Below are 72,089 nucleotides of genomic sequence, written 5' to 3'. Positions count from 1 at the left end.
TCCCTGAGCAGACACTCTCCAAGGATGGAAGCTGACATGGGACTTGATCTCAGGACCATGAGATCATGATCTGAGCTGAATCAAGAGTCAGATGCTTGATTGACTGAGCCACCCAGTTGCCCGAATCTTTATTTTCTATCCATTATTGAAAGATATTAAAGTGCCTCACTATTATTATATTATTATTTATTTCTCCCTTCAGATGTGTTAATATTTGCTTTGTACATTTAGGTTCTCCTATGTTGAGTGCATAAACCTTTAATAATGATATATCCTCCAGATGAATAGACCACTTAATCATTGTATAATGATCTTTGTTGTCTCTTGTTACAGTCTTTGGATTAAAGTCTTTTTTGTCTGATATTAATTATAGATACTCCTGCTTTTTTTTGGCTTCTATTTGCATGGGGGTATCTTCTTTCTCCCTTTAGTTTAAACTTATGTGTGTACTTAAAGCTAAAGTGTATCTCTTGTAGACAGCATATAGTTGGGTCTTATTTTTATATCCATTCTGCCACTCTCTCTCTTTATATGAAGTAATTATTGATGGTATGGTCTTACTGTTGGCATTTCGTTAACTGTTTTCTGGTTGTTTTATAGACCATTCATTCCTTTCTTCCTTTCTTGCTCTCTTTGTGATTTGGTGATTTTTTTTTATAGTGGTATGCTTAATTTCCTTTATCTTTTGTATATTTACTTTAGGTTTTTGCTTTGTGGTCATCCTAGGGCTTACATGAAACATCTCGTATTTATGGTAGTCTATTTTAAGTTGATAACAACTTAACTTTGAGTGTATACGAAGGCTCTGGATTTTAATTCTCCCTTTGTATGTTTTATGTTTTGATGTCACAACTTATACATGTTTACCATGTGTATCCATTAACAAATGATTATAGTTTTAGTTATTTTAATATGTTTTTACTTTACGCTAGAGTTATAAGTGATTTACCTACCACTTTTATAACACTAGAGTATTTTGAACTTAATTATATATTTACATTTACCAGCGAGTTTTATACGATCATATGTTTTCCTCCTACTAATTGGCATTCTTTTGCTTCAGCTTGAAGAATTGTCCTTAAACCTTTCTTGTAAGGCCAGTCTAGTGGTGATGAATACTTTCAGATTTTGTTTGTTTGGGAAAGGATTTGTCTTTCAGTTCTGAAGGACAGCTTTGCAAGGTTGAATATTCATGTTGGCATTTTGTTTTTCCTTTCAGCATTTTGAATATATATTGTTACTCCCTTCTGGCCTGCAAAGTTTCTGCTGAAAAATCTGCTGATAGTCTTATGAGGGTTCTGTTGTATGAAAAAGTTGCTTTTTTTTACTTCTGTTTTTAAGATTATTTCCTTCTGTTTAACTTTTGACCATTTAATTATAATGTATCCTGGTGCAGGTCTCTTTAGATTGTTTTTATTGGAACTCTGTGGGATTCCTGGATCTGCATGTCTGCTTCTTTCCTTAGATTAGGGAAGTTTTTAGTCACTACTTTGAGTAAGCTTTTTGCCTCTTTCTCTTTTCTTTGTAGAAACTCTATTACGTGAATGTTGATCCACTGGATTGTGTCCTATAAGTTCTGTCAGCTATCTTTACTGTTTCTCATGGATTTTTCTTTTTGCTCCTCTGGATGAATTCTACTGCTCTATCTTCAAGTTACTGAGCCTTTCTTTCATTTGATCTAGTCTGTTTTTGAACCACTCTATTGTAATTTTTAGTTCATTTATTATATTCTTCAGCTTAATGGTTTCTGTTTGGTAATTTTTAATATTTTCTGTTTCTTTGTTGAAATCCTTTGCTCATGTATTGCTCTTTTGACCTTGGCGAACGTCTTTATGACTGTTATTTTGAATTCACTCTCATATCAAGTAAATTACTTATATCTGTTTCATTAAAAATCTGTTTCTGGAGATTGATCCTGTTCATTTATTTAAAACATACTTTTGTTTTTTTAATGTTGCTTGACTCTCCATAGGTTTCTGTGCATTAGATAAAATAGCCACCTTCCAGGTCTGGACAGAGTGGTCTAAAGTAGGAAATGAACTTCATTTGGCAGCTTGGCCCAAGTTCTCAGTTTTCTTTTAAGCTTTGTGATTGTCCAAGGTACCTTTTTTTTGTTCTTAGTGATTCCCAGTTGTTGAAGGTATGCCAAGACTCATCAATGTCCAAAGGAAATGATTGCCTTCAGTGCCCAGATATAGATTAAATGGAAGCTGGAACCTCAAGCAGCAGCTGAAGATGTACATAGTTAAGTCTTTTTCAGGGAAAAACCTGGAGGTGGGTGTTTTATCCTGCTGTCTGTGTTCTGGACTCAGGTATATAGCCACAGGAAGGTGATCCTGACTTGGACCTGGACTTGTAAATGGAAGCCCCATTAGCTATTAGAGAAGGTATACCAGGGACTCATCCCTTAGTCAGAAGCTGGAGTACAGACATGTGTACAGACATGTGTACATGCTCCTTCTAGGGAGATACTGGTGACTTGGAGCAGGCTACAGGTAGTAGGAGAGGTGTCTGGAGACCAGAGTTTCCCTGGTCTTTAGGGATGAATACAGCCAGCCCCTATGTGTGTGCTATATTAGAAGCCTAACTCTTAGGCAGCAGCTTTCAAAGTTTGCAGATGGACTATTTTAGAGAAATACTAGGAGATGGGCAATTTTTCCTGCTCTCTCTGCATTGAATCCTAGAGGGAGTGCCCTACAGCAAGTGCTTGCACACTGTTAACAACTGCTCCTTTCTTTTCTGTTGTCTTATGGACACAATCATTGTTGGCTTTTAGAGCTACATGTTTCGGGGCCTGCCCCTCAGTTGGGAGTCTTAAAAGTTGAGTACTAAATGTTGGGTCCAAGCCCTGTGCTCCTCAGGGAGAAGGTAGGGATTTGGAGTTCGCTCCCAAATGTGTGATGTTGTGTCAGGGGTGGAGTGTATGGCAAGAGTGTATCTCAACCTTTCCTACCCATTTTGATGTTGAGATTTTCTCATTTGCCTGATGTGTAGGAGTTCATTCATTTCTAGGTTTCTTTTGTAGGTAATTCCTCCATCACTGGAGATTTGATGTGTCTGGGGTGGGGGGAGAGGAGGGGTGGGGAGAATTCAGGAGCCTCCTGCCAGCTTGAATGACCTCTCCATTCATAAATATCTTGATGGTTTATGTCAAACCCTTAGACACTCATGGATTTTTAACCAAAGCAATTAAAGAATATTAAAGGAATTGAATACTTTAAATGCATACACTGGCACCATTATAAAAACAAGAAAAAAATCATCTGTCATGAACATCATTGAAATATCATTACAAATTGAACTACGAATGTTAAATGATCTCCCAGTATCACTTATATCTGGTACCACAGCATGTAGTGATTAAGTCAGAATTGTTTTTCTTTATTTTTTCACACTCTTTTTAAAAGCAATCATTCCAACAAGTAAAAATTAATTTGATTAGGATAGGAACATATAAAATAGTATAGCATGAAAAGAAAAATAAATAATAGCAGTAAAATAAATAACAGCAGTAAAAATATAAATCAGAGAAGGAGGTTAATGCAAGTTAGGGAGAGGTAAAAATGTAACACAAATGTGCAGGCTATAAAGGCATAAATCATTGGCCTTATTGTTCTCTGATTTGGTTTTAAGTTTCCTGGTGTTCAAAATAAAAAGAAAGTCAACTACAGTTTGATGAGGAGAAAACATGCTGTTTTCCTAGTTCCAACACTAAAGAAAGCATATGGATCCTTTTTAAGGAACTTAAATACATCCCCTACAGTAAATGCCATAATATATTTCTTAAAACTGCTTTCCCTAGTACCCCTCAACAAAAACTAAGATCAAAAACACCAAAAGAAAACTCAGTTAGATTCTCTCAGCAGATGGTCGAAATAATAGGGCTAAACTACAAAGAGTTTTTTGATGGTCAGTCTTGACCAAAAGAAAAATTTAGAATATGTTTATATGTGATACAGATAAGAGCCCATACAATGAGTAATTCAGGTGCAAAAATAACATTAAACTCTCCCACTAGGGAAAAGCTGGATTGGGGAATCTCTGTGCAGAGAAATGGAAGATAAGTTTAATGTAAATGAGTACAATATAGGTATTCTAATCATATACATAAAATAAGGACTCTGAGCCACAGGACCAGTCCAAGAGAAGAACCTGGGATCTTTTACCACAGCTCAGATTTTTCTCAAAATATTTTCCTTGGAATAGCTAGCATCATGTGATGAACTCTGAAAACGGTTCTATTGTCAAATAAGTTTGGAAAATAATACACAGCAGTTCCAAGTCTTAGATAATTAAGATGTACAGTAATACATTAGAGACCTGTAATCCAGAAATCTGATTAACTTTTCTTTGCCTAATGTCTCCAACTTATTTGGTCATCAAATCCACATATTAACATCTTGTGTGACTAATATGCTATAAAATGCATGTCAAAAAAATCTTGTAGTTTCAGAAGACATTGACTCAGTGTGCTATTAAGAGTAAAATAGCTTTAAAAATGTCATTGTGAAGAATGTTCTAGGAAATGAAACAATAGACATTAACTCAAAGCTCCTGCACACCCACAGCCAGAATAGGATTCTGGTAAATCTACTTCAAACAAGTATACGATGCAAGTATGGCTTCCTCAAAATACCAAAAAGCTAGTGAAAAATTGTATATTGAGTATCTAGAACATGGGAGAAAACCAGAAGTCAGAGTTCCTTTCTATACTATTAAATCTGGTCATTATATGGTCTCATTCATTTGGGGAATATAAAAATTAGTGAAAGGGAATAAAGGGAAAGGAGAGAAAATGAATGAAAATATCAGTGAGGGTGACAAAACATGAGAGATACCTAACTCTGGGAAATGAACGAGTGGTAGTAGTAGGGGAGGTGGGCAGGGGTTGGGGTGACTGGGTGATGGGCACTGAGGGGGGCACTTGGCAGGATGAGCACTGGGTGTTATGCTATATGTAGGCAAATTGAACTCCAATAAAAAAATAAAAAAAAATCTGTTTGGTAAGTTGATTTTTTAAATGAATGTTTAAATGCTGTCATTTGTAAATTCAAGGGAAGCATGGGAATCTACTATCTAAATGTTCTCATAATTTTGTTTCATTTTTTAAAGATTTTATTTATTTTTTCATGAGACACAGAGGGAGAGAGAGAGGCAGAGACATAGGGAGAGGGAGAAGCAGGCTCCATGCAGGGAGCCTGATGTGGGACTTGATCCTGGGACTCCAGGATCATGCCCTGAGCCAAAGAGAAGTGCCCAACTGCTAAGCCACGCAGGTGTCCTTCATACTTTTGTTTTAAACTGAAATGTTCTCATAACTTTTTCAGTGTCCAGTTTGCAGTTAAGGACTTTGATACATACACAAATATAAGAATAAATTTTGTAAATAGCCTTGGTGCAGAGGCCTACATTAATTTTCCAGGAATGATTAAATTCCATCAAGAGTGAAGAGCCATCTTGAACTTCCTAGCTGATATGAATGTTCAGTGGGAGACGTTATAGTTCATATCTCATTTGAGTAAAGGTGTGAAACCTCCTGAATGATGGATGAGTCAAATGGTCAAATCATTCTTAAATCTGGTGTTACTTGCAAGACACTTTAAGCAGACCAAGCATTAATTATCACCTATTCTAACCTCAGTTTCCCCAACTATAGGAATAATAGTCCTTCAATAATAATTCTTAAATAGGTTCCAAAGCAGTAATCCTGTGTTGTTATCTGAGAATTAACCCAGTTTAGCACCTGACCTTCAAGGGAACTTGTAGCTGCTTGGTTCATGTAGTCAAACCAGTAATTCAACTCTTATGGTATCCTATCAGAGGCCACCCTAAAATATATATATTTTTAAAGTTTCAATTTATGAAAAAAAAAGTTTGAAGTTGGAAGACAAATGACTTGAGCCAGAGTCTTTGATGCTACCAGTTAGTAGCTGTGTGTGCTGAAAATCTTGTTTGGATTCTATCTTTCCCTTAAAAACTCACCTTATAGTATAGTAGTCAGAATCAATTTTGAAAATGGGTGTGAAATTGCTATGCAAATAAAGCATTGAACAAATGTATGCTGCACTGTGTTCAGAAAAAAAGAGCTTTACTGACAGTTTTGGGTTGCTTACTCTATTTTTTTTTTAAATTCTATTTCTTTACTTGAATATATGTTATCTTACCACTTATTCTCTTAAAATGATATTTTTTTAGACTCTATGACTTGAAAGGTTTAGGTACAAGTAAAAAAATTGTTTTTCACACATAAGCATTTAAGATACATACCTGTAAAAGGCATGTTCAAAATAGTTGTGTTAATTTTAAATGCAGAACAAACACGTAAGGACGTATATCTGACTCTACTTGAGTAATGTCTAACTTACTGAAGTAAAGCCATTTTCCTCCTAGGAATTAGGCCAACTTTTAGGGTTGTTTGGAAAGACCAGACACATTTATCAGGACCCTTCTTTAGAAGCACATGCAGGACTGTAAGCAATGTATTTCCTGGCTTCTGACATGAGCAAAACATCTGGAAAAGCCAAAGCTATAATGAAACTGTGAGTTGGCTGTGTTCTTACACATTTCCTTGCAATGCCAGCACAAGGCTGGAGCCCATCAGGCACCACTAACATCCTCATAAAGTGGAGGTCCTTTTGTAGGCCCAGATGTATCTGAGGGTGGAGAGGAAGGATGGAGAACACTGCCAGATTTTCCTGATCCGCACCCCCCCGCAAAGTCCAGGGAGAGATAGGAAGAGCAGCTTTTCTATTATTCTCTAAATATGATTTTAATGGAGAAGTCAGTATTTTCTTTCCACTGCCTCTCTTGCCTTCTGAAAATTTTTAATCACCATATTAGTTTTCTCTTGGCTTAAAACAGCACAAATGTATTATCTCGCAGTATTGGAAGTCAGAAGTCCTAAAATCAAGGTGTCAGTAGAGTTGACTTCCATCTGAAGACACCAGGGGGGGAATTGGTTTCCTTGCCTTTTCCAGGTTCTAGAAGCTGCCTTTATTCCTTGACTTGTGGACCTCCATCTTCAAGGCAAGCAGCAGAGGATCTTCAAATCACACACTCTCTCCCTTTCTCCTTTCTCTCTCATTCACCTCTGCTTCTGTTATCATATCTTTTTCTCTGACTCTGACATTCCCAACTCCCTCTTACAGAGATTCATGATGATACTGGCTCCACTGAGATAATCCTTTCCCCAGGTCCTGATCTTAATAACATCTGGGAAGACATTTTTGCCATCTAGCTTGGGGATTCGAATATGAACATATTCAATAGGGTGCAGGGAGGAGGGCAGCATTATTCTGTCTACTAGAACCATCTTGGTCATTTTGATTGCTTTTTAAAATGCTTTTATTGGGCAGTGCAGGTGGCTCAGTGGTTGAGCGTCTGCCTTCAGCCCAGGGTGTGATCCTGGAGACCCGGGATCGAGTCCCATGTCAGGCTCCCTGCATGGAGCCTGCTTCTCTCTCTGCCTGTGTCTCTGCCTCTCTCTCTCTCTCTCTCTCTGTGTGTGTGTGTGTGTCTCATGAATAAATAAATAAAATATTTTAAAAATAAAATACTTACATCATGTGTAAATAGGAACAATTATGTTTGCCTCATGGAATATAGAGAGTCATTGAGAAAACCTGGATTAAGCAATGCAGCAAAGCCCTTGAAAGATGGCTGTTAGAAAATGCTACACTTTGAAAGTCCTCTTAATTTAAAAGTGTAAAGCCCATATGCTTGAGCCCCTACTGCCTGTGTGACCTGAACAGACACTCCTTCCTATCAGTTTCCTCATCTCTGTGTAATTGGGTTTTTTCATCCACCTGTAAGAATGGGCTCACAGTGCCACCCATTTATTTATAGGAGTATTAAGGCAATGTTCTTATGTCTCCACACATCAGCTCTCAAGTCTTCCCACTGTGCAGTGGTCCAGCAAAGAAAACAGATAAATCTGTAGGATAGGAAACAGTAGCATACATAAGACAACTATGATTGAGAATATTAGAGAGGCCAAAACCAAAAAATTTCATGGACAATACAAGTAATTTCATATTAGCAGTATTAAAGAAAATGATCATGAAGAAAATATCAGAGCCTCTAGAAAGGCAGACAGGATTGAAGCCCTTATCCATAGTCATCATCACTTTATCTTAAGGCATTACTTCTATGCTGAGCCAGTTTATCTGCTGTAAGTGCTCCTAAGTTTTATTGGGCAACATTTTATTTTGCCTTATCCCTTGATTCTCTCTGTAGCAGAAAGGCCAAATGGGTGACAGCCACTGTCCACATTCTTCCAATATGTGAAACAAATCTGTCAATATTCCTGGGCATGAGGGATTTGATCGTTTCCCTTTTTTCTCTTTATGGAACTATAAGAGGCAGTGACATGGAAAAGTGGACATGGACTGGATACTCAAATTATCCCACAATAGTCTGTTCTAAGGCCGAGATTGAAGACTGGGGAATACAGTGGGTGATCCATGCTTGACTTTTGTGCTTAATGATGACAAGTCTTTTCTCTGTTGATATTTTTTTCTTATTTTTCAATAGCTTCAAAATTTGAATGGAAAAGGTGCTATTTATTTTTTCCTAATACTTTAAATACTTTAGTCTATCAAACTCTGGGGTTTTTTTGTTTTTGTTTTTGTTTTTTGTTTTGTTTTGTTTTGGTTTTTTTGCATAGAAATAGAATTGTAGCTGGGCAGATGGTTGCTACCAGGTGTGACCACATAACTATGATTATGGGTACAGAATGTGGGATGAATTGATGTGTGTAATTTCTGACTTACTTTCTCAAAGGTCCTTGGCCTGGACAAGTTCCTTCCTTTTCTTCTTCCTGGTTGGAAGAGGTAGTGGCTAGAGTATATTGAGGATGGAAGGGTTGCCCCACCCATCTGTGGCTTTGTGGAGCAAGCCTACTTATATTAGACCATTGTCTATTTTTTACCATTTTTGGTATTTTTGTTAGAACTGCTTCATCTTTAACATAGCTAATACAGATTCCAAAAATAATAAGAGCTAACGGTTCTTTAACACTTATTATCATAAGCCAGTGACTATGCTGAGCACTTTATGTGTATTATTTCATTAGTTCTCCTAAAGATCCTATAAGGTGAAGTCATTCTTTGTATATCCTTCTTTTTACAGAGAAGGGAAGTAAAGGCAGAGAAAATTTAAATGAGCTCTTTATATCACACATCCAACAGGGGAGCAGAGCCAGAGTTTAAATATAATGTGCCCTGGAATAGTACATTAGGACAGGGACTTGGGATAGAGTGTTAAAGTCAGGGTTTCCAAACAATTTCCAAGGAGCTTTAGACTAATGTATTTTGAGGATAGAGAATATTTCTGGTCTACCATGTTATCCCTCTCAAAAAACAGTTGTCTCTGCAGTTAAGAATGGGGAGGCGGTCAAGCAAGGAAGGTGTTATGCTTGAAAGAACAATCAGAACCAGTCATAAGTGATGGAGACGATTTTCTGTGGGTCTCTTGTGTTTCTTCACATCTTACAGAAGGCACTGACTGCTTTTGTTCGAACAATCTTTTCAAGATGTTTGTATAGTGAGCAGCCTTTGAAGATACAGGTAACGTCTTCCTGTAGAGCAAAGAGTCAGGTATCTCTAATACCATTAAAGAAGATTTGGATTGCCTCCATTCAGGGTTTCTTTCCTGTTAGTGCCTGTGAAGAGGTTTGCTGCTCTTGTGGAGAACCAGCAGACAGAATAGCTGCTGCTATTGTAAGTAATAAACTGTCCTTGGCCTCTGGCACAGGTATGCCATGTCCTTCTGCTAGCAGTGATAAAACTGGCTGGCTCACTTGTTAGCTTGAATGTAGGGTCAACTCTCAGACTACTCACAGTTCTTGACAATAAAGTAAACGTCCTGCTTCTAAGGACAATGACTCCATCAGTATTCAAAGACAGCTAGTCTGGATTTTTTTTTTTTTACATCAGTTGATGCATTAAGAAGGAAGGGAAGTGGCTTAAAAGGCAATAGAAATTAATACCTACAAAAAACAGATACTCACTTAGAATTCATGGTAAATTCTAATTATGTTAACCTAATTCTACAGCACAGATTTCAGTATCAGTTCTTTTTTTTTTTTTTTTTTCATGAGAGACCAGAGAGAGAGAGACAGAGACACAGACAGAGGGAGAAGCAGGGTCCACGCAGGGAGCCCAATGTGGGACTCGATCCCAGGTCTCCGGGATCCGGCCCTGGGCTGAAGGCAGAGCTAAACCGCTGAGCCACCCGGGCTGCCCTTCAGTATCAGTTCTAAATCTTCATGCCAAAGTCCCCAAATTAGACTTCAATACACTAAAGTGTCAACAAATAGGTAGTTTAAAACATTTTAAAGATATAACATCTTAAGAGAATGGAGTTGAGAATAAATTCAGAGACATTTTTCAAACATTGGGATATTTAGCATTACCCGAAACTATAATTCTGAATAAAAGAAAACAAAAATTTTCATATATCAAGGCTAAAAAGCGTTTTTGAATATTCTGATTTTCCTGGGTGGAGGTAAAACCAACTTCTTGTGTTGGGTAAAGAATACTGGACCAGAACTCTAGATATGTGAGGTCATTTTATCACCAACTATGAGACTTGTACAGAATAGTCTCTGGGCCTTTGTTTTTTTGAAACCTCAAACAGGGGGCAAGAAATACATCATCTCAAAGATTAACATAGAAGTTATGCAATCACAGACTCTCAGAAGGAAATTTAGTAGCGATAGGGTATATGATACATGAGAATTTTGAATTATTTTCTCAGCATAAATTCGAAATGATCATTTCTAGAGACAGGAAGATCATAAGATTTCCAACTCAACTATTTTATCTCCAAGCATCCATCTACCTATCTATCTATCTATCTTTTCTTTTCTTTTCTTTTCTTCTTTCTTTCTTTCTCCTTTTTTTTTTTTTTTTTTTTTTAGAGAGGGAGAGAGAGAATCTTAGGCTTAGTGCAGAGCCCCCAACATGGACTCAATCTCAAAAGCCTTAGATCATGACCTGAGCCAAAATCAAGAGTCAGACACTTAATTGACAGAGCTACCCAGGTAACCCCAGGCATCTTTAAATAATGGCCTTCTTTATATTAAGGTAAAATCTATGAACTTGTAACTTTTATCATTGATCATCAATTAACTTTTGTACTATAGACAACAAAAGTATGTTTTTTTTCTCCCATGTTAGTATATTAGTTATTTGAAGTAGGCAGTCATATCTCAGACCATTCTTTTATTTTCCAATGTCTTAATCCCTGATTCCTATTTCTTCTGGATGTGAATTTGTGTTCCTTCACAGTTTTAGTTGGTCTTAAAATGTCAGCTGTTTTATGCAAGACTATATATGTCAGACACTACAAATAGAATTCTATCTTCCCTCCTGAAAAATTTCACTGGAGGTAGAGGGCATGGTGTCAGAAACCGATCCTTAGGGGCTGTGGATCCTGCCTAAGATGGTAGTAGTGGGATTAGAGGTGGAAGAAGGAATCCAAAACTGGTTCTGCCTAGCGAGTTTTAAAAGTTTAATCTCAACAGCACAGCAAAGCTAAATAGGCAGACATAAATTTTATCCAAGCAAGTGTTGATATCCTAAAGTTCACATATTATGAGAGAAGAGCAGTTCACCTAATGAGGTGATTTTGCTTCTCAGGTGGGAGTCAGAGGGTCAATCAGGATCCCTAAGACCATGTAGCCTGGGCAGCCTCCATACTCTAATAATTACATCATAAGACTATGGGGTTTTTTTTGACATGTTAATGTACATGTAAATCATCAGAGATGCTTGTTAATAGAGTGAGCATGGAGTGTCTTCAGAAATCTAATTTTTATAGCATTCCCCTTATGATATAGATGCAAAGATGGCCCATGAATACCCTGTAAAATACACTATTACTGGTTCTTTTGAAATCAGAGACACCAAGTCCTTAAGGACATAGACCATAAGTGAGGGACACCTATGGGTTCCACCAGGAGGGAGTCAAATAGAAACTCTTAAGACGGATGCTTTAGCTTCAACCTAGAACTTCTCCCTATAACACCGCTTAGATAAATGCTTGTTGAATGAATGATTCCTTGCTCCCCCTCTCTAATCACTCTCAAATCCTTCTTAAAAACATGTTTTTAATTTTAAAACTTCTTTCAATCTCTATAACTGGTTCTCTCCTACACACTCCTTTCCTATCTCATGTAGATTTTTCTCCCCTAGTCTGCCTTTTCTTGCTGTGGGTCAGCACATCATTCTAGCTGAGTTATTAATTATGATTTCAATCAAAAGTGTCTAAGATCTTTTAAGTATAGAAGCAAAAGATTCCATTGTCCAGTGGAACTGACTACTATGGTGATGGAGAGGGAGAGATGTGAGGATTTGAGTTTAGGCTACTAGAAGCATAGAAATGGAGGTACACAGAAAAATGATGGGAGAATCACTAGAGTTGTAGAAAATGGTTCATTCAGTTTTGTTCAAAGACAAGTTAAAGTGCTGGTGGGATATTTTAAAACTATTTATTGTACAGAATATATGATGGAAAAGTTGGGGCAGGAACTCAGAAGAGAGGTCTAAGCTACACATTGAGTCATATACATTGAGTCATACACATGAGTCATACACATGATTGAAATTATAAAGAGAGATAGGTATAGAGAGATGAGGAAAATGGACAGAATGAACTTTATAAAAATATCTATCTGTAGAGTAATAGAAAGTGGAAGAGAGGGACCAAGAGTAAGCAGAAGTCAAGAAAATCTAGCACAATCTTAGAGAAGCCAAGGAAAGAAAGTATCAGGGAAGATAAACTTTGAGACTTAATAGCACATTTGTACACATAAAATTGGAATTAGTAAAATTCAGAGTGTAAAGATTTAATAAGAGGTCTATAATGAAGTAAAGGAAGCAAGCTATATCTAGCTGCTCTATTCAGATGTAATGAAAACAAAACAATGAGATAATAGTTTGATTTCTTTTTCTTAGGAGAAAGTGGATTATGCTTGTATGCTGAAGAAACAAGTGCACCGAAGATGTGAGAAAATAGAATAAGGGAGATCTGGGAGGATGGTTGAAGGAAAAGTAGAAGTCAAAGAGTAGAATACTGAAGTTTCCATGAGACTATTTTCAGGCAAACTAGAGATACTGTAGCTAGAGAGAAGATGAGAATGCTATTGAGTAGGGGTGCAGTAGATATTAGAAAGATGGGTTTGGGGATCCCTGGGTGGCGCAGCGGTTTAGCGCCTGCCTTTGGCCCAGGGCGCGATCCTGGAGACCCGGGATCGAATCCCACATCGGGCTCCCGGTGCATGGAGCCTGCTTCTCCCTCTGCCTGTGTCTCTGCCTCTCTCTCTCTCTCTGTGTGACTATCAGAAAAAAAAAAAAAAAGAAAGAAAGATGGGTTAACTGAGACAGAAGTCTATCGAGGTTTTATATAAAACAGGTCCAGGGCATCTGGGTGGCTCAGTTGGTTAAGCATCCAACTCTTAATTTCCATTCAGGTCAGGATCTCAGAGTGGTGGGATTGAGCCCACCCAGCACCGGGCCTGCTTAAGATTCTCTCTCTCCCTCTGCCCATTCCCTCATCCCACACAAGCCCATGTGCTCCTCTGAAAGAAAAAAGAAAGGAAAAGGAAGGAATAAAAGAAGGGAGAGAGAGAGAGAGAGAAAGAGAGAGAGAGAGAGAGAGAAGGGAAGAAAGGATGGAAGGAGGGAAAGTGCAGAGTGCTATTTTTGCTTCACTTGTCTAGTTTCCAGCTCCTGTTTTCCCAGTTGGAGAGAGCTGCTAGCTCTATCTTTGTCACATGCCATGTGCTGGCTAACAGAGGAAAAAGGCAGAGTAGGTTCCTTGCTGCTGCATTAGGTCTCTTTAAGCAGCCTTTCGGGCAGTATCAGACACGATTTGGTTTCATATTTTGCCAAAACTCACACTAGCTACACCTAATCATGAAGGAGTCTGGAAAATGTAGTCCTTTTCCCTTAGTGTGACCAGAGGAAAGTCAGAGTTCTCTTACTAAGAAGGTAGGGGGTGCTATTAGTGTAGGTAATTGTCAGTCTCTGCCATAGACATGTTAAAAGTTTGTGGTGAGGCCAATTCTTTCAGTTTTGTCACTTTTTCCAGCTTATTAGGGAAAGAACGTGTTTTGGCCAGGACTATGGATTAGAGTAGCAGTTACCAATTTAGGAAGTGAGCAATTACAGGATACAAGGAAAAAATACTGAAATCCTGATACTGAGGTCCAGGCTGATGGACTGAAAAAGAATAATATGCCATCTAGGGACTGGAGATTATTAGAAGGTGAGGGGCTAAACGAAGGCAGGATTGGGAAAGGGGAGAAGATAATGTGATTAAAGAAGAAATTTTCAAATTCACAGGATAAAGCATTTACACACGTGCCAAGTCTGACTTGGGGTCGTACTCAGCTGGAATGGAAATATAGACTCTTACAGTTGATGTGTAGGAGTTACAGAAATAAGACTAGAAGGATCATTGATAAGGATGGTAGTAGGAAGTAAAAGAGAAAAGGAACACTGAACTGGAGACTAAAAACCAAGAGTAAACAGGATGAGAAGGATTGGTGTCATGCAATTTTACCTCCACTTGAGAAGAGTTTAAGTATCACAGGGAAGAGGAATGGCAGGTATTTACCGAGTACTTGCTATGTAGCAATCAACAAACTTTTTTAAGTAGGAAAATGATTTTTAAATAAACTATTTTGGAATAATTTTGGATTAACATTAGATATGCAAATCGGGAGTTCCTTTATTCCCTTCATTCAGGTTCCTCCAACACTAATGTCTCCTGCAGTTCCAGGACATGGGTGAAACTAGGAAATGAGTTCGTCATCTTGTACCCCTCACTGTTCAGTTTTATTAGGATTTCTACATTCGTTGCTTTTCTTGTGCAGTTGGACCCTTGGTTGCAGCTGTGTCCTTTCGCTGTAGCAGGATGTAGTCCAAGGTGCCATACCATGTTTAATCACTGTGCCCCCCTCAGTATCCTTTGGTCTGTGACAGTGTTTCTGTCTCTGCTTTTACTGACTTGTACATTTTTAAGGAGACTTGTGAATGTTTCTCAATTTGCATTTGTTTGATATTCTCTCACAAGTGGACTGGGATTATGTGTTTCTGAGGATACCATAGAGCTGAAGTGTGCTTGTCACAGTATCATTTAGGAAGAACATGCTAGCCTGACTTAACATTAGTGACATCAACCTCGATCTCTAGGTTAAAGCAGTTGCCAGGTTTCTAGAATGTAATTTTTTCCCCCTTTTCTGCTCTGTTCTCAGTTTAGCCCATTCTGAGAAGGAGGAGGTATTAAACTCCATTGATTGGAAAGTGTAGTATCTCTAAATACTCGGGCTTCTTCCGTGAGGAAGGTTTGCCCCTTTTTGCTCCTTTATTTAATCACTTCTATATATGAGGAGGCACTCATGGATATTTATTCTTTGCGTTTTAATCATATGCTATTATTTATTTTGTTGCTCAAATTGTTCCAGTTTTGGCCATTGGGAACTAAATATTTTTATATAAACTATTTATTGAATCCTTCCAACAGTCCAGTGAGGCAGGTATTAAGGTGATCCTTACTTTGCAGAAACTCTCAGAGTAACAGACCTTTCCAGAGATCCCTGTCATATCTGTGGAAGGCCAGGAAACTGACTCCAGGGCATGCATGCTTAGCTTTGCTACATTCTCAGATGTCCCACAAATGTCAATCAGGATTGAGGTGTCTTTTTATTTTACCTCTTTACAGAGGGGAGATAACTGATTTTGAAGCAATTCATAAAGAGTTGCAGAATGGGTGTGCTTCCAAAGGTACAGTATATTGAGAAAGAGAATCACAAATGGTCAGAACTAAGCCTGCTGCCAGACGTGGAGGAGAGTAGTCATTCTCGTTCTAATCTAAACACAAAATACAATGAGTTGTTCTAAAAATGTGTTGCATATTCTTAAAATATGAAAATGGAATTTAAAAATGTAATCTGAGATCCTAACACCACCACATCTAAATACTAATACAAAGTCTAAAAAAACATTCCATTTCAGCAGCACTTTAATCTATGAAGTTACTTGAAGAGTGTATTTATAAAAATATATATATATATATAAATTCAGGTAAAGGCTACAATTATCCAGGATAATTTATTTATCCAATAAAGTTCTTCTTAGAACTTTATAAGAAGTTTATAAATTATTTAACATATCCTTAAATATTGTAGATTGCCTTCATTAATATAGTTATAATACTATAATGCTTAATTAAACATGCTCATTTCTTCTATATGGATCAGAAAGAATTTACATCAAAACATATTATTTATACTTAGTGATTATTTTATTACCATATATTACTGTATACAATTTTGCTTGATAAGGATGTTATAAATCATATTTTGAACAAAAATGTATGCATGGCATAGGTAAACAGTAACATTTTGAAGAAAAGAGAAAAGCCATGAAAACATGTGCCTAAAATTTGGTAATACTGAGAAACACTATTTGGTGCATAGTAATGATTAACAGTTTCCTAATACACCAGAACACTGGTAAATCTTCAGATACTGTAAGAACAACCTGGTATAGGAAGAGTTCGAATTAGACATATCCACATCCTCAGAAGTGCGCTTCATGTAAAAAGGAATCCCTTGTTAGAGCAGTACACATAGAGCATTCTTTGTTTGGCACTTAGCAATATAGACAAATGGTTATTTGGTTTAATGTGATTTTATTATTCTTAGATACATTTTAGTTATTTTATATAGATAAAAATATACAATATTGCTTTAAAATTTTGTAATTGTACAAGTGCATAACTGTCATCCTATTCACAATTTTAAATAAGCCTATTTTTCTGCTAATTAACTCACCCAGTAACATGTTGGGAAAGACTAACAAAAACGGTTACATGAAGACTTTTGATGAAAGGCTTATGTGTAAAAAATGGAATATTAATGCAGACCCTACTCTAATTCTTCTGTGATACTTGGTGCTGGAAACAAATTATGAAATGTTTTAAAATCTGTTTTTTTCAGAATTTAAATAGATTTTACAGATTCAAAATTTTGACTAAAAATGCATAGAACTGACATTTTATCTGAAGCCACTTTTATATACATTTACTAAAAAAGTGAAAAATGTTATATTTTAATACTACATCTCAGTTTGTTACTCCATCATATTTTTATGCAATACATGCAATGTGTCTGCCCTTCAGATGTCACATTTAAATAAAAGGGTATTTTTTAAAAAATCACCTGAGGGACGGTCAAGTTAGTAGGGTGATTAATAATAAAGGTCATTTTATCATAGAAACAACATAATGCTTGAAGTTAAGAGAACTGCATGGTTGTCTCAATACCAAGGTAAAAACAGTTGGATTCATTATATGATTTCTTACAAAGATACACAGATAAAATATCTAAGACCCAAATTATATGCATATATAAGGTATAGACTTTTTTTAAATGAAAGATTGAAAATATTTTACAAATAATTTTGTTCATTATAAACTATAAATGCACCATTCATTTCACTCATAACAATATTTTGCATCAAACATTGCTATATTCAATCTGAACACTCCTCAAATATGAGAAAAACAAAGTTTCCACCGTACTAAGAAGTGAAATTTATAAAGTCAACATACTATACCTTAAAGCTCATTCTAGATCTAAAATAGTTTTTAAGGAATTTATACACATTGAAATGGGTGATTGATTAAAGAGCTAGAAATAAAGCTACCTCTCATTGCAAGTTAATAAACAAGGTTGCATTCAAGCAGATTTTTCCACATTGCAACATTCAACTATCATGGAGATTTTAGTAAATGGTAGTATATCTCTTTCTTCTGAAAACTTCGAATTTTAGTGCTGTGGTCTTAATATTTATAGGATAATCAAAAAATAATTTGGAAACACAATTTACTTCGAAAAATTTTCAACATAAGGCACAGAGCAACATTTAAAGTCTAGGAGCGACTAGATTATATAATAAATATCTTTTCAATCATTATTTGCCCTTTTCCTGAAGAAAGTGGGTGAGTAGTGCAGTTTAAAACATGCTTGGAATAATAAAAATGACTGAATTTAAGAAATACAAATGATATTTGTGCACAGAATGTTATTAAAAAAAGTATATTTTCTATCAAATATACATCCTACAGTGTTATAGGTATAAAAAATTGTGAGGCACTTATATTAACAATGAAGGAGGAAAGCACTGAGATTATCTTTTATAAAAGCACCAAATCACTTACTTTAATATCTGAGATAAAAGCCAAAGCTAAACAAAAGGAGTTTAATTTTGTATTTGGTATATTAATAATAATCTAGAAGCTGAAAATTCAAAAGTATTTTTTTCTGACAAATTTTTATTTAAAAGTGTCCTACAGTTCCCCTAAATAAGTTTTGTATATTCTCTGGTACTCAGAATCATGTGAAATAGAGATGGAACCTCACTCCCTGTGGCAGCACAATTTATAGTTTAATGACTATATGTATTTCTGGTAATTTTCTTAACTCTTAAAAACACTGAAGTTTGGTTTGGAAAAATAGCACAAACAACACACATCAATGCCTCCATGTAAACTTGCTGATGACCAACACTGACAGTATTATTATTCTGTAATCTTCTGCAAACTCATCCAAAAACCAAGGTGCAAAAGGGGCTTGGAATTACAGGAATCCACTGGATGTCAAATCAGGGAAAGGTCTGGCTTCTGGTGGGTGATGAAGGGGCTGAAGATGTGTGGGAGTCTGAGTGTTATTTATATTACTTAATTCAGCGGGATAGGTTTCATTTAAAACTCCTCCATTCTGAAACTGCAAACAAAAATAGCAATGCGATTAATCAGACTAGATCTTTCAAGTATCTTAAGCCACTAAATGATATATTAAACTGCATTTTTAAAACATTTGCCTTGCATATTGTTAAACTTCAGTTCTTTACTGTTGCTAAAATTTCAATCATTCAGCAAAGACCTACTGAGCACATACTATGTGTTGCATTTATAACTTCCTGGTTTCTCCATTAGATGGTACAAATGTGTGATATATCAGTCTGAGCTCAGATTTGGCATTCCATACATTAGAAGAGTATCTGATGAACAAGTTGTCTTTGGTTTGGATAGAAACTGACAGATCAGAGAGTATCAGCTATGATTCACAGTTACATAATATATCTGTCATAAATAGGTTTGCTTTGACCAGATTCCATTTTAGTCAAGTTCTGGGTACCAATGGATTGACTGCATTCAAAATTAATACATTGGACTGCAGACCTAGGACTTTTCCATAAAAGGTCAGTTCTGATAGAGATGTCTTAATATTCCTAAAATATAGCATAGATAGGATTTCCTAAACCAATTTTTTATCTGTTATATGCTTTTGAGAAGTACTATTAAAAATGGTCCCAATTACAGATTAAGTTACCAAATAAAGTGCTCTCATCTTCTTTACAATAAAATTAGTCTATAACTGCTACTGAAAAAAAAGAGGCAGATACACAATTCTGTAGGGATTTATATGGAACTTTTGTATTTTAGTATATAGTTAGTGAAAGTTGTGGCAACTTTCAAATAGCTTGAACTCATAACTCTAATTGCTTCAAGTAAATCCTATGTCACATGTTAACATTAGACTTAAAAGATCCTCCAAAACATTAAATATATAGTAAAAAGTCACATAATCTAGGTCTTTAATGAATGGCATCTACATGGAGTCTTCAAACAGATGTTGGTATTATCAGAGAATGGTAGTCTTTGAATAAATGACTCATTAGTCAAAGCATGATGCATGTCAGCAATTCTCTTTAAATATATTGTCAAAAGCAGTGCTGTCTAATAGAAATACAATGTGAGCCACATAGGTAATTTTAATTTTAAATAATTTCCTGGGGGAATCCATAGGGCTACTCACTTCCTATTATCTTCTTACTCATAAAGTAATAAAAAAACCTAAACTGGGGAGTAAAAAACAAAACTGAACAACTTGAGTAATACAATTGTAAACCCTGTAAATGAGGGACGTGTCAGCAGTTTACTCAGGTTGCCTACCTCTGCCACGTTATGGCGATGTTGTGAGATAGACTCGAACTGAAAACTAAATTTTGAGATAACTGAAGGATGTCGGGAGGGACGCTGGATATATATCAGAGGAAAAACTTCCACTGCCGTTTTCTACTAAAAACCTCATCTATAGGCAAACCAAATGTGTGAAAAATGTCATGAACTTGAATCTCTTCTGCTATTCCAACACTTTAATACACAGTAAATAGAGATCAATGAACTTAATTTTGATCAGGATTTTCTTCAAAAGCCTACTGAATTATTCTTTAAAGTGCACTAAATATTTTTTAATGGAAAAGCATGAATGCAAACAAAATATATTCCCAGGAGGCCAGAGAGATAGAAAGAGAAAGCAGCTACCATCATTAATGTTTTTTTTTCAACGATTACTTTTAGATTTAAACTGTGGTGGCTGTTAGAAGAATCCTGATGACACATTAAAAAAAAATCAAAATGCAGGGGTGCTTACAGTAAAGTATATGACTCTTAAAAAATAAGTAAAATTTTTAAAAATAAAATGAAAATACAGTGTCAAGCTTGACAACATGAGAGAAAATTTTTTAAAATTCCAGAAGAAAATATTCCACTTTTAAAGATAAAATGAGCATCTGGCAGATAACTTGAAGGTACTGTGGCTGAATTCAGGGGTCACCCAGGACAAAGGCATTTGAAGAAAGCACAGCTATATTGGCTTTAAGTCATATAAAAAAGACTGAGCTTTAAATTTTTTAAGAGGGGGAGGGAGAGGGAGAGAAAGAATCTTATGCAGACTCCATGCTGGGCTCTATCTATGGCCCTGAGATCATGATCTGAGCAGAAGTCAAGAGCTGGGCACTTAACCAACTGAACCACCCAGGTGGACCTAAAGAAAACACTTTGCAAATACAGGGGCACGTAAATGGTTCAGTCAGTTAAGTGTCAGCCTTCAGCTCAGGTCACAATTCCAGCATCCTGGGATTGAGCCCCATGTCAGGCTCCCTGTTCAGCAGGGAACCTGCTTCTCCTTTTGTTTATGCTCTATCTCTCTGTCAAATAAATAAATAAAATCTTTTAAAAAATGCAAATAGATTTCTGAATTTTTAAAGGATCATATAAAGAAGAGAGATAAACTCAAGAATCTATTCTAAACAATATATTTTGTAATAATTTCACTTGGTAACTAAAGGACATATTAGGTTGCCTTAGCCCTTGACTTCTTTTTCCTCTACAATTCAAGCAAAAAAGACCTATTCATATTAACATACTAATACCAGAAAAGTACTGACTAACATAAAAGTAGTCACAGACATAAAATGTTTACAACTCATGTGTATTTATAATGTAAGAAGGATCACTGAAAGGGTTTCTTCAGTCTGATAAAACCCTTACCTTGTTTAAAAATGCCTGTGGACCTGGCATGGTTGGATTGTATGGCATCTGAGCCACATGGCTGTGCTGAGGTTCCGGCTGGCACTGGTACATGGACACAGCCCCGGCATAACAGGACTGAGGAGTTACTATGGTTGACTCTGGATTTAGTCCATGTGTTTGGTTTTCAGGGACTTGTAAACATGTGACAAAGTCTTCCAAATTAGTAGTATGGTAGGGGGATGGTTCAAAATTTCCTATGGGAAAGTCTAACTGTGTCCCCTTAGAATGCTGTGGTAACACAGACTGATTACAGGGAATAAAGTTCTGTGTACATGGCATAGCATCAATCTCAGATTTGTAGGGAAACTCCTGACTGGTCCCAGGTAAGTCTGAAAAGACACTATACTGTTGTAGATCTTGCTGAGGACAACTAAAAGGCACAGACTGGTTAGAGTTCCAATTGGCAAACATGCCATTGACTTGCATATGCTTCATTTTCTGACACAGTTGCTGCTGCTGCTCCACTGCTATGTGATTTTGGTGGTGTTGGAGGAGCTGCTGCTGCTGCTGCTGCTGCTGTTCTAACTGCAGGTGCTCCTGTACCATACAGCTGGAGTTCAGAGCCATGGGCTGTTGCTGCTGGTAATCTGAACACCCGAAGGCAGGCTTACTTAAAGAATCTTGGACGTATGTCAGGATTTCATCTGTTATATCAATATCTCTGAAGTCATCCTCACCAGAAAAGTCAGTTCTGAAAAATTCCTCATTCTGTTGCATGTGTTTGATATCTTCAAAATCAATACCTAGGTGTTTCATAATGCTATACAAGTCACTATTTCTATTGTCAGGAAGGAGCCCTGGTTGAACTCCAGAGAGTGTTGGATTCATTTCCTGAGAATGACCTATTTGCTCATGTTTTAGGATACTATCACTTCCCATGGGTGTGATATTGTCTTGCCAATTACTGCATTCATTCATAGAGTCATTAAAAAGATTTCTTTCAAATGGTGTACTACTTGAGGAAGGATAGAGATAAATAGACTCATCTTGTTGCATCATGGCAGCCAGGAGGGAATTGGGATTGAGAGAATCCTTATTTAGAGTTGATTTGGTAGCAGCATCTCTTCCACTTGCACCATTTTTAGTCCTTAGTGGTAAGGGATCCATCATGGGAGGAAAGGGATTTGTTATCTCATACAACACAGCTTCTCCAGTAGTAAACATAAAAGGCAACTTCATATTTCGTTTTCGTAAATGTTCTGTTCCTTCTTCATCTCTAAAATTGGGTGCAAAAAATTTGGCATATATTACGAAGAGTTGTATCATAAATATTTTAAAATAAAAAAAAAATTAAAAACCCAGCAAAGTTCATTGTAATTGAGTTTGAGAGCAGGGAGCATGAACTTAATTTTGACAAAGATTTCTCTGATGACAAGTGCTATAAAAGTTTTTAGAAAAATATTATTTCCACACTTAGTTTACATCCATGACATCCTGAAGAAAAAATAAATTCTGAGTAGAATAAGGATCCAAATATAAAAATAAATTGTAAGAATTTAGGAATTAATCATCCTGGCCAGGGTACCCCCTGTGCAGAGCAACCCAGGATTCCATGTGCCCAGGACAGCAGCAGCCAGCCAGCCAAAGGTGCCAGTGGCATACATGCAATCTACACAGGAGATGTTCCTACACAAGGTCACTCCTTCATGACTGGGAGAGGTAGTTGTTTCACTTAATTAGAAAGTGAAAAATGAGAAGACAGAGGGATATGCTCCAAATGAAAGAGTAAGGCAAAACTTCAGAAACAAAGGAAACAATCTACCTGATAAAAGAGTTCAAAGTAATGTTCACTGGACTTGGGAGAAGAATGGATGAACTCAGAACTTCAAAAAAGAGAAAGAAAAAGTTAATAACTAAAATGAAAAATACACTAGAGATCTGCAACAGGTTAGAAGAGACAGAAGAACAGATCTGTGATCTGGAAGACAGGGCAATGGAAAGCACCCAAGTGGAACCACAAAAAAAAAAAAAAAAAAAAAGAAGATCAGTTAAGGGACCTCTGTGACCACATCAAGTACACAAATTTCACCTTATAGGTATCCTAGCAGGAGGAGCGATGGGGGAGGAAAGGCAGAAAACATATGAGAAGAAATAATAGCTGAAAAATTCCCTTAACTGGGGAAGGAAACAAGCATTAAAGAGAGCTGCAAACATGATGAACCCAAGGAGGTCCCACACCAAGATACATCAAAGTTAAAAACAGTAAGAGAAAAGAGCTGTTTAAATGCAAAGGAAACTCCATAAAGGTTGTCAGCTACTTTTGCAGCATAAGCTTTGCAGGCCAGAGGGGAGTGTCATGAGCTATTCAAATGCTTAAAGGAAAAAACCTACAACCAAGAATATTCCACCCAGCCAGGTTATAACTCAGAATTGAAGAAGAGAGGAAGAGTTTCCCAAGGTAAAGAGAATTATGAAAGAAAAAAATTTCACCAGGAAACCTATAGTACAGGTAGAGCAATCATTTGCAAATGATTGATTTAACCTTATGATGGTTAAAAGACAAAAGCGGTAAAATCAGTTATCTAGAAAATTAGGGAATCACAAAGATGTAACATTTGACATCAGATGCATACAAGATGAGAGGGGTAGTAAAAAAACAGTGCTTTTACAATCTGTTCAAACATAAGCGACCATTAATATAGACTGCTATATACTTGGGATGTTATATAGGAACCTGCAGGTCACCACAAACTAAAAATCTAATAGATACAGAAAAAAAAAAAAATAAAGAAAAAGGAATCCAACCATAACATTAAGTAAAGATATCGATCACAAGGCAAGAGAGCAAGAAAATAAGGAACAGGGAATAACCATAATAACAACCAGAAAACAATGAACCAAATGGAGTAAGTACATCCCTACTGAATGGCCTAAATGCTCTAATCAAAGGATACAGGGTGAGTGAAGGGATTAAAAAAATAGACATCGATATGCTGCCTACAAGAATAAAACTTCAGACCTAAAGACAAATTCAGATTGAAGGTGAAGGGATGGAAAAAAAAATACTCCATGCAAATGAAAGTAAAATAAATAAATTAGTATCACCCCAGCTTATTTTATTTATTAACAGAGAAAATAGATTTTAAAACAAAGACTATAACAAGAGATAAGGAAGGGCATTACAGAATGATAAAGGGATCAATCCAACAAAAGGATATAATAATTGTAAATACCTATATAACTAGCATAGGAGCACTAAAATATATAAAGCAAAATATTAATAGACATAAAAGGAGAAATTGTCAGTAATACAATAGTAGCAGGACTTTAGCACTGCATTTACATCGCTGGATAGATTATCCAGGCAGAAAATCAATAAAGAAACTTTGGCTTTCTAGGATACCTTAGACCAGATGGGCCTACTATATACACACACAGCATTCCATCCAAAAGAAGAACACCAAAACAAAACAAAACCAAACAAACAAAAAAGAAGAACACACACATAAAGCAAGATCATGTTAGGTCACAAAACAAGTCTCAATAAATTTAAGACCGAAATCAAGCATTTTTTTCTGTATGAATCTAGAAATCAACTATAAGGAAAAACACTAGGAAAAAAATCACAAACACATGGAGGCTAAACAACATGCTACTGGCTAAACAACCAGTGGGTCAACAAAGAAATCAAAAAGGAAATCAGAAAATACCTGGAGACAAATGAAAATGGAAACACAATGGTCTAAAATCTTTGGGACACAGCAAAAGTAGTTCTAAGAAGCTTATGCCAATATAGGCCTATCTCAAGAAATAAAAATCTCAATCTAACTTTTCACCTAAAGCAACTAGAAAAAGAACAAAAACCCCAAGTTAGTAGAAGGAAGAAAATTAATAAAGATCAGAGAGACACAAATGAAATAGAGACTATAAAAACAATATAAAGGATCAATGACACCGAGAGATGGTTCTTTGAAAAGATAAAGTTAATAAACTTTTAGCCAGGAAGAAGAAAAATTGAAGACACAAATAAATAAAATCAGAAATAAAAGTAATAATCAACACTACAGAAATACATATAAGGAACTAGTAAGAAAAATTAGATGCCGACAAATTAGAAAACAAAAGTGAAATAAATTATTGAGACTACACTGAAAACAAAAAACTTTTGCACCATGAAGAAAACCACCAACAAAAGGAAAAGGAAGCCTACTGAATTCAGGAAAATATCTGCAAATGATATATCCAATAAAGGGATAATACCCAAAATATATAAAGAATTCATACAACTCAACAACAAACAAAATCTGATTAAAAAGAGGACCTAAGGGATCCCTGGGTGGCGCAGTGGTTTAGCGCCTGCCTTTGGCCCAGGGCGTGATCCTGGAGACCCGGGATCGAACCCCATGTCAGGCCGCTGGTGAATGGAGCCTGCTTCTCCCTCTGCCTATGTCTCTGCCTCTCTCTCTCTCTGTGTGTGTGTGACTATCATAAATAAATAAAAATGTAAAAAAAAGAGGACCTGAATAGATAGTTTTCTAAGGAAAATATACAGATGGCTAACAGACACATGAAAAGATTACCAATATCACTATCATCGGGGAAATGCAAAATAAAACCACAGTGACCTATATCACCTCACACCTGTCAGAATGGCAAAAATCAACAACACCAGAAATAATAAGTCTGAGAATATGGGGAAAAGGGCATCAAAAAAGTACACATCCCTTGTGTCTACTGATGGGACTGTAAATTGGTACAGTCACTGTGGAAAACAGTATGGAGGTTCCCTAAAAAATTAAAAATAGAAATACTATGCAACTCAGTAATTCCACTGCTGGGTACTTACCCAAAGAAAATGAAAATACTAATTTGAGAAGATAAATGCACCCCTCTGTTTACTGCAGCATTATTTATAATAGCCAAAATATGGAAGCAATCTAAGTGTCCATCAATAGATGAAAGGATAAGGAAGGTACGGTATATTGCTCAGCCGTAAAAAAATAATGAAATCCTGCCATTTTTAAAAACATGGATGGACCCAGAAGGTATAGCATACCTAATGAAATTAGTCAGAGAAAGATAAATATATTATATCACTTACATGGAGTCCAGAGGAAAAAAATGAACAAAAAGACATACACACACAGATACAGTCTCAAATACAAAGAATAAACTGGTGGTCGCCACAGGGAAGGGGGTGGAAGGATGGGTAAAACAAATGAAGGAGATTATGAGGTTTAAACTTCCAGGTATAATAAATCATGGTGATGAAAAGTACAACATAGGGAATACAGTCAATAATATTGTAATAACTTTGTATGCTGACAGGTGGTAACTACACTTACAGTGAGCATTGCAATGTATATCATTGTTGAATCACTATGTTGTACACCTGAAACCAATATAACATTGTATGTTAATTATACTTTTAAAAAATTTAGAAATCTGAGTAGGAAGAGCCATATCTAAATAAAACCCAGAATCTCTAAAGGAAAATAGTGGCATAACTGATATAAAAATTAAAAATCTTGCATGGCAAAAGAACAAATCAAGTTAAAGCATAGACAAAAATAGGTCATATTTATGATTTCATATATATATACTCTATATAGTATATGTGTATATAAATATATACAATTTAATATCCATGTTAAGTAAAGAGGTTTTTTTTTTAATATTTTATTTATTTATTCATGAAAGACACAGAGAGAGAGGCAGACACAGGCAGAGGGAGAAGCAGGCTCCCTGCAGGGAGCCTGATGTGGGACTCGATCCCAGGACCCCAGGATCATGCATGACCTGAGCCAAAGGCAGATGCTCAACCACTGAGTCACCCAGGTGCCCCAAATAAAGAGTTTCAGTGAGGACCAAGAGAGAATCAAACAACACAACAGAAGATATGAACTGACAATTCACAGAAGGAAAATGCCCTAGAAAGATTTAAAAAGATGTCCTGACTCATTAGTAATGAGAAAATGCAACAAACCTCTTAATAACTTACAAAACAAGCAAACATGAAACTCATATAATGAAAATATGAACAGCAGAAACTATATTACTGACATATGAAGAATATCATACATACAACAGAACATATATTCTTGAGAGCACATGGGATATTTTACTAACATTGACCATATGTTAGATCATAAATAAGCTACCACAAATTTCAAAGAACTGAAATCACTCAGAAAATGTCTTCTAACTTCAGTAAAATTGTCCTAAAATTCAGTAACAAAAAGACTACACAATCCCCAATGTAAAAAGTACATTCCACTATATTTCTAAAGAAATCATGAATAGAAAAAACAAAACCTGTCAAAACATTAGTACTGTAGTTGAAGTTGTACTTAAAAGGAAACTAATAGCTTAAAGAAAAGGTTGGAAAAATATCAAATTATGCCCAAAGAAAGTAGAAGGAAGAAAATAATAAGCAAAGTGAAATAGAAAACAAATATACAATAGGGAAAATCAACAAAAGTTGGATCCTTGAAAAGACTAAAAAACTAATGAAAAAAAAAAAACAAAACTAATGGCCTTCTAGCAATAATAAGAGACAGGGAACAAATTTCTAATATCAGGAAATGTTTCTTAATCACTATAGATCTTACAATGAAAAAAAGACAATAGAGCATAAAAGAGAAAAATCATCATCATGTCTATGAATCCAGAGGAAGTATTTAATAAAATTCAATGTCATTCATGATGATAATATTTAGTAAACTAGAGAGAAAAGAAGCTTATAAATTAAAAAAAAGTATATATGTATATATAAATAGCAAAAGAAAACACTACCACAAACATCATACTCTACAGTAAAATACTAAAGTTTCCCCCTTAGACTGGAAAGAAGACAAAAATGAAACCTGATATCATTATCTTTTTGTTTTTAAAGATTTATTTATTCATTCATGAGAGACAGAGAGAGAGAGGCAGAGACATAGGCAGAAGGAGAAGCTGACTCCTCACAGGGAACCCGATGTGGGACTAGATCCTGGATCCTGGGATCACGCCCCGAGCCAGAGGCAGACACTCAACTTCTGAGCCACCCAGGCGTCGCAGTATCATTATTTCTTTCACATTTTATGGAGGACCTAACCAGTGCAATAAAGGAATTTTTTTAAAATAAATATCTAAAGATTAAAAAGAAAAAAATTACATACATGGTATATATTAGAAAATATTGAATAATCCAGACAACTTTTGAGAAAAAGTGGATTATAGTAAGGTCATTGAATACAAGACAGTATTAAAAAAAAACAACAATGAAATGAAAGGAAATGAAATGAAATGAAATGAAATGAAATGAAATAAATAAAATAAATAAAATAAAATAAAAATTAAAATAAAATAAAATAAAATAAATAAAAATAAAAATAAAAATAAAAATAAAATAAAATAAAATAAAATAAAATAAAATAAAATAAAATAAAATAAAATAAAAATAACCAACAATTAGAAATTGCTATACAGGGACACCTGGGTGGCTCAGTGGTTGAGCATCTGCCTTTGGCTTGGGGGGTGATCCCAGGATTCTGGGATCAAGTCCCACATCAGGCTTCCCACACAGAGCCTGCTTCCTCCTCTGCCTCTCAGAGACCTGGGAGAGGTCTCTGCCTCTCTTTCTCTGTGTCTTTCATGAATAAATAAAATCTTAAAAAAAATAAATTGCTATACATACACCATTTAGAATACCATTGCAAAGGTTCAAGTATCTAGAAATAAAATTGAGAAAAAAATATAAGACTTGGGTAAGAAAAATACAACCCATTATTCAAACAAAGACAGGTATATATACCCATGTACCCATATGCCCATGTACATACATTTATTCACCATGTTCACGGGTTGGAACAATATTATGAAGACGTTAATTCTCCCAAAATAAGCTATAGTTTCAATGTAATTCCATTCAAAATCCCAACAGATACTCTGGTGGAAATTGACAACTGATTTCTAAAATATATATGGAAATATAAAGAACAGAGGACAGTCTTAAAGGAAAACAACAAAAATACTCAACAGACATGATGGAGAGCATACACTCAGAAATCAAGATTTATTATAAAGATTGAGCAATGGACAATGTGTGGTTGGTGTGAAAATAGACAACTAGACTCATGGAATTCAGTCTAGCAATAATAAGAGATAGGGGGCAAATCCCCTAATTAAAATTCAGTGCAGGGGGGATAAGATGGCCTTTTCAATAAATGTTACTGGTCACTTGGATATACACATAAAGGAATATAGACATTGATCCTTAATAAAAAGCACACAGAAATATCAACTCTCTAGAGTGGAGAAAATATTTGCAATACAGTATTTGACAAAATACTCATTTATAGAATATGTAAGAAACCTAAAAACCACTGCCTGCTTAGAAAGTATACTAAACACAGCATTCTTCTAGATTTATTTTATTTTACAGATGGTATTACTTTTCATCTTCATATACCACAATAAAACCCTGGAGTTTTCATTGTTAATTCTCTTCTGTAGTTCTATAAGTTTGGTTGTTCAATAAAGTTTGTTAATTCTATCTTCTCAATGTCCTTTACTTATGCCTTCTTTCTATACATATTATCTTTTCAACTTTTATTTCCAGAGAAAACTCTCATAGGATTTATTTGGAAGTTTTCATGTAAGAGGATTTATAAGCAGTATCATTTAAAAAAATTAAAATATGAGACATTTTTGTCTTTGTACTTACGTTAGAGGTCTCTGTGTTGCAATGATATAATCTGGTCTTCCATTTTTATACACTAAACGTGCATTAGACTGAACCCAGGTCCATCGATTGTCTTTGGTAAGGAGCCTGAATACTATCATGCCACTCTCTCCTGTCTTAATCACTAAAATAAAATACAAAAATTATCAAACCCAAAATCAACATACTAAAGAAAATCTCTGAAACAAAGCCCCTCTAACATATTTTTCGATGTACTGATCATCAAATATGATAAATGTCTTGACAACTTTTAAGCACAGTTTATTAAAATGCATAGAAACAGTTGTTCAAAGTTGTTTTTTTCTATTTCAGCCTAAACTTATTATTTAGTAGGTTAAAGGGAAGATAGGTCAGAAAATCCTGGTAATACATGAAACTACAGAGTATACATTTTGGGGAAAACAAAAAGATAAAAATTATTTTCATTTTAAAAGGGGAACATTTCTATCATTTATGTTTAAAAATTGTGTAATAAAATGTTAATATATATTAATAGATTTATAAATTAATGATACCATTTAAAATGCTATTAAAAATTAAATAAAATGTTGGACAAATGGTCATTTTCCTAGTAATTAAACTGTTATATTCTTGTGTGGCAGCTATAGAGCACTTTAGAATAGAGTGTAATCCAGGGCTATCATAATGGTATGACACTAAGTGTAAGTTTATTCAAATAGTTACCTTAAATACATTATGTAATAATCTGAAATATGTACCAGAATGTATGCCACTTTTCAGGCATGCATACAAGGAAATACAACTTACTCCGGATATGGTACTCAGCACAATAAAGCATATCAGCAGCATGAATAAATTGGTATCCTGATCCCCTCATGCACAACTCTGCTTCAGTATAGCCTAAAACAAGTTTTCCTCTGTTTAAAAAAAAGGTAAAATAAGAAATTAGTTATATGCTCTTTTCTGCATTGTGTCTTCCTTGACATTCAGAATTTAACAGTAGCAGGTAGAAACAATCAATTCATGTAACTGCTTTCTTCTTTTTATGACTGTTAATTTAAGTTTTAGATGATTTTCATCTCTTGAACAAAGAACATGATTATTAGCGTGGAAGATGAATCTAACAGAGTTACATACATAAAAAAGAATCTGTAATAAAAATGTTAGAATGCTCCATTTTGAGGGACAAAGTTTTTCAAACCGGTCTGCAATCCCATAGTTACAAGAAAAACAATTTTACATTTTGATATGATAAGAATGCTAATATCAAATCCACTTCATAATTTTCTGGAAGTTACTAAACTTCTAAAGCTAAAAATCAAAGTTTGTATGTGTTAAAAATGTAAAATAAACCAACAATAAATGTCATCAGAATACTGAATCTTATTACTAAAATAAGCAAGTCATCTTTATGATACAGAAATTGTGATAAGTATTGTAAAAAATTTTAAGACGATCTGTGAACCTGATGAAATTACTTTAAGAGGCTATAGTGAAAGAGTATGAAATAATCGCTCATATAATAATAAACATTACAAGGTATACTCTATGTTTCATATGCTAAGAGATTTACTGCAACAAAATATATATTTAATGAAACAAAACTGAAAAAGTTTTACTTACTTGGCATCACAAGCAGTAGGTGTAAAGTCTAGTTTGTGTTTGGTTCTAAAGATGAAATTTTTGGTTCGGATCTCAAGGATGGATGGTGGTTGAAGTGGAGTAGCTATTGCAAACAAAGCCAACTGAGGTGGCAGTATTGAACCATCTTTCCCTTTCTTGTTCTGTCCATGAAGATACTTTAACCTCCCTTGGAAATTCATTGCCTTAGAAAACCGAAACCAGTTCATTAAAATTAATGCTTAAAAATTGTTCATTTCAAAAGGCTCAATCATGGCCATTTCCAGTAGTCTTGATAATTCCATAAAAGTTCGTGAGGCTGACTAATGCTATTTTCATTCTTTTCTTCACAGGAAGCCCATTAACAACTATCCCCACAGGTAGTACAAACACTATCCTAAAAGGGCTGACAAGGGAGCTGTCACAACAAAATTATCTGTATCTTTCTCTGAGCTCACAATTGCCCTGTTATTAATACCTTCCTTCCCCTCACCATGGCATTCAGTACATATTTCCTCAATGAATGAATAGTGATAAAGTCATCAAGTACATACTAATTTTCAAATACAGATAAGCTATAGTCCATAGCTCACTGTCTATTTCATAACCTATGGTAATCTTTCATATAGAGATAAAATGCAATTTTATTAAGATGCTAGAATGAATAATCAAATCATGTAAAGAATGTAGAACTCTACTAACAATATAGGGCACTTTTAGAAGACAGGAAACAAAGAAACTTAAATGTGAAAATGATCAATTTAGTTGCTTAGAAGTGTATTAACCAGGCTGAGCAATGATTCTGACCTCAGTATATGACAGCAACACAAGGAAGAAAAGACCCAAGTATACAAATTCTATCTCAGAAATACATATTAATTGATCATCAGTACTAAGAAAACTACCTCAAAGCACAATTCTAACTGTGGGTCAGCAAAATTACCTTCACAAATAAACACATCAACAAAAATAACTGCTAATATTTAAGATTTTATTATCTATTTCAAAGTCCTGATAATTCACAAAAGTAATATGTATCATGCTTTATATTCTCTTCTGTACCCATTGGAGTGCACTATCTTAAGGACAAAGACTCCTTCCACTCTGAGTATCCTGCTAAACCTGCTTGCTCCCTGATTATCTTGTTCAGGTGTTCAAGCTACACAATGGCAGCTCATACCACATGACAATTCTGCAATCACGAATATACAACCATTTTTAGATAGCAATTACTGTAGCTGTGTAGAAAAAGCTATGATAATATTTCTGACTGGCAAGGATTAAATCCAAAGAGGGTAAGCATTTTGCTCCTAAAAAAGGGCTACAAAGTTCTCTGTCTTACATATTATGAAATCCTGAAAATAGGCAGGATCAAGGTTCTATAATATTTCACTCAGTCTTTGTTACTACATCCTAAAAGATTAAGATTTTGAGTTATGGAAGATACTAAAATCTGAAAAAAGTAATTTTTAAGTTACTTTCCTTCATGAAATTATTTCTTAAAGGAGTTTTAAATATCAAACTCAAATCTAACCAAAGAAAGTAGTTTCAGTTTTCTTTTTTTTTTTTTGCTTTCTGAAACTTAATAGAAATTGCCAATATCATAAGACTTTGCACCTTACCAGAAAACCGGACGAATTATCCAGCAGACACCTTAGTCGGCACACGAAGCTCCTTTCCATTAAGGAAGAGTTTTCTGGAGGAAGCTGGTCTGGGTTATAACAGACTACTGGCTGTGGCAGCCCATTAGCGTCTGTAGAAATAATAGCAACACAAATTTACGCATTTTGCCGTACAATCAAGTGTTTGGAGAGCTGAAATTTGCATTAATTTCTAAATTGGATTCTGTTCTGATACAAAAAAGAATCATTTTCAGAAGAGTAGCTAATGAAAAGAAACTAAAATGCACAGAATATCACTTTTACTACATAGAACTTTACTCAGTTTTGTTTTTATTTCTATTGTCAAAAATATCTATATTTTCCAATGCCTTTTATCTTCTTAACACTTTTCATAGACTTTTTTTTAAGATTTTATTTATTTATCCATGAGAGACACAGAGAGAGAGAGAGAGGCAGAGACACAGGCAGAGGGAGAAGCAGGCTCCAGGCAGGGAGCCTGACGTGGGACTCGATCCCGGGTCTCCAGGATCACGCCCCGGGCTGTGTGCAGCGCTAAACCGCTGAGCCACCCGGGCTGCCCACTTTCCTGGACTTCTAAAAGCACTGCAGAGGGAAAAGTTTTTTTTTTTTAAAGATTTTATGTATTTATTCATGAGAGACAGAGAGAGAGAGAGAGAGAGAGGCACCGAGACACAGGCAGAGGGAGAAGCAGGCTCCACACAGGGAGCCCGATGTGGGACTCAATCCCGTGACTCCAAAATCGCGCTCCAGGCTGAAGGCAGGTGCTAAACTGCTGAGCTACCCAGGGATTACAAAAAGTTTTTTTATACTTGCATATTCTAGTTTGCTTTTTTATTTGGTCCATTCGATAGACAGAACAATTTATACATACTTGAGTATCAACCTTACACATTCCTTCCAGTCTCTCAAAATATTATATGTGATTTTTATAAAATATATTACTGAGAGGGGCGTCTGGGTGGCTCAGTTAAGCATCCAGTTCTTATTGTGGTTCAGGTCGTGGTCTCAGGGTGTGGGACCAAGCCCTAAATATTCCTCAGCAAGGAATCAGCTTCTCTCTCTCTCCCTCAGTCACTTCCCCCACCTGTGCACAATCAATCAAATAAATAATAAATAATTTTTTTAAAAAAAATTAAAATATATTACTGAGTATGGTAACACTTTCTTGCTTGAAATTCATCAATAATTTGTCAAAATATTCCTTAGGTCACTAAGCTCTTTGTTATCTGGCTGGAGCCTACAACCACAGACTAATGTCTTCCTACTTCTTTCCAACCTTCACCATAGAGTTATACATCTCCCAGAGGTTCTGGCCTCCTTTCAGAGAACTGTTATCAAGAAATCACCATACTGTCTTTTGGCAAACATTCTTACCATCAACTCCTTGTCCAGAGTCTGTACACTGTGAAGGGTTTAATGTCCAGTGTAGCTGACGCTGAAATTCACCTCGGTCTTCAGTATGAATAAGTTCATATACGCTCTGATGTATGACATCAGACTAAAGAAAAAAGATACAAGGAGACTTTTTTAAAGTACTGATTTAAAAAACGTGGTTTACTAAATTAATATCAAAACGTAGCTAGATTACTGAGTGCTTGTCAGCAGTGACAAATGTATGTCAGATGGTCGCAAAACTCTCTAGTCATCCAAGATAGGAAAAGCTAGAGCGAGCAGAACACTGTAATTGGTCAGCCAAAAGTTAACTACCATCACTTCCCTACTTGAATGCTTTTCAGTCAACTAAGTCATCTTCTCATTCCTTAATTGCAACACATTCAGTTCTGCTCATTTTAAATTTATTGATCTTTTAAATCCTACTTCTTTCACAAAACCTTGTCTGAAAATCTAGCATCTTAGACTTCTCTAACGCTTAAAAGTATTATGTATTTCTTTCACTGTCCTCTAATGATTTTCTTTAAACTTTTACTTCTAGCATACTCCAGAAGAGTAAAGGATCATGCTTTTACCAGCTTAGATTCCTTCTTCTACCTCTTGCCTCTCAGTAAGTCAGGCTTTGTGGCAGGGCCAGATTCCGCTATCTATCGAGTTTAGCTATCTAAATCTCCCTGTGTACTTAATCTAGCATTAAACCATCTTACTGCCATCTATTCTCCAATTGCCAGAGTTCTCATCTAAAACACAGACTGCAGCATACACAGTCCCTTAACAAAAACTAAAGACTCTTGGTGGTTTCTATTGTGTATACAACATAGTTTAAATTTCAGTCTATATAACACTGTAGACGCTGCTATTCCAACCAGCACCCTTGGCATCACCTGTGAGCTTGTGAGAAATGCAAACTGATAGGCCCCACTCTGACCCAAACTGAATCAGATTATCTGGAAGTAAGGCCCAAAGATTTTCGAGTTTTACATGAAGTTTAAGTGAGTCCTACACATATTAGAATTTAAAAATGCTGGCACATAAGAATAGCTAACATTCAAGGGTATTTACAAACTGTTCTCAAATTATACCAAATATTTTTGTCCCTCAAATATGACAATCACCACTCCATTTATGCACCATTTATTCAATAACACTAAACAAACCAAACATGTTCATCTCTTAAAGTACTTCTGGTCTACTACTGCTTAACATAGTTCTACCTTTTCTTTCCTGTGTTCTCTCTACAACTGCCCACCCACCTGAATCTTATGCTTTCTTTAGGTTAGCTTAAATACCATTTCCTTCAGGAAAGTTTCCATTATCAGCTTAAGACAGAATTAAAGGTTTAAGCTATGATACTTTGCCTGTACCTTTACATATCACTTCATTCACTTCACAGTTGCCGTATGCCCTCCGGTATCCATAACTAATGGGATGGCAAATATTCCCTTGTCTGCCCCCCATTCAAAGTGTATCTGCCCCTAACCTGAATGTTTCTTATATATAAGAGTCTTTAATAAGTGTAAGATGAAACACAATATGTATGAATCTCATAAATATTTAAGAAAATTGTAAATTTTCTTGTAGTAAATTAATAGTATAAAAATTTTAGCTAAAAATATATTTTTACTTTAAAGCATATTTTGATTGATATTTTATATATACAAATTATCTTTTATGTCCCTAAAACATACAATACGTAAAAAGTAGAGTTAATTCTCCAAAAAAAATTTTTTTTGCATGGCTTGAGAAAAATATACTTACCTGCTGAAACCCTAGGTAATCTTGTATGGTAGAAGAAGCATAAAAGACCAAAGCATCTGTGGTGACAACCAGCACAAAGCCATTCAGAGCCTACAAGGAAAAAGATTATAAAATTAGTAATGTGACTAAATAACAATATTGCCACTCATAAACTGACTTCAGTTACGGTTATCACTTTTATTGCTGAAAAATCTCTCTTTAAAATGGCTAAAATGGGGATCCCTGGGTGGCGCAGCGGTTTGGCGCCTGCCTTTGGCCCAGGGCGCGATCCTGGAGACCAGGGATCGAATCCCACGTCGGGCTCCCGGTGCATGGAGCCTGCTTCTCCCTCTGCCTATGTCTCTGCCTCTCTCTCTCTCTCTGTGACTATCATAAATAAATAAAAATTAAAAAAAAAAAAAAATAAAATAAATAAATAAATAAATAAAATGGCTAAAATGATAACATCTCATAAACACAGATATACCATATACTGTGGAATGAAAAGAATCTATTTATACCTTTTGATTTAGGTAAGGAAAAGCTGACAGCTAAACTTAATGTTCAATCACAGTAACTTCAATAAAAAACTGGTTTCTTTTTCCTCATGCTTTGGGTGTTCAGAGATCATAGCTATAGTACTGGTGAATGCCCTCAAATGAATGGTGGTGGCACCCACCAGGAACTGAAATGTTTAATAACACCTTCAAAATTAAATAGTCTTAAATTTCAGTTAGCAGTTACACCCAATTTTGTATTTTTTTCCTTCTGAAATATCTTTTTTTATAGAGAAGAGTATCCATTGATGATATGCATTTTCTTTTGTGGAGAGTCATGATTGTTCAAACAGTGAAATGAATTTAGTACTTTCCAATAAACTCCTTATGCCAGAAAGCACAAAGATAATTTAAGATACAGTATCACAAGCTTTTAGACAAATGTTAATTGTCAAAAATAAAACAAAAAAGCCTTTAAAAAGAATATATGCATGCCAATTTTATGTATCTCTCAAAAGATCTTAAATACTATTTGGAAGAAGGTTATTACTTATATTGAATTATTAGTGAACAAACAGAATATGTTAATTACATATTAATGAAAGAGATTATTATTCTTTAGTATTAGTCACAAAGATTTGCCCTACTTATCTGAAAATCATGATGAGGTTCACTTACTATTGAATATGAGAGAAATAAGTTGCAACTGATAGTGTTATTTATGGTTTCAACTTCTGCTAACTCAAAAATGAAGCTGTAGATTCTAATAGGCATGATAGTAAATAGCAGCAGGCAGAAGATGATTAAACAAATGAAAATGACTGAAATAAATGATGGATAATGAAAAGAGAAAGTCATTTTTTTTAAAAGATTTTGTTTATTATACATGAGAAACACACACAGAGAGAGAAAGAGATGCAGAGACACAGGCAGAGGGAGAAGCAGGCTCCATGCAGGGAGCCCCACGTGGGACTCGATCCCGGGACTCCAGGATCACACCCTGGCCTGAAGGCAGCACTAAACCGCTGAGCCACCTGGGCTGCCCGAGAAAGTCATTTTTATTTTTAAACCTTATATAATACTAATGAATTTAAGCTAAGCTTGAAAGTATTTTAAATTTTTCGTAATAAAACACGATGTAACATTTTCTTTATCTCCTTTGTTAAAACTAAAGGAAATGATTTCTCATTAAAAATGTCACGGCAAGTAGTATATTGTATCTCTGGAAACATTCTCTATGCCTTAGGGATACTTGGTTGATAACCACGTGTTGAAAGTATAGTTAGATGTCATTATGGCAACTGTATGTAATGAAATACACCATTTTTCATATGTCTACAATGTTCTTGATCATCTGTTTCAGAAGAGATCCAGCCAACTGGGTCCTAGCAAATCATATAATATGCAATGCTTCCTATTGGAAACTAATTTACAAGTGATATCCAACATAATTTGTAACAGATGCATTTATTTTAAATACCTAAATGTTTCCAATTTTCAGAAAATTAAAAACTAATACTAGTCTTGCATTAACATCATTTTTATTCTCTGTCCTTGAAATAGTATATGCATACAATTTGCCTAAATATTCTAGGAGGGAAAAAATCATTGGCCCATAATTTAAACTGCTTTATCAAATGTTAAGCATTCCATATTTGTTTATTTTCTCTTGAAGTGTAGGACTTCCTTATTACTTTACTCCAGAACCCGAGGTGTGTGTTTAATCATATAAAGCAGCAATTATAAAAATGTTTTCCTATGACCTGAATAAGGAGTCTTTACGTTTGAAGCTATTATATAAATAAAGATCCTCAGCCAGGGCCAGGAAGAGGACTTATGCTTGAATACATTTAATTTGTTTAACCTAATGGGAGCAAAAGTTAATTTTCACAATTACAAAAATAATAAAAAATGTTAAAATTATTGAGTTACACATAAACATTTTCAGAATGAATTAAAGGAGTTAGTAAAAGTTGCAGCTACTTTCTGTCACAAAAGGAAACTAAGTTCTTTACTCTGTTCACTGGATGGAATTGAAAATGATCACATAATAGTAATAGCACATAGCACAGCACACATCTTCATTCTATCCTTTTTTTTTTTCAGCAAAATAAATACCTGAGAATTTTAGATGAGAATTAAACATCGTATCAGTTCCAAAAAATAGAGTGAAAAAAAAATAAAATAGTTTTACAAACAAATCTAAAAACTCTCTGAGTTCTAAAGCAAAAATTAGGGCTTCTAGTTGTTGAGAAAAAAACTTTAGCATGTTGATACGACATGACGTAGCTAAGAGACAATACAGTTATAAGAACATAATGAAAAATGAAATTTAGTTTAGGAGCAATATTGAACTATTAAGTAAATGTAATTAACTGTTTTAATAAAGTGGTACTCCTGAAAAAGCGTATGTAAATTCAATGTCTTAAATGAGAACCTTTGAAACAATCTAGGAGTTCTTTCTAGTTAAAGAAATACAACAGGGAAATCGCTAAGTAGACTTCTAATCTACTTGATACAATTACATTTTTTCACATACTAGCGACACAACACCACTATTGCAGTTCAGATGAAGTGACATGAAATACTGGTTGAGTTCTAAATAAACTGGAGTAACTAAAAGACTGATTCATTAATCTTTCATTTACCATGTCTTTTTTTTTTTTTTATTACCATGTCTTTATTATGAGAAACTACATTTACTAAAATTTACCTGTAATAAGAATTCTCCTTCTTGCAGATGCAGACCTTCTCTGAATTTTGTTCTACAGTTTTCCTGGACTTCATTTCTGTCAGTTGGGGAGGACTGTAATGCAACTATGCAGAAAAGGGAAAAGCAATGATATAGTAAGTAGTTTTTCAAGTAAGTGACTTCAAAGGGCTGTAATGGAAAATCTCCATATACTTAACAGAGACACAATGTGAAATACTGTCCACTAGTACTATAATGACTAAGTATAATCCTTTGTCAATAAGTGGTTTCCAAATCAGTGGACAGATTGCTAAAAATAATTACCAATAAATAATTTATTAAAAACAATAAAGTATTAAAAATAATTTGTGATGAGCTCAATAGGATTTTTGGCATGTAACTTAAGAGTTTTAAAGAACTGCATGGTGCTGTTATAAAAACTCTCCCCACTCTTACTCATTTACTTATAAGGTTCCTCAGAACATGACCTGTAAAAATGATTTTACTATCAATATATACATATCTAAACAGTGAACATATAGTGGTGAGGAGGAAGAATCAACCATCAGCCTTATTAAGAAATATATTTCCATTAAGGTTAGAATCCTTCTGTCTAGCTTTAGAGTAAAAAGCAAGTAGTATTGTTACTAGAGTCTTGTTAAATTTGTAAATCAATACACGAAGAATTAACATCTTTATGATTTTGAATCATTCTATCCAAGAACATGTTCTTCCTTTTGTTTAAATCTGTATTTTTTGTCCCACTAGAGTATTTTGAAATTGTTCACAAAAAAGATTTGCATATTAACTTTTATGTTTATTTCTACATATTCCGTTTCTTAAAGTGGCTTCTCCATTATTATCTTCTAACTGCTTGTGGATTATATATATAAGGGGAAGTCTGATGCCATGGCAGGATGCTTACTCCTGGAGGTAGCAGGTTATAACACTCTCTCTCCTTCTCTGTCATCTCTCTTCTTTATCTCGTGTGTGTGTGTGTGTGTGTGTGTGTGTGTGCGTGTGTCTTGTATAGTCTGGGAGGCAACACAACTGAAGAGTAGTAAGAGCTATTGTGTACTTACTTAGAATTTTTCCAAGCACTCTCAAATATCATTTCATTTAATATTGGTAAGTGACAGAACGAAGTTCAAATCTTAGCTTTGCCATTTACTAAATGTGTAGGCTTTCTGAGCCTATGTCCCAAAACGTGAACTGGTAATTGAAAACAAAAACCAAAAAAACCATGTTGCTCGGTTATTCTGAAGAATAATGAGAATATATGTGAAGTTCCTGGCATATGGCAGCTCAGAAGTTCAATAAATGGTAACTTTATTAGCAGTGTTTCCCAGATCCTATAGGCTAGTTTGTTAAAAAGTATAGCCTTTTTTATAAAATCACAATGTATTTCCATTTCCTGATCTGTTTTTAAACATCAATATTTAAATACGAGAAATCATTAAATAACATTGACTTTGAGGGCAGCCCCAGTGGCTTAGTGGTTTAGGGCCTGATCCTGGAGACCCGGGATCGAGTCCCACGTGGGGCTCCCTGCATGGAGCCTCCTTATCCCTCTGCCTGTGTCTCTGCCCCTCTCTTTCTCTCTCTCTGTGTCTCTCACGAATAAATAAGTAAAATCTTAAAAAAAAAAAAGAAAAAAAGCACAGACTTTAATATTCTTTTAAGACTTATTTCATTAGATTTCTATTGTGCCAAAGATAATCTGGTTCAGTGGAAAACTAGATTTACTAATAACCAGATTTTCTCTCAGTTTGAGTAAACCTTCACACATAACACATTTTCATGCTGAAATATATTTTCTGGTAAATCAGTGCATGTGTCACACCGCAATCTTATGCCAAGTTCTTGCCTTTGCAGAACCTGAAACATACTTCTTTTAAAGAGGCCAAAAGTTTGGCCTCTGTAACAATTTCAAAAGGCCAGAGAACATATTTCCTTAGGGCAAAAAAAAAAAAAAATTGAGGTACATAAATTGATCTAACAGTTAATCAGGACCAAAGGAAATGCTTTCATCTTCATTGAAAGAGACAAGAGAAAAAAGGTCTCTTCTCCCTTCCTATTCTGCTGCTGCTTGCTTTCTAACGGCCAAATTTGTTTAAATGCATTAAAAGCTCACAATGTCAGGGTTATCTACACTCTCTTACTTTTTAAAAGCTCCAGTATGAGGCACCATTTAAGGGTTACCATATGTCAGTAAGATGCACCATTAAAAAGAAAACAACAAAACCCTCACATTGTAAAAAGCAGCAAAGTAATTGTAAAAATGGGTAGATGTTACTAGTATCAAATTTTGAAATGTCTAAATTATCATATTAGGAATCTTTTAAAATGAATTTCTAATTAATAGAATTGATGTCAGTTCCAGCTAGAGTTACTGGACCACCAAGATCATTCATCTCAGAATAATCTATGATTTGTTTCTGACCCTGTATTGGGGATACTGGCCAACATAAATGGACATCAAACAGACTCTGCCTTTAGTTGGGAATATAAATTATGGAAAATAAATGACTAGAGAAGAATGTCAGAAACATTAAGTAGCTGAATGGGATTTAATTAAAGTATTACAGGAACTTGAAAGAAAAAATAAAGAGAAGAAACTCTTTTTCAACACCAATGCTTACAACTGTAAATGTTGGGAGGTAAATATTTAATATGTGTAAGGGAAAAGCAACAGGCACATTTTAAAGAAAGATCAATGGAGAGTTCTTCTAAAAATATTTCTGTTGCTCTTATGTTTAAAGTTAATAATTAGTAAAGGATTTAAGTAAATACTGTGCAAAGATGAGTCTAGGAAAGATGAATTCCCTTCACATTCTTTTTAAAAATATACTACTGTGACTTTTTAGAAATCTTATCTATGTCTGAGCCTCTTGACCCATACTAGGCAATTTCTGCCCTTCCACGAAGTTTATCCTCTATCTGACCTCATACCCACTACCTCTCCCTTCTTAAAATTGCTAGAACTACCTTAATACTAGTCACTTCCACGTATATATTTCTAGCCTCGGTTAGACAGCAACAGAAGAGTAATATGAATGTGGAGTACTATTACCAGTGTACTTCCTACCACTTAGGTGGCCTTAAATAACTTCCTTAATAATAATATGTGATACTTACCGAACACATTCCATATACCAAGAAGTTTCTATATACTAGATCTTATTAATCTTTATAATAATATCCTATCAGACTGGTATTATTTTGTCCTTTCAATGAAACTGAGACTCAGATGAAGAAACTGTCTCCAGGTCAGAGTTTGAAGTAGTGGAGCCTAGATCAAACCCAGATAGCCTGACCCTATGTGTTCAAGTTATTATTAACCACCTGTTGGACTTCATCTGTACTTGAGGACAATGATACTTCTGCAGACAAATTCTTTTTAGGGCTAAAATAAGAGGCAGGGTACCTGAGTAACAAATGGAATACATAATTTACAGCCCAGGACAGCTGAGTTGATATACCCTCAAATCATTATGAAAAGATGACACGAAAAAAATGAGTATCAGGACTGCTATGATGCCTATACAACAAAAATTTGAAAGTACTTCACAGCTGTAAGTTATAAAAATTATACACATAATCAGATGCACGAATACTTGAAACATTACATCACTGGAGTTAAATATATGACACTTCATAGAAACAAAATGTAATATCAGAAAGTAAGTCACAACCAATTCTGCTACTTGAGAAGCATTTGCTGTAATAAACAGACATTTATTAAAATCCTCCCCACCTGCAAGAACACTACACCTTCCAAAATATAAAGACCTGAGTTTAAACAGTCTGTGGAATATTAAGATAATAAAGCACTGAAATATTTCAACTATTTCCTCATTGAGATCAATGAAGGAATTACACAAGCATTTAATCTAATTGATGAAGGAAACCAGAGTATAAATATTACCAGAATATTATCAAATAGTCATTTTACCAAGTGAATCAAGTCTTACTCCCTCAAGTATTTAACCATAACTGTTTCCTATATGACACTTTCCTTCCTTAGACATCTAAGCTTGGATTTCCACTTCTCCCTACAAGCCAAATATTTCCTCTTTGAAAAACATGCTCCAAATTGTTCAACAGAAAAATTCACTAAGAAGAAATATTGGCATGTAGTAAACTATATTTTGTATGTTACTGCAATTTGCAATTAAACAGAAAGATGACATGGTAAATATCTTGCCAGGAAAAAGCATAAGACTTTTAAATCTTCTTGTGTTGATATAAATTCAATTTATTTTATAATAACATTTATCATCCCCTTTATTACTTCTGGCAGAAAAAGTTAAATTCCATTCTCACATTGATATAAGCATACAAGAGAGCACAGCTATCACTATAAAATTCAACCACATAAACTTCTATAAGTTACAAAGGGTTAGGTAATGCAGTATTTCTTGAATATAAGGAAAACACCCCTAGATTAGTCTAGTATAATCAGTATTTACAAATAATTTCCAAATAATATATTAAGTGTACCTAATGAGAGTTCTTCTAAATACTTGGGGGTGAGAGAGAGAGAGAGAGATTTCAACACAAAGATTTTGGTGTTTGTAAATGAAGTGTTCCTTTGGGGAGAAGAAGGAAGAAACTGAAATTAAAGAAAACTGTACTATATTCTCAATTTCCAGGACACAAAGATTAGGTTTACACAGTTTACGCAGTAGTTTCTGATGATACTGACAGATTTTTTTTTCTACCTAGAAATTACTAATCACTAAGGCAGAATAAAAGTAAATTCAGTTTTTAAACATGCAAATGTTAGTCTGTATCTTTATGAATGAATGTAGGTTGCATAACTGGTAGTTTACTCTCTTTTTAGCAAATCTGAAAAACATCATTTTAAAGCTGAGTAAGTCCTTAAAAGTTAGACCTATATCTGCTTAACATTTTCCCAGTTTTACATTTATACACAATTCTATTGTAACTATATTAGGTCTCTGAATTAGCAAAACCAACAGCAGCTTAGTTTACCTTTTCAGTGGGGAATGAGTTGCACTGAGCTTTCCACACATACAAGAGTGGAATTCAAATTGCATTCTGTAGCAGAATTTAATCAAGTAGAGCAGTGATTCTCAAAATTTCAGACATTAGAATCGCCAGGAAAGCTATGGCTATTAATACCTGTTGCTGGACTTCACCCTCTAAAATTTCTGATTTAGGAGGTTTAGGATGGGGGCTTACAGTTTGCACTATTGGAAATTCATAATTTTGGAAATAACTTATAAATGTTCCAGATCTCATTCCCTTATTATTTTCTAAAATTATCATTCCTCTACTTAAAGAGTGCTCTTAATATGAATGTCTTCAGGAAATAACTCAATGCCAATTTTATAAAGATAAAAAAGAAGCACATAATTCAAGAATGAAACAAAAAATAACAAAAATACTGTATGTATACAAATAGAACAAGTAGCACACTGCCCTGTTTATATCTTCACCAAAGCAAGCCATGTCACCTTTCCCTGAACAGATTTTCTAGATTTGAGTGTGTGCCACTTCTGAAAAATGAAATATGGGGATATAAATTATTACATATTATGCTATAAAGCTAAAAAATTTATTAGCAAATTTCCATCTCTAAATCAAAATACAAAATGAATTCAAGAGATTGTCAGATGATATGATATGAATGGTCTGAAAGGCCTCTATGCATATTGAACAATGACCACAAAATCATCCATGAAAATAAGTAAAATATCACTATTCCACAAGAAATAATTATAATTTATGTAACAATTTTAATTATAAAATTGACTTCACACATCTCATATTTTTAGGGTAAATCTACCACAAACTTAAAACCTGGGGCAAGCAAGCATTCTTACTGTCCATGCTGAGAAGATAAAGACCCTGAGCAACAGTGAGGTTAAAGGTCATATCAAAGGCCACAGGATTAGTCTGTCTCCTGTCTACCAGTGCTTTTGTTAGATGACAATCTCCCTCCACCATCCTAAGATACAGAGAAGGAACCTCCCTAACATAGAGACCAGACACATAACACTGGATACTATCAAGAATCCAGCTGACAAAAGAATATCTGTAAAACTGACCATAAAAGGCACCTCACACCATATGAGAAAATTTAAGGCTAGAAGAAACCAGAATAATTAAATACAATTTTAGGCTAAATTGATTCAATGTGACTGCTTGTTTCCTTTCTCAACCTCCCACTGCAAACACCTGAATGGTTTCCTGGCCTCTAAGGACAATCAAGGACCATAATATTACTCCTGTAATACTATGATTTTTCTGTATGGACTTTAATTTCATTTTAGTTTATATTTTCATGTGCAATCTTCTTTTGACCCTCTAATTCAAGAACTTGAAACACCAAATGAAGGCATCCTTAAGCAAACTGTCACCTCAGAAGAGTTCTATATTCCATATATATACAGATTTGCTTTCTTCCACCTCTGCTCATCCTTAAAACATCTCATCTCTGGTATTTCTCCTCTTATTCTATGTGGTCTCTGGAATATTTTATTCACTTTATGATTTAGAATATTATTCCCACTATATTATAATGACTCCAAAATCTAAATCTCCAGCTATGAACAAATAAATGAATTTGAACTACTGACTAAAAATGGTTGGTCCGAAAGTAGAAAAGCTGTAAGAGCATGATTTAAAAATAACACATAAACCTGATTATTAAATAAAATGATTAGTGGTAATATAACTGCATTTCATTACAGGCTTTAAAGTGATTAATTCTCTACTCTATGTGAATACACTTTTTAAAATTCTGTAACAGGAAGATGTTGTAGATTTCCATTAACCAGATAACAAAGCCACACAAAAAAATCAAATTAACTATAGACATTTAAAATCCTTACTTGGGGTGGAAAAGGGGAAAAAATGCTGTAAGTTAGCCGGCTTTAATATTACCTCAATGGTAATCCTCCTTTAAAAAAAAAAAGACAACTAAAGGTATCAATTTATGATCATCTGAACCTGTTCATGGTCAATCTTAGTTTAAAACAAAAATGTTGGGGTCCCTGGGCAGCTCAGTAGTTGAGCATCTACCTTTGGCTCAGAACATGATCCCGGGGTCCTGGATTGAGTCCCATATCAGGCTCCACTCAGGGAGCTTACTTCTCCCTCTGCCTATGTCTCTGCCTCTCTCTGTGTCTCTCATGAATAAATAAAATCTTTTTTTTTAATTAAAAGAATCATTAAATTTTATAGTTTTAGTTATGGAAGCTATCATGAATGTTATAATGAGTTTTGTTTTAGAATGTGAATTCTGGAAAATATGGCTCAATTACAATAAAGTAGATAATACCATAGACAAAAGAAACTCAATACATATGATGATTTCAAATGTGTTCATATTTTGGGCAAATAAACCTACTATAGACATGTCTAGAATTAAGAAATCACATTTGCTGTGATAGAGTTATACTGAAAGTTTATAAACTACTTAGTGTTCAGTAACTTAAAAATTATAGCAATGCAGATGAAATTAAGCATACAAATTCCATGAATGAAAAGCACACATATAAACCTATTAAACTTTATAAAACTTAAATGCTCAAAAGGGCTTTTTATTTAATTCATTTCTCTGCTTGTTCAAGCTCATTCTTTGCATATATGCTTCTCAAGATAGTGTTCTGTGTTACACGGATACCAAAACAGGATCGAAATCTAGAGAAACACACAAACTGAAGATGAATAAACACAATAGCTCTCTTTTGAAAACCTAATGAACTGGAAGGGAGCTGTTAAATAACTAAAAAAGGAAGATCAAGAAAAGAGCGTGGATATTTTTTAAATTTAAAATAAAGTCAACAAAGATCTATGGTAAACACTGAGGTCGAATAAATGTTAGATCTTCCCATCATGTAAATTAACTGTTGTCATCCTCTCCTCTCAGAGCATTTTTAGCCTTTGTGAATTTAGAACATCCCAATATGTAAATATTACTACACTTTATAAAATGGTGATTATTTTAAGTGAGTGTAAATGGTTCAAGAACTACGTTCCTTAGTTTTTTTTTTTTTAAATTGTATTTATTTATTCATGACAGACAGAAAGAAAGAGAGAGAGACACAGGCAGAGGGAGAAGCAGGCTCCATGCTGGGAGCCCGATGTGGGACTTGATCCTGGATCTCCAGGATCATACCCCAGGCTGAAGGTGGCGCTAAACCGCTGGGCCACTGGGGCTACCCCGTTCCTTAGTTTTTAAACTAACCAGAAACTGTTCCCTGTGACAGCTTTATAATGCAGGAGTTCGGAATTAGAAACTCAGATCCCCAAACTCACTTTTGTCAGGCTTCCTGAAACCTAGACAAAAATCATCTCCTTCTTATTTCTAAGTTTTCCTTTCCACATATTAAATTTATTTACCCCAATTATAAAGATGTCACAAAGAATAACCCAGGACTTACATATAATAATGAAAGATGTAAAAGATCTCACAGTTAATAATTATATTTTAGTGATGTAATATGTACTATGATTATTTCATTGAAATAACAACTATTACATGCCACTGACCCCTACTATTGCCTCACTGAAAGAAAACTTTTCTGCCTTTTCTACCTCATGAGATACTTGTGTCTCAGCAGAGATATGAAAGAGTCATTTCCATATTTTAAATTTTGGGGATGCTCTCCAAAAGTAGTAATAATTTAAACAACAATTAAAACTTACATAATGATGATAAAGTGATAATGAAATCTAACTCAAAATTTTTTATATGCTGTAATTACTCTAAGAATAAAACATTACCATCCTGATTCCAATTGGTCAACAAGGCCAATGTCCACTATTTGAACTGGTACTAAGGGACACAACACGGGAGGAAAAAGGCTGTTCCCTTAGTATCAACCAATTTCAAATGCTGGGTTGTGAACATGCATATCCTAGTCTCCATGAATAAATTATTATTGATCGTAGTCCTTAAGTTATTTAAACATATTAGATATTTTTCCCTCTAGAGGTACATGGTATTTGAGTTTAATACCCATTTTGTGCAACAACAAATACTTATTTTGTGACTTCCTTTAATGCTCCACTTCTTAATTAGCAAACAAGGTTTAATCTTAACACTCTAGAATTTGGTGAAAAAGTTTGAATGTAATGTTAAAGATTTTAGCCTTTCAGACTGTATTTCCAGGACCTAATTCCACACTGACTTGTCAGATCACAGCTCCATTTGATCATTTAACAGTCCTCAAGTCTGGACTGATTTAATTCGTCTTGAGAGGCAAAAGTGGCACTTTATCATGCTTAATCACCAACATCAGAAATCGTCAATTTTGGATTTGGGGTATTTATTTTCTGAAAACACAGAAGATTCTACAGAGAGACTTCAAAGATCTATAATTTTGAGAAGTCTTCAGGGGAAAATAAAAGATAACACAGAAGAGCAATGTTACTATGGAAACTGAATACAACTTAAATAGCTTTTTACTATTTTAATTAGTCTCATTATTAATATATTGCTGTTTTTAATTCTTAAAACATGTCTACATATGTCCACTGTGTAGAAATTAATAATAAAGTATCACCTTCTTCTGGAATTTTTAATCTTTCAAATTTACAGAGGGAGTGATTTTTTAAAAAATGCTCAGTTCTATTTGCACATTCCATCTACGCTAACAAAAATTTTAAAAGTACCAAGATTGCCAGACTGCTGGGAGGTACAAAAGGAGCATCCAACAAAGAAGGAAACCAGTGAACCACGAACAAGATAATACCCGTAAAGACAAGGCAAAGGAGCAAAGAGATAGCTAACGAATGCAAAGGGCAGGACTGATTTGCGAACGGTACAGTTGATACTAATTTGTCCTAAAAAGATGTATGTAGCTTTGACATTTGCATTCTTAAGTACTTGTACACGTTTTTATATAAGCCAGCCAATCAGAGGCCATGTAAGAAATTTTATGGCTATAATTCCATAAAATATTTCTCACATCTTTTGTTTATAGATAGAAGATAAGATTATTAATAGAACCAATAACTGTAATTGGCTACTAGCAGATTGTCTGGGAAAAGCAAAATTTTAACATTTTTTAAAAAGATTTTATTTATTCATGAGAGACGGGGGTGTGGAGAGAGAGGGGCAGAGACACAGGCAGAGGGAGAAGCAAGCTCCATGCTGGAAGCCCGACATGGGATTCGATCCCGGGTTTCCAGGATCACACCCTGGGCTGAAGGCAGCATTAAACTGCTAAGCCACCCAGGCTGCTCAAAATTTTTACATCTTAAACTAAGCTCTAGAACTGTATTTTAAAATAAATAATCTAGAATTTCAACATGAATTTTACATTGTTTTTCAGATATAAGTTAGTGAAATTAATATTTATTGAATACCTACTATGAATCAGACATTGTTTTAAGTCACTGCTTAAAATACAGCAGTACACATAATATCCTCAAGGAGTTTCCATTCTAATTAGTGAAACAGGCAATATATATAGTACTTTTAAGTGCACCAGAAAAATCAAGGTATTGTAATATAAAAGTGAAAAATTTTATGATTACTTCATCTGTAGTGTAAACAGAGTATAAAGTGGAAAAATAATTCTCTGACGATTCTCCGTATTGTCTAGAATATATACAGTTCAAGAGTTTTCAAGGGTTAAACATTCAAAGATTCTCTCCATTATTTCTTCAGTTCAAACCAAAACAAACTCCTAATCTTCTTACTTCCCTTGAAAATGCTAAATACTGCATTAATAATATTGAATAGGTCCATCTTTAAAGGATTTCATATACTATATTTGTCACAGTTGCTGAGACACTATTAGAGCTATTAGCAGAAATCTTTTTCTCCCTCTTTTTCCTTTTTGTGAATTCAGCACCTGCACAGTGTTTAGAATAAAGTGCAATCTTGAATTACAAAATTTATTATAAATAATTTTAATTGAGTAGTGTAGAAGAAACTGCTTCTAACTTTACCATAAATTAAAAATAACTAAGTCTTGTTCAAGTACTTCATAGTTATATTTCAGAATGTTTGGATTAATTAGAAATGGGTAAATATTTGTGTCCTTAAATCTTAAGCGCTGCTGCTTTTCAGTCAGTCATAGAAGTAGAGTCATGGTTCCAAAGTTTAAGAAGATCCACCCAAGCTGGATTATTTAAACTTGCAATAAATAGATGTATTTTCTTGGAAAAATATCTATTGTTACAGTAAAACCTGAGTTTCCTTTCTAACAAGATTGTATGATTACTCGTTTATATTGTTCTTTCCGCAGGAATTCACACACCCCCTGTTTGCATCCTGTTATTCACTTAGAGCTTCCCTTCACTTCACTATACTATTTCCCTAATAGTGGGAGAGTGGTTTTAACTGCACAGAAAAATTCTCATCAGTCAGCATGCTCCAAGTCTCCTCGTTTGCAGCATTTAGTATTTGTTCAGGTCTTAAGAATTACCATGAAAAATTTACTGTCTCTGTCCTTTCAAAATATTGCATTGCCTTCCTAGATCACTAGAGGTCTGGAGAAGACTATGGGATCTTTTCTACTGATTATTTCCTTCACCTTCCATCTAATTCTGTTCCTGTATTGAACAACCTAAGAAAATACTTAGGGTATGCACTCCACTGAAAACTAAGCAAACACATTTATAGTCTTTCTAAAATTTTGTACATTGGGATTTGTCTTTCTGAAGGCAAATAAAAAAAATTTAACTAATTCAAGCATAATTGAAGCCAAGTTAAATCATTGCCTCAGACTCATCTAGGATGCATAGGAAAAATATAGATTCCTTGGTTCTACATAGAAACTACACAGAATCAGCCTAAGAGGAGCATGCCCTAGAATGTGCTAAATTTTAATAGGCTTTCCAGGTTATTCTGATATACAATGAAGTTTAAAAGCAGTAATGCAAAGGACCTAAGATTAAAGGTAGTATAATTGATGAAGGAATGAAGCAAGTAGGGTAATAAGATCCTCTGTTAAATATAGTAAACCAAAATAAAAAAAATAAACTCATTAATGAAGAGTTAAGGAAATAATTTTTAATAAGAACTCCATAACGAGCCCTGCTAACCTACAGCATTCTTTATAAAATAGGCTTAAAAATCTTCTTTACTTGAGGTACTGAACAGGACACATATGTCTAATCATGATTTAAATATATATATATATATACACACTTATATATAAATTTATACATTAAACATACATACATTACCTTAATTAGCATACATATACACATACTGCCTAGAAAACAGTAATTATGTTAATACTTAAATGGCAGTTAACTACATACTAAGTTGCTTCAATCTCGATTCATTACTTCTAAATAGAGCATAATCTATACATTCTTTTCTCTTTTAACATTTATAGTTTGATTTTTCATTGTAGAGGAGCAGGAAATGAAAAGACAAAATGACTGCCATAAATTCATCTTTGCCAGAATCAAGGAATAACATCTCTGTCTTCTAGACTATAAACTCTCCAAGGGCAGAGACCACATCCTATGTGTTACGGACCCCCCCCCCCCCCCCCCCGCCAAGGTCAAGCAGTAAGCACTGCATATGAACAAATGCTGAGGATAAGGATAAGCATTTCACAAAGCCAGGAGTAGCCTCAAGGTTAGAGTCTATGATAGGGACTCTAAACTTCCATATGCATCTAACCCCACCACTTTGCCAGAGTTTGATTCTGCAGGTCTAGGGTGGGGCCCAAGATCTGGCATTTCTAACAAGTTCCCAGGTGAGATACTATTGCTGCTTGTTTGGAGACTACATTTTGAGAATCACAGTTCAGAGTAAAGTCTTTAGGACTATGCTAAATAAATGATTTCTAAAAAAAAAGAGAAGTAACTGAGATATAGTTAGGGAAAAACAACATAGGATATCTAGAAACTGGGGTTCTAGTTTCAGCTCTATCACAAAATGACTATTCAGTTGATAAACGTACACACACGTCACTGAATATCACATTGCTCATCTTGAAGATGAAGGATCTGGTGTAGATGAAAATTGAAAATTCGAAGACTTGATAGGCCAGAAAAAATTTAAGTGTCATTATGAACCTTTAAACATATAATCTGCCCTGAAATAATTATCCTTATATCAACGTATATTGCCCAAATTACAACTGTTAAATGATACAGCTTTTATGGAAAATAAAGAACATACGCAGATAGCAAAGAAAAAAATTCCCAGACTAAACAATCAAACCATTTAAATACAAAACTAAGAGGAAATAACTGTTTTTGCAATATTCTAGAAACAAATTATAAATGTGTATCTTTATATGTGTCTAGGGGAGCAGTATCAGGATCATCTGAAAGCTTGTTAGAAATGCAAAATCTCCGCCTACACCCAAACCTACTGAATAAGAACCTTCATCTTAACAAGATCCCTTTATGATCTGTAAAAGCACTGATATAGGCCATTGAGATTTTATCAACAATTCTTTACCACTGTTTGTAAAATAACATGATATACTTAAAAGACTAAACATTTCCTGGAAAAAAAAATCTACTTCTGACATATAAAGAGATAAAAAGAGAATTTGAGGAATTATTTTACAAGAGAAGATACACTGAAATGTTATTTTCAAAGCAAAACTTCCATTTAAAATACTTTACAACTATGAAATAATGAAAGGTAACATGAGCTAGCTCAACTCCCTAACTTCATGGCTGAGTAAAGCAAGGTACAAGGATGCTAACTGGTTGGGTTAAAAACAAAGAGTTTGTCATGGCACAATGGAGACTGAAATCCAATTCTACTGATTCCTATACTAAAATATTCTTTTGGTTGGAAAAATAATTTGATTTTATTCTCCTGGAGTAAATACACAGTAACCATAAAATAGTAGAAGTGTACATAATTTTTAAAGAATGAAATATCTACACAAACATATTGAAGGGAATCAGCAAAAATATGTCATAGTATAAGTGTTTTATTCCATCAAAAAAAAGAGAAAAACTTTCAAAAACTGAATTGGAAGGAGAAGTGGAACTAAAAACTGACATACTTAATATGGGCCTAACATTTAAGCATATGATTTTCAAAGAATGATACCACATGTCATTTAAGTGGCACCATCTTTTTGATGAATGAATCTGGAACACTTAAATGTTACTATACAGCAATAAGCAAAACTTCTTCTTACCATCAAAGAAGCTCTTGGCCCTTAGGTAACTGACACTGAGCCTAAGCACTGAAAGTTTGTCCAGCTTATTAATAACATCTTGTGGAAAAGGCAGCAGACTAGCCAAACGGTCCAACTCTGTATTAAGTCGGTCTCTATGTCGCTTGGAAGGATTTGACTTGATTCCTTCAGCTGGGATTGGCTTGACACTGAAAAATAAACAAAATATCACAAAATAAAATACATGAGGCAAACATTTCTATTGCATTATAGCTCCTCAAATATTTCTCTAATAAAACAAACATCTAAAATCTACTTCAAGTTAATATAAATTCTTTCAAAATGCTCCTTTGTATCTTGATTAAGAAAAACAAGGGAGTGGGTAAAATTCTTCATGTTTTATTAAAAGCTTATGATCCCATCTTGAGAAAATGCTGCATATATCTTATATGCGTCATACTTCCTTTACTTCATAGATTTGTTGTATAATGATTCCCAATAATGAGTCCACTAGGAGTCTTCTTCAAACCCAGCCATTGTTACAAAAAGAAAAAAAAAAAAAGGTATCTGCAATAAATTATGTGAAAATTATGCTTCCTTTGCTATCTTCTACAAGAAGCATCTTGGCATCATTTGTGCTGCAGATAGTTAAGAGCTACCCCAAATAAAAAGCTTATCTTTATCACCCTTAGCTTCCTATATTTAACACTTTCATCCTGTCAGTGACAAGTATTCAAAGGGCTTCAGGTACTTCCAGATGGTTGCCCAGCCATCTAATGGGGTCTTCTGATATTTAAAAAAAAAAAAAAAAATGACTTTGGTTATTTATACTTGATTGACAGATATCAGAGGTTAACTGTGATTACTGGCAAATTTTGCTGTTAGGACTGGTCAATAATTCTACTTAATTATTAGCTTTCATAGTTAATGTCTCAATTAGAAAATTCAATGAAACCCCAACATTTAACATGATTCTCATCTGAAAAAAAAGATATTTATGATTAGGAGTAGAACTTGAGTTTAGAAATGAGAAACTAAGTAACTTCACAAAGGCTTTAGCCAGGGTTTCACAGCAGAAATTCATTATTTAAAGGGAATTTATAGATCATCAGATACCCATAATGAAATATAGAGAGGATATTAAAAAGCAAAATAGATCATCTTCTGTACCTTTCCATTTGCCAGAAAAATTAAGACTTGTACAGAGTATTCTTACATCAAAGACTCTCCCCCTCCCAGTTTTATTGAGAAGACAAAGACATTTTCAACATTTCAAATTACAGTGTCTTAAAAAAAGTAGAAATTGACCTGAGTGTAGTGCTATTAATTTGATTTAATAAATATATTTCTAAGGGATGCCTGGGTGGCTCAATGGTTGAGCATCTGCCTTCGGGGTCCTGCATCAGGTTTCCCACAGAAAGGCTGCTTCTCCCTCTGCACATGTCTCTGCCTCTCTGTATCTCTCATGAGTAAATAAAATCTTTAAAAACAAAACAAAACAAAAAGCAAAAAACAAAATATTTCTACTTTGTTTTCAACGGCATATGTGAAATCATACTTTATATAAAAAATTAATTAAAAAGTCAATATAAAAGGCTAATGTTTTTATATTGTTCCTAACAAATAATTTCTAGAACTTGTATATTTCTATTTTTATTACAGTTCATGTTATTTCTACAAAAATAAGAGTTAGGGATGCCCGGGTGGCTCAGCGGTTGGGCAACTGCCTTCGGCTCAGGGCGTGATCCTGGAGTCCCGGGATGGAGTCCCACATTGGGCTCCCTACATGGAACCTGCTTCTCCCTCTGCCTATGTCTCTGCCTCTCTCTCTCTGTGTCGCTCATGAATAAATAAAATCTTTAAAAAAAATAAGAGTTAATAAATTGGTAAAGTATATGATATACAAAATAAATCAAGTACTTTCTCCAGACTGTCTGTATAATTGCCTACTTAACAGAAACTGGTGACTGTTTCTCTATTTTCCCCTAATTATACTCCATTTATAATCAAATTTAAGTCACCTTAAATTTCTTCAATTAATCAACTAAATTTCAAATTTTACCTATTATGCGTGTCTACCTCACTGAGTAATTCTCTACTGGTTAATTACTTGTTAACACAAATATTTACTTTCACTTATCATGTCCTGGGTAGTCTAGGAAAACATTCTTCTTCTGCACATTCAAAAAGTGTAACAGGAGCAAAGTATGTGAGCAAAGGCTTGAACAAAGATTTTCATAGACAAGGTGGTATCTGAGATGGGCCTTTAAAGATGAACAGGATTTTAGGAGGAGGCAGGCCTGAAAAACTGATCTTCCCTATGTGGAGTGTAAAGCACAGAGAACAAGGGAAAAGAGAAGGAGAAAGCTGGTTAGGCCACATTCTTGCAACAATGACCACCTACCATGGGCCAATCACAGAAGATTTGGCAGTGAACAATACATACTCAAGTTTCCTGTTCTCATGAAGCTTACATTTCAGTCGGAAGACACATTAATGAATGAATGAATGAATGAATGAATGAATGAATGAATGAATGAGAAAGAAAAGAAAAGAAAAGGAAAGGAAAAGAAAAGAAAAAAGAAACGAAACGAAACGAAACGAAACGAAAAGAAAAGAAAAGAAAAGAGAGATTGATTGATTTGGGGGGCTGGTAAGTGTTAAGAAGAAAAATAAAGCAAGATAAGGAACTGGGGAGTGACAAGGGTGCTCGTTTTGATAGCCAGGAAGGGTCTTTGATGTTACATTGCAGCACTGACATAAATACAATGAAAGAGTGAGCCATGTGGGTGTCTGATGAAAAAGTGTTCAAGATAGAGCAAACAGTAAATTTCCTCACAGAAATGGCATAAAATCAGACTTTGAGATCTTAAGAGTCATCTTAAGCTTTCAGTTGGGATTTACATGACCAGTCTTGTTTTTTACAAAGCTGACTCTTGCTACAGAGAGGATGAAATGTAGGGCAGCTCTCACTGAAGCTGGCGCTTCTCTCTAAAATACAAATCTACGTCACTCCTCTGATTCAAAGCTTTCAGTAGCTCTGCACAGTCCATGTTCCTTAGCCTAGCAAGCAAAATCCTTCTGGATCTTTTATAGCCCCCTAACTATTTCTCTGGTCTCATTCCTCCAACCAAAGCCTCCCTTGTCCATTATACTCCAGGGGGAAGAAATTACTTCACTACTAACATATACTTTGATGGCTTCATACGTGTTACTCTCCAGAATCTTCTTGTTCTGTCCCATCAGCTTCAAAGCCCTGCTCAATTAGATCACTTTTGTGAAGTCCTCCCTGACCTACTCACAATAGATTCCTCCTATAGTACTTCTGTGCCTTATGTATATTGTGCAAACGTCTTCTACAACCATTCCATTAAGGAATATCCTCTGCAAATAGCATTTTCAGTAAGTTGAAAATGCAATTTTGCACTCAAGTAGCTTTCCAGTAATGATTATAAAACATCAAAAAGAAGACACAAACACTGAAGCAAGACAAACGGATAGGACACAGAGAAATAACAATCATGGTAAAAGAGAAAAATAGCACTCAAGATATTCCTCCGTAGGGATCCCTGGGTGGCTCAGCGGTTTAGCACCTGCCTTAGGCTCCGGAGTGGATCAAGTCCCGCATTTGGCTTTCTGCACAGAGCCTGCTTCTCCCTCTGCCTGTGTCTCTGCCTCTCTCTCTCTCTCTCTCTCTCTCTTTCTCTCTCTCTGTGTCTATGAATAATAAATAAATAAATAAATAAATAAATAAATAAATAAATAAATAAATAAAATCTTTAAAAAAAAACGGATATCCCTCCATGTGGTACTGCTGCCTATCTTGTGCTGGCACCCAGCAGTACTCCACCCTGCACTAGATCAAACTATTTCTTTGTGCCATGTAAAACTGCCCACAGCTCTAATGTGTTACTATGCACATTATGGAATACATAGCATGAGATCAAATTTCCCAAGTTACATAACCGGTATTACATATACCTGTTAGTTGCTCCTATTACTATGTAAATTTGATCACTTTTGTATCTCCGTTGCTCAGCATAGCATTTCACATAGAGTGGACTTTAAATTAGTGTTTGCCAATCAGAAGTGTCCCCCCCAAAAAAATTATCAGAGCCTGACCAAAGGCAGTGATAACAGGGACTGTAAGGTGTCATGGGAGACGTTTAAAAAATGACACTTTGTGCCTATCACAAAGCTTGCTATATAGCAAGACTCAAATGCTTGCTAACAGGGCACAAGAAGTATGGAAGAGGAGAAAATTGAGTGAGGGTGAGGTTGCCAATGACTGGAATTTGCAGCTTGGGGTAACAACTATATTTCCTAAACAGAAGGTACAACAAACAGAAAGAGACTTGAAGACAGACCTTGATGATACCAACATCGAGGTTAAGGCTGAGGAAAAAGCACAGGCAAAGACAACAGAGAGGGAATTATAATAAGACAGGAAAAGAGCTAGAGCAGAATACTTTCAAGGTTACAGAATAAAATCAAATACACAGAAAAATTAAGCAAGGTCAGAGCTGAGAAGTATCTACTTGGCATTGCATTTCAAATCCACTGTTGTTAAAGCTAAAGTAACAGACATGACATGCTTTTTCACGGATTTTGTGAGAGATACTCAGAACTATTTTGTGAAAATATTTCACCTTTATTTACACATTTTAAAGATGCACATAATAAATATAGAGAGTAAACTTACATCAATTATACTCAACTTGGGTTATGCTAGTACTTTTACTTTTGTAAAGCCTTTAAATCTATGCCAAAATATACTGCCAACCATCTATTTAAATGAAAAGCTACATCTGAAATACAAACAAAATCCCTGTAAGATTACATTTGGGAGATCTGAAGTTATGATATCTCCTGAAACAGAGAGACCACTGATGTTGATAAAGCCAAGGAGCAATTTATTATTTTTTAAGCCTTACCTCAAAAACCTTGCCCCAACCTGCAAATCAGAATTGTGAAATCAACACTCCAGCAGACTGCATACCGTGCTTCTGTTTTAGAAGCCCTGCATGCTCTAAGTACTGTCGTTAATAAGCCCAGCAGCACAACTAATGCCAGTATAAGTGCTATCTTTCAAGCTTTTTTCATATCCCAGTGTAGAATGTCTTAGACACATCACTTGTGCCCACTGTTAAAAGCAAAATTAAAATTTTAACCCAGTTTAATCATAAATTACCTTAACTGTAAATGTTTGTTTTTATATGACATTTATCGTAAAACCTCAAATGACATGCAAAGATACAATTTCAGTAATCCTGTGAGATTAAAGCAGCATTTTCTAACAAAGATTACCTATCACAGTACTGAGTCTGCTCTATCAGCATTTTCCTCTCAGTGATTTAATCTACTCTCAACCGCTTCAGTCTACTTACTCATAAGTTGTTTATCTTTACTTCTAGCCCCTATACCTGAATGTCCTCTCATTCATATTTTCCAGACCTCGGGCATCCCCCTCTCTCCATGGGACATGGTAATGGCTCTTCACTCTAGCCAACAGCTAGGAAATTGACATATTCTTCAATAAATCTCTGTACCATAGTGACTATACTCAAGCCATTCATTCATCATTTCCACCTCATGGTTTCAGTGTGTACTTATTTATCTTTGAATGTAAATGCTGAAATGTTTAAAGTCATACATTATATGATTAATGTAATGTTAGAGACTGATCTGTAACACAAATGAGTCAAATTTCATTGGCAGGCTGAATACAGGTGAATATTTTACTTTCTTAGATGAGAAAAAAAATCTATAAAAACTTCAGAGAATCTAACTGGAAGTCACTTTTAATGAGTCAGAATTCTTCAGTCACTCTCCTGATGTTACTCTACAGTAATACGTCCTTCCTTCTCCCTTTTTTTTTTGCTATACAAAAGAAGAGGCAATACATACAAACAGTTTACAGTCTCTAGGACTTTACCAGTGAAAACCAGAACATGAAATATGCCCTGGAAATCATGGTTACTTCCAAAATCCCGAAGAAACTCATTAAAAATATTCCCCTTTACCTCTTCTTATATCAATGTACCTTTTTTTTTCTTTTGTCTTCTTTTCTTTTTTTTTTTAAATTATTTCTCTTGGGACCCACATAAAATATATCTACGATACCAAAATCACCGAAATGAAAATTTTAAGTGGTCAATTGTTAAGTTAGTAAATAAAGCTCAACTACCCACGTGCATGATACTAGGATGCTCTGGTTGTTACAAAGACAAAAGACTAACCTAACCTTAAACAATTTATCTTTCCTACCAGGAGGGGATGCATTATAACAAGGCAAAATCAAACACAATGTATCCTACAATAATACAGTTGCCATAAAAAAGTGACGCCCAAGAGTTCAGGAAAGTAAAAGCAGGTAGACTAATGAGAGAAGGTTTCATGAAGATGTGACATGTACATGAGGTCTTAAAAGTCAGGGAGGTCACCTCCAGTTTCATGACAGCAGAAAACATAACTATCTACAAAGACCCTTCTCTTTGAATAAGTCATCCTAGACAAGGAAAACCACAGACAGAAACAGCCTGTCTCAAATACACCTAAGAGAGAGTTAAACCCAGATAATAATATGAAGATGAAAAATAGGTAGAAACAAAATAAATGATAAACAGAACAGGAGGAAGGGAAGGAAAATGTAATCATAGCATATTACTTGGCTCAGCAGCAAACAATATTTACTGTTAAAAACTAATGGAACATATAAGTGTATTTAAACTGACGTAGTGATAGTTATACTGAGAGGGTGAAAAAGGGGGGTGAAGGAGAGATGAAAGAACACTAATAACCTTAACTATCACAATAAAACAGATCATACCTGTATGCTAAAAAGAAGATAGCATTTATACACATATTATGGACTTTCTTAACCCTGCAATATGTATTTAATAGGAATACTTTTCACCCCCCCCAAAAAAAATTCTGTCAATAAAAGGGAAAAAGCAAACTAAAAATTAATTGAAAAATATAAGACAAAGAAAAATAGCATGTAAAGGACATCTCAAGAAGAAAAATCTGCAGACACACTATTACTACTACTAGTACTACAACTTCAAATACATACACACACATGTACACTCACAATCCCAACCTTTATGTTCGATTACCTACCCCACCTCTCTTTTTTGCTTACAAAATTGGCAATTCACATTTTAAAGCAAAAATGCAAGGACACAGGCACTCTCACACATTACCAATAGGAACTGAATTTTTGTAGAGTAATTTGACATTATGTTTCAGAGCATATCTGGCTCCACCTTGAAAGTATACATACATGCCTTTGAACTTTCAAATTTCATTTATAGGAATCTTTCCTTAGTTAATAACTAAGAATTTGCATAGAAACTCACGTATCTCAAGGTTATTTTCTGAAATAGTAAAGTACTAAAAGGTTGGAAATAAGAGAATTGTACCCCCAAAAGAAAAGCAGTTAAATAAATCATGGAATATTCACATAAAGGAGTACTAGTCAGCCACTGAAAACAATATTGTAAAGGACAGGAGGTGGGTAGTAAATCAAGAGGATTGTAGGAAAAGACTAAGAGGAAAGAGTGTGAGTGCAAGTGTGGAGTTCACAAGTCTAGGAAATGGTAAATCATTTATTTCAGAACACTAATTATTTAAGGAGAAACAGTGGATATTCAGGAAATCCCTAGTATATTGGTGGACTGAATGTATCACTACACTTACCACCTGAGCAGTACAGTTGATAATAACATAAGCTCTGGAGCCATAAGATCTGAAACATGATATTCAAACTCAAGATTTTTCATGTACTACCTGACAATTCTGAACCTGAACCTCAGACACCCATCTATAAAACAAATAATAATACCTTTCATACTATCATTATATAAATAAAATATGATGTATATAAAACACTGTGCACACCTGCAACATAGTAAATACTAATAAACAGCAGCTTTTTAAGAATTAAACCACTGTACAAAAAATACATTTTAAAAGAAGTATGGAAGTAGAAAGTTACTACTGTTAGATATCTGCATGGTATTTATTCCTAAGTAATTATCCTAATTATATACAATGCTAAGCACATACTATGTAAGTTTATTTGTCAGTGGAGTAGTCCATTTCAGTTTTAACCATAACTGAGAACATAATCATACACTGCCTCTTGCAGGAGAATTGATTGTTCTGTGATAATATGAGCTAGAATTATTTAAAGAATAGAATTTATGTTTCTGTTTCATTTATATGTTAACAACCTTTACAGTTTATAAAAAGCTTTTGTTTTGTTCATTTCAGTTGTGAAACTGGCATTGTAGGTATGGACCGTCCTGCTCTATTGGTCAGTCACTTGCTCAGATCTACAAAAGCAAGGAAACTAGACCTCATGTCTTAGTTTAGATCTAATGTTATTTCAATTTATTTCTCACTTTTTCTTATTTTTGTCATTTATTTTTCACAAATATTGATAACTATACACTTTCACTTATCTAATAGTTTCAATATGTAAGTCTCTAGAGTCACTATGTACAAACTAAGTAAAACCATCTGAAAGAAAAATGATGGCGAAGCAATAATTATATAATTGAAAAGACCTATCCTTTTATTTCAAAAGCTATTTAGAATGGTATTATAGTACATTTATAAAAAGCATTTTCAGCAAAGCAATACATAATTTTATTCTATTTATATAAATGAGGTTCATGAGGCTTAAATGGAACAGCAACTTAGCAAATATAGCAAGAAAGAGCACGCTTTTATATTCTTTTTTTTTTTTAAGATTTTATTTATCTATTCATGAGAGACACAGAGGCAGAGAGAGAGGCAGAGACACAGGCAGAGGGAGAAGCAGGCTCCATGCAGGGAACCTGAGGTGGGACTCGATCCCGAGTCTCCAGGATCACACCTCCGGGCTGAAGGCGGCGCTAAACCACTAAGCCACCTGGGCTGCCCGCTTTTATATTCGTTAACAATATTACTATGTTAACAAAGGAAACAGGATCATCTAAAACTGAGAAGTTATTACTGGTTCTGACATTTCATGATGGCTATCTTGACCATCACTATGGTGATAATCATTTTTAAGTGTAGATATCATTTATTCAACACCTATTATTTACCAACAATCAGTAATTATTTTCTAGAAATACAGTAAATTGAAGTAGCAATAAAATTTTCCCTGTAGTAATAAAACTTTAAAAACTATAAAAATATATACAAAGTTATCACTAGGAAAAAAAAAAAAGATTGTTTAATTCAATAGTGTGCTTCTCACCTATCTTCATAAGAAAACAAAGCAAATGAAGAAAAATACTTTCATCTCCAAAGAAAACAGAAACAGAATGTAAGCAAAAAAAAAAAATTGTTTGTCTTCCAAGCAGGGTTATTACATATAGAGCAACGCCTTAAGGAAAGTTACAAAAGAATCCACTGTTAAGTGTATCTTTTGAAAACTCCTTTAGGAACATAGGTCTGGTGCAAGGTTGTTTTGGATCTTTATATTTCCTATCCTAATTACTCCAAAAATAAATGAAACATTTACTGAGCATCTACTATGTACAAGATACTTTAGTGGGATTAAATTTAACACATTAAAGTTGTATATCCTACCAATTAGGTAATTTTCAATGTTAGACTTGCCACTAGGGGGAGTGTAATAAATTCAATTGAAGATGGACTGGAAGAGCTTCAGGTTAAAGTTATCACCTACTTGGTTCCAAGATGCTGTGGAATTGTGTATTAAAATGACTGTCTTAGTAACAATCCTATAATTACAACATATTTTTTCTTTAAAATAAAATGACTCTCACTTAAGGGATCAAAGTTAAATAGATCTCAATAGCATTTTCAGCTCAGACTAGATGTATTTTTCTGACAACACTGTCATATTTTAGACCTCATTAGCTAAGAAATAGTAACCAAAAATTCAACTTAAATTTAACATTGGGTTTAACAGCCACATTCCTAAAATGAACTTTGATTAACTGCATTATAAAGTAAACCATTTTTTTCATTCAGGCAAAAATAACTTATAATCGATTTTATATGATTCTGTATGTGAATGCCAGTACTAGGCTTTTCTTAGGGAGCAATGTAGTGACATTTTAAGGTATTTATATGACTAGCAGTAAGGCATGGTGCTCAACAAAGACTAAGGTGAAAGTGGAAAATGCTTTAATTATACTGTATTATGAGATTATTAAATACAAGTATATTAAAAAGTTTTAGAAGTATATTAAAACACTAAGATGAAATAATGAAAGGTACATCTTACATTAAAAAAAATACGTTTAAAGGGAAGATCTTTAATAAAATGTTAATTAGAACCAAAGTTGCTACACTTTATAATGAATACAGTATTAAGGCTTTTGATTTTGTTTTTTAAATCAGCCTTTCTTACAACAATGACTAAAACCTAAAAATTCATCAGGGATATGTTCAAGTTTTCTAACCATACAGATAAAACCCATGATATCTCTATTTTATATTATATTAGGTGTATTAGGATATTAATAAATACATGAAGAGGCATTTGGGATGCCTCTCAATTTTAAATAAGGATGAGGGTAAGTTAGGCAAATACATTTTTATATAAGATGCCACTCTACAAAATATGTATCACAGAACTGCCAAGACAGAAAACTGCTGACTAGGCATTATGCCTAATGTCAGCCACACTGCAGGATAAGACTTCCAAATTTTAATCAGTGTATTTAGAGGTTAACATTCTCTGTTAATGCCAAGTCTAAATCCGAAGAACTATAATAACGGAAATTCTAAAAGGAAATTAAAACTCCAGAATAATGAAACATAACGAAAATAACGAAAAATCCAGTTACTGGCTCCAAACACAAATTTTAAACTTATTTTTCTGACCTGCATTAATGACCTAAATTAAAGTCTTAAGCAAAATGCACACTTCTGACTTGCGTTGAGTAAACGTTTGTGTTCTTAAAATGGTTTATGAAAATTTGAAAAACGTCAAGTAACTCAAACATCATCATTAGTAATAAACACATGAATACAGCCAACACGCAGCAGTCAATCTGTGTCAAGCACAGATTTTTTTTTCTTGAAACATTATTTTATTTACCATCTCACACAAATAAATACCTCACCAAAACAAAATACCTAAGTTTCTAATCACTATTAGAACTGATGAAACTTTGAAGGGGGGGGGGGGGAGGTAATTAGAGAAAGATACTAAGAATGCAAACGTCTGTTTCAATAATTCCACCTCTAAATCTTTCAATTTCCAGACCCTAAAACCGTCTCAAAAGTGTAAGAAAGTTCCCCCCAACGGGGTGGCTGAACATGCAAATCCTCCGTTGTCTCCTGTCCACGACATTCACTCGTCTCTGCTACCACCTCTATGTGTTTTACGGATATGATCACGTTGAGCGCTACAAAATTACTGCCAAATAAGTAAATAAGAGCGCACCAAAAAGCCGGTTGCAAGGACCAAAAAGTACCTTCACAGGAACTGAGAGCCTTTCTTGCAGACGGCACGTGTTCAGCTCTTTAAAACATCTGGCCCTACCAGGAATGAGGATAATAACCGTCCTTTAACCTAACCCATGAGGATATTAAAAGGGGAAGGGGATTTCAAGGCGGTTTTATGTTAACTAATCCACGAGCCCCACAGGGCAGGCTAGACCTGTCAACAAATTAGGAGCAGAAAAAAAAGAGAAAAAAAAAAAAAAAAAAAAACACAGAACAGAGGTGCAGATGGGTGGGGGTGCGAGAGGGTGTGCGCGCGCCACGGATTGCGGGTGGGGGGCGCAATTTTTAAAATGCAATGATTAAAAACGGAAAAACCAAAGGCCTGGGTGTCTCCACCCGCCTCCAAGTCTCGGTTCCAGAGACGGCGTCGGGGACGAGCCTGAGCTCTGGACGGCGAAGATCGGGGGCGGGGTGGGGCCGCCTCCCGCACCCGGGCCGGGGACGCGCGCCGGACACTCACGTTTTCTGCACCGGCTTCCGCCGCTTGCGGCTGGCGTAGGTGATGTGGGCGCCGCTGCTGTTCATGGTGCCCGGCGGGCGGCGGCTCCTCCGCGGGAGCGGGCAGGAACCGGGGCGCCTGCCGCGGCCGGCGCCGGGCTCCACGCAGTGCCGCCCGCTCCACCTGCGTCCCCCCGGGCGGTGGCGAAGGCGCCGGGCCCCGGAAGCCCCGCGCGTCCAGGTGCGCTGCGCGGGTCCGCTGCCGAGGGGCGAGGGGCGAGGGGCGGAGACCCGCGGGCCCAGAGGCGCAGGTGCCTTCTACATCGGCGGAGGCGGAGGCGGCGCGGCGCTGTCCGCAGGTGAGGCGGCCCGGCCGGGGGAGGAGCCTGGGCCGCCTGCTTGGAATCCTGGCCCGGGTCGCGAGCTGCGGCGCCGCGCCCCGCGACCGTCGCCGCGGCCCCCTGGGGAAGGGAGGCGCCGCCGCGCTGCTCCTGGGGCTTCCCCTGTCCCTATCCCGGTGCTTCCCGCCTGCGGAACGCGGACTCCGGCCGCGGTCCGGGGCCACAAGCTTCCGCTCGGCTACGCGGCTGCCCCCGCTCTGAGCCAGTGGTCCCGGCCACGTTCTCGGGACCGGGCGTCGAGCGGACTCTCCCCGCGCTACCTCTCGCCGCGGCGCACACCGGCTCCACGGCAGCAGCGCCCCCGACCCGTCTCCGGCTCCGCCCAGCTTGCCGTAGCCCCGCCCTGTCCCGCTTGGCCCCGCCCCCCCACCCCAGTCCCTCGAGGGCCCCACCCTCCTTGTACGTGGTGACGTAAGGCGCAACGACGCCCCCCCCACCACCCCCGTAGCCATCTTCTTGAGGTCAAGGGGAGGATTCTGTGGAAACCTTTCCAGTCCAGAAAAGAGGTGTGACAACTGATTACGTAGGAGCCGAACTCTGTAGCTAGAGTAGCTCAAGGACAGACTTGCCAAGTACTGAGCGTAACTTCACCTCTGTGAGGGTGACTCAGCGAACTTTGACTAGAATTACAGCGAGCTGGCCGATAACCAGTGGGACTCTACATATTTTCCTAGAGGGGAAGGCTTCGTTCCGGAGGCTCCGTATGAGTTGAACTTGAAGCCTAAGAGTTTGCTTGGCCTTTTTTTTTTTTTTTTTTTGTCTCCGCGCTAGACAATACAATATCTTTTTCCCCAGCCAGAATAACTTGGTTATTTTATCGTCAGAATAACTTGGTTATTTTATAGTCCATGGGATGGAAAGGGAGCAAGGAAGAAGGAAATCACGGAGCATTTGGAGATAATAAATCTGTTAGGATTGGAGAGAGGAGCTGAAAGTGAAGTTCAGGAATTCTAGAATCAGATCACAAAGCCTTGATGAAGAGTCTAGAGTTTATCCTGTAGTCAGTGGAAGCCTTTTTTTTAAAAAAATATATTTTTTAAGTCTTTATTTATTCATAGAGATGCAGAGAGAGAGAGAGAGGCAGAGACATAGGCAGAGGGAGAAGCAGGCTCCATGCAGGGAGCCCGATGTGGGACTCGATCCCAGGACTCCAGGATCATGCCCTGGGCCGCAGGCGGCGCTAAACCGCTGCGCCACCGGGGCTGCCCCAGTGGAAGCCTTTAAAAGATATTCAGCAGGAAAAGTGCCATTGCGGTTCTCAGAAAAGTCACTCTGGGAGGAAAGTGCAAACTGGATTACAGGAGGGCAAGCCTGCATGCAGGGGGAGTATTAGAGAGTTGTTGAAATAGTCCAGGTGAAAGTCCAGGAAAGTGGCAGTAGGACAGAGAAGAAAGAACAAACATGATGATGGAGAGGGGTCAGGGGATGAAAAGACCTCGATCTCAAATGGCTCCAAGATTTCTGACTCTTTCTGTGCTGGTAACCAGGATATTGAACACAGACAGAGAAGTTCTGTTTCCTTGCTGGGAACAGAAGGGCATCCAGGCTAAGATGTCTGGATGATATCTCTCACCGTATCCTACATTCCTACATTTTGATAGGCCTTCAAGCCCTTTCCAACTGGTGAGCTTGTAACTTCAAATTCAGTGCATCAATAAATGGAGCTTATTGTTTAGTTTAGCTGAAACTGCTTTATCATCGACTCTACCATTCTCCAGGTCCCGTATGAAACATCTTCAAGTCCCCTTCCACTTCTATTTAATTATTACAGCAAATGCTAATACATTTTGTTCTTTGCAATATCCTGAATTTATTTCTCTCCACCTTATTCTTCAATAATTACAGAGGGAGAGTACCCAACTCAAATGGCATACTATTTGGGATTCTTAAACTGGTATCATCCTCTCCATACATTAATTCATCAAGAGATATTTTGTAAAGGGTAACACCTATGTGTCAGGAACTGTGCTAGAACTGGGGAGATAATGGTGAATAAAAGCAGAAACGTACCGTGTTGTCAAGGAATATTGTAATACTGTAATCTATTAGGTAAATTTGACCTGGTCATTAAGGCAAAGATAGGTTCCCCCCCCCAAAAAAAAATAGTAACTCAGTTAAGGTCTGAAGGATAAATGGCATTAGCTAGGAGAAAAGAGGAGAGAAGCATTCCAAGCCAGTGAAACAGTATAAGCAACATCTCTTTATTGGGAAGGAGCCTGGCAGATATGAAGGACAAAAACAAGCTTGGAGCATCAATGGTGAAATTTGTCTTTAAAAAATATCATATCTGCAGAGTGTAGAACAGATTAAAGAGGGAGGATTAGAGTAATACACCTAGGGAAACCATTTGCTGTAGACTACCCCAGAGATGGCAATTATTGATACTAGGGTAGAGGTGATGGTAGAGATGAAGAAAATTGAATACATTCCATAGATAGGTGGGAGTTCTTGGAGGATAGAGTGGATATATGACAGCAAGGGAAGAGGATGTGTCAACAACTTAATAGTTTTCTGTACTGTGTACCTGGCTATGTGATGTGGCAAGTACTTCTGGGAAATCATTAATTTAGCATGGATCTCTTATGTTTGAGTTACCCTTAAGACATCTAAGGGAAGATATCAGGCAATAAGAGTACACAAGTTTGTAACTCAAAGAAGCTGTATAAGCTAGAGACATAAATTTAGAAGTCATTTGCATTTAGTTGACAGAGCATGGAGATTTTAGGGTACAAATATATACTAGAAAAGAAGGACTGGGCCCCAAACAATTTCAATATATAATATCTAATAGCCGAATAGAAGATGATGGACTTAAAAAACAATTTAAAAAGAGTCACTAAAATGTTAACTGGAAAATATGCAGATCATTATGTCATAGAGAACAAAGTGGAGAACTGTTGGGAGTGGTTCACAGTATTGAATGCTGTTGATGGGTTTACATAAGATGAGAACTGAAACTGTTGGCTTCTCAACATGGACTCATTGGTGACTTTACTGAGCTTATGTTGGTGGATAATGAATTGGGTTGGAAATAAAGAAATGACATAAATACAGACAATTTTTTAAAGTTTGGCTGTAAAAGGGAGAGGCTTGGGAAGGTAGCTAGAAGGAGAGTAAAGGGTTAGATTGGGATTTTATGTGTGTGTGTATTTTAATGAATGAACTTGTGCAGTTGAGAGAGAGAGGAGAAATGGATATTGACTATGTAAAAAAGATAAGGAACAATAGATATTAAAAATAGTAAAGACAGAAAGGAATGAGTGGCCCAGCAGAACAGGGGAATTAGGAGTATAGTAGATGAGGTAATAGTAGAAATAGCTCCTCTAGTGCTTTATTTTTCATAGTGGTCCACAGCTTGTTAGGGAGTTATAAGAAATGCAGATGCTCTGAGTGTCCTTGCTGAGCCAGAGTCTGACCTTAACAAGAGCTCTCAGATAGTTCAAGTGTACATAAAGTTTGAGGTGCACTACCCCACAGAAGCTGGGGGAAAGAAGAACAGTGGGTGAGACCTGGTAGGCTGGTGATTTTTGTTCAGAAAGATGAGGGAGATGTGATGAGGCACATATTCTAGCACGACCTACAAAGAAACCAGGTGTTTTTTGTGGTTGATGGGTTTTGTTTCCATTTTACACATCAATGAAGTAGAAGTGATCTTGGAAATGGCAACAGGGAACTAGGTAGACATCACCCCTATATCCTGGGTGTGTGATGAGAGAAAATAATTAGGCACCATTTGGGAGATGATAGTCTCAGGGACAGCTAGCTTTCAGTTTAAGGCTAAAGAGGGAACAAATTCCCAAAAGTGACATCGCATGCAGAGGACTTTGCTGTCTATGTCTTACCTTCTCTTTTATTTCTTCATCTCTGTATTCTTATTCATTGCCATTCTATCTAAAATGTATAAAGTGTACAAATAATTTCCTCCTAGCATAGGAACTTCAGGAGTGAGAAATGCATATCAAAATATAATTTATTGATTGTGTAGCTTAAAGCTCCTTTTAGAAATGAGATAAATGCAATGTACTAAGTCACATAAACCAATCCTATTTTAGTGTTATTACAAAATGTCCACCCTTTTTAAAGTTGCTAGTGACTTGATATAATCATTATCTTATTTTGTCCTACTTCCATACCCTAATCTTCTGCTTGACTTCAGGACTATTTTCATTATCCAGAAATCCTATGATGCTATACTATATTACAGTCTTCTTTTAGTAATCGATCTTTGTATAATAGATCATAAGACTAATACACTTTTCAGAATTCCACTTTAATAGTAACACCATGCACTTGACAATTTTTGCTTAGTATGTCAATGAAATTAGTCTTTGTAGTATAATTCCATTATACTACATTCCATTAAAAAAATAATTCCATTATACTTCTAATTCCATTAAAAAAAAGAGTTGCCATTTTCTGGAAGCTATCACTTTCTACTTCTAATATGTCTGCTGTTGAATATGGTTCTCAAAGTGTAGTTTGCGGCTATCAGTCAGATTTTAAAATTTCCTGTGATCAATTTTTATGTAACAATATAATTTCTTTCTTATAACAAATAATTAGCCTAAAAGAGTTTGTGAATATTTTACTCCTTTATCCAAAGCAATGTTAGGCTTTTATTTAAATTATGTGAGATTACTCTCTGATGTTTCAGATGCAGCTATAGGTCTATTGGTTCCTATTTCCTGCTAAGTATTATGAGAAAAAAAAGAATTAAGTTTTAGGAATGCTGCTAAAGATAGCAGCTGTTTTAGAATAAAGGAAAATAACTAAATTGAACACTAACCCTATTCTGTCACAGTACATGTATTCATTCATTTCATTTAGCCAACACAATGACATCAGTTGAACACCATGCAAACCACTAGCTCCATGTAGTTCAGAACTTCAACATGAAATTGTACTTCTTCCTTTTGATGACATCATATCTTTGTGATGCTGGGTTTTTGTAAGTTGTAGTAATTTTTTAAAAAGGATTTATTTATTCATTAAAGACACACACAGAGAGGGAGAGACATAGGTGGAGGGAGAAGCAGGCTCCCTGTGGGGAACCTGACGTGGGACTCGATTCCAGGACCCCGGGATCCCGGCCTGAGACAAAGGCAGACGCTCAACCACTGAGCCACCCAGGCATCCCTGTAAGTTGTAGTTATAAAACATAAGGACCATGAGAAATTGACTATGAAATAGAAAATGAGGGTAGTGGTTTCCAATCCAATTCCAAGCTTTGAGAATTTGTAAAGTGCCCAATAGATGTGTACATCTCTTTAAGAACGACATAAATATTTTTAAAAATGCAAGGTGCATTATTTTTTTTAAATACCAACTATTAACTTTAGACTTAACTACTTGATAAATGGAATTGTGAAGTATTTCTTTTACCCTGTGTTATTGTGAAAAAGTTATTAACACACTAACAATACCATGAACTGGGGAAGTCTGGGAATCTGTAACATTGCTAAACCCTTCCCTTAACAGAGGAGAAACCTTGGGGCCAGAGAGAGAAAGTGGCTAGCTTCTCATAGCCTACCTAGACTGTAGGTCTTATGACTTCTATTCCAATAAAAAATATTTATCTCACTGTGAACTGGTTGATTCATTTCTTACAAATAATCAGTTTATACATCACTTGCTTTGACACTAAAGAGCAGACATAAATATCTAATGGCTATTTCTTAATGCTTAATGCCTTCTCTCCCTGTTTGGATATCCCACAACACCGTCATAGGTAAAAGCCAAAAGCAAAAGTAATTAACAGGTAGTGAAGAACTTTGGAAATACCTTTTGGGTCAGTGCTAATCTTAACACTAACACTAACGCTACAATAAAATGTAGGAATAATTTGAAATTAGTCAAGATTATTTTTTTTTTACTTAGGGATAATATTTTATTGTAAGAAACATCAAGAGTTTTAACACACGAAAGAACATTCGTAAAATATTAACATGTATTTTATTTATTTATTATTTGTTTTAGCATGTATTCCATTTGGATCTTGGCTTTTGCTTGCTGGAAC

The 72,089-nt window shown here is 35.5% G+C and overlaps 1 protein-coding gene across 1 annotated transcript; it reads right to left on the bottom strand.

Moving 5' to 3' along the window:
* Positions 1 to 16,289: 16,289 nt before the first annotated feature.
* AHR (aryl hydrocarbon receptor) lies at positions 16,290 to 65,829 on the bottom strand. The gene is made up of 11 exons (XM_025464273.3): positions 65,695 to 65,829; positions 53,775 to 53,962; positions 39,682 to 39,785; positions 36,493 to 36,582; positions 34,717 to 34,840; positions 33,322 to 33,452; positions 31,703 to 31,905; positions 30,887 to 30,996; positions 30,101 to 30,242; positions 21,409 to 22,666; positions 16,290 to 18,796 (listed from the first exon to the last, which is right to left on the bottom strand). The coding sequence occupies exons 1-11, from the start codon at positions 65,757 to 65,759 to the stop codon at positions 18,650 to 18,652; spliced, it is 2,562 nt and encodes an 853-aa protein (XP_025320058.3). The 5' UTR covers positions 65,760 to 65,829; the 3' UTR covers positions 16,290 to 18,649.
* Between the last annotated feature and the right edge of the window lie 6,260 nt (positions 65,830 to 72,089).

The sequence above is a fragment of the Canis lupus genome, chromosome 14 (assembly GCF_003254725.2).
Source record: "Canis lupus dingo isolate Sandy chromosome 14, ASM325472v2, whole genome shotgun sequence".
In the NCBI taxonomy this organism is placed as follows: Eukaryota; Metazoa; Chordata; class Mammalia; order Carnivora; family Canidae; genus Canis; species Canis lupus.
The sequence above is the reverse complement of the archived record's forward strand: the minus strand, read 5'-3'. Positions and strand labels throughout refer to the sequence as shown.

Coding starts and splice junctions, on each gene's coding strand:
- AHR (XM_025464273.3), bottom strand. CDS start 65,759: ATGAACAGCAGCGGCGCCCACATCACCTACGCCAGCCGCAAGCGGCGG. Junction 53,963..65,694: donor CGGAAGCCGGTGCAGAAAAC/GTGAGTGTCCGG, acceptor TTTATTTTTCAG/TGTCAAGCCAATCCCAGCTG. Junction 30,997..31,702: donor CCTACTGCTTGTGATGCCAA/GTAAGTAAAACT, acceptor TTTTTTAAACAG/AGGAAAACTTGTTTTAGGCT.